The sequence below is a fragment of the Vicia villosa genome, unplaced genomic scaffold, assembly GCF_029867415.1.
Source record: "Vicia villosa cultivar HV-30 ecotype Madison, WI unplaced genomic scaffold, Vvil1.0 ctg.001177F_1_1, whole genome shotgun sequence".
Classification (NCBI taxonomy): domain Eukaryota; kingdom Viridiplantae; phylum Streptophyta; class Magnoliopsida; order Fabales; family Fabaceae; genus Vicia; species Vicia villosa.
This window is the reverse complement of record NW_026705518.1, coordinates 148879-220967: the sequence shown is the minus strand read 5'-3', so window position 1 is coordinate 220967 and position 72089 is coordinate 148879. Positions and strand designations below refer to the sequence as shown.

Below are 72089 nucleotides of genomic sequence, written 5' to 3'. Positions count from 1 at the left end.
TACATTTTTAAAATAATCATATATTATTAAAAATATTATTATAAGCGTATATTAATCCAAAAGATATTAATATAATGATCTATTAATTATAAGTGTTAATACGAGTGTATTTGATTATTTAATAAAAAATAAATCTGTAAAATGCTTTTCATCAGCAATCATTATTTATTTTCAAAAAATTGTTAATAGAACTAAATATTAACAATTAAGAATAATATATAATTATACGAATTGTTTTTTCGATGCAAAAGCTAATTTTAGAGATGAAACTTTTTATTTAATATTTTTAAATGTCTTAGTTAATAACTATTATATAAATATGAATTATCATTGTAGATGGTACTTTTTATTTAATAGTTTTTTAAATTATTTATAATTTAATCCCAATTAGTATATAAATATGAATTACCATGGTGTCTAAATAAATATATAATAATCAATAATATAGTTATATTTTAATGTAAAAATTATATACTGCAATTATATATAAATAAAACAGTACATGTTTATTTTTTCCTATAAAGGAGAATTCATATAATTAAATATTAATTATAAAAGTTAATATTTAATTATATTAATAATTTTATTTTAAAAATAATGATAACTGAAAAAAAGTGTTTTTTAAATATAATTTTTATGTAATAACTAAAATATACTTATGATTGATATAAAATTTTGATAAAATTATAAGAGATAAAATTATAAGAGATAAAATATGATTATAATTATATATTTAAAATAAAAAATATATATTTATAATAATATTAGTGATAAATATTTTTAATTTTTGGCTAGTGCAATAATACATATTTATATATTAATTATTAAATAAAAAATAACATCTACCAAATTAATTTTGATTGATTATCATCATTTAAAAAAAATATAAAATCAAATATTTTTTTCTTAAAATATAAATGAGTTAAATTTGATGAAGATTCTATATATTACGAATAAAGAGGATCATAGAAAGAGAAACAAATCTAATCCATTAATATTGAGGCATTGAAATTTAAGGGTTACGATGAATTGTTCTCATTTCTCATTATAACCAAGTGTTCTCACTTGAGTCGGCCCCATATATATATATATATATATATATATGTATATATATATATATGTATATATATATATATGTATATATATATATATATATATATATATATATATATATGTATATATATGAATAAATATTATTGTGGATGTCCATATATATTCTTATCTTTCATCTTCATATTCCCTATTAAGTGGTATAGTAAGGTTATGATTTTTCACCTTTCTAATATCCTATAAATAGATACCACTTTGCAATGTAAAGCAATCAACTTGAAAGAAGATGATAATACAATATTACTTTTTCTCTTATTCACCTCTCCTTCATCTCTATATTGTTTTGGTTAATTTTATAACACGTTATTAGCACGAAACTCTACCGTGTGAGCGATTTTATGATCAATTTGCATAATCACATTTCTTCTCTTTCGAGTAAGTTTTTAAGATTTTTCTTCATCTTATAGATTAAATTTTAGCATGCTATTCTATTATTTTTTTTGTATAAGATTTCATTGGAAATTTTGTTTAATTAACACAATTATATATTTTAAAGTTGTCTATCATCGATAAGTTCTTGAAGCATCCCTGAAGGATTGCTTAAAGAATGATTGTTCAATTTTTATGAAAACAACAATTGTAATTTTCATGCATTCTTGAAGAATTGCATGAATTGCGTGCATCCCAGAAGGATTATAAATATTATTATTTTTATTAGTAAACGATTTGTGATTGAGTTCCTGAAGAACTACAAAATGTGATTGAGTTCCTGGAGAACTATAAAAAATTGTGATTGTGATTGAGTTCCTGAAGAACTACACAAAAAAAAAACCTCTCTTAAACTAATGTTAAGATATCTCAAGAGGATTACTTAAAGAATTATTTTTCTTAATCGATGTGAATGTTTGTGACATGACTTTGAAGGAATTTTTTTTGAGCTTCCTAGAAGGATTATACAAGTAATTGTTTCTTTTTATCACTACGAGAATCATTTGTGATATATAATTTCCGAAGAGTTAAAGTTTTAAAATAAGGATTTCTCACACCTTAAAATATTGTATCTATAATATTAGAAGAATTTCATCATGATATTAAATGAATCCCAAAAGGATTGCATCTATACTAATAACATATCCCTGCAAGATTGCACAAAGAATAATTTTTCTTGATCGTTGTTTATGGAAATAGTTAGTGATGTGATATTTGTAGAACTAAAGATTAATATTAAACTATCTCCAAATTATTGTTCAAAGATTAAGTTTAATCGATTATTGTGTTTATAATAATTGATGAATTCCAGAAGAATTCAACGTTCAATCACCTTTAAAAGGCAGCATCTATAATATTATTGAATCCTAGAAGGATTGTATCAATTATGTTAAAAATTAACAAAATGATTGCTTCAATAATATTATCGAATTCTAAAATGATTGAATCAATAATATTGAAGTATCCCAGAAGGATGATTTTGAGGTATGATTTTGAGGATGATCTTCATGCATCCCAAAAATATTCCAAGAGTAATATTAAAATATCCCTGAAGGATTTCATAAATTTTTGTTGTTTTATCGATCTAAAAATTTGTAATTTGTAATATGCTCATAAAAAGATTGTCATTCCAGAAGAATAACACAAATTATTTTAACGCATCCCGGCGGGATGGTTATATGTTTTCGATCATTATTTATAACAAATTATTTATATAGTTACTGAAGATCTTATCAAACATCCCTGAAGGATAGTAAAACAATATAATTATATGATGATATAATTTTGATGATATGATTTTGTATAATTTTGATAATTATATGATAATATGTTCATATGCGTGTGTATGATTAAAATTATTAATCATGGGATACTATCATATTGGTTTTGAATATATTGCCAATCATTACACAAATTAGATTTAGTTCTTGATGCTCCAAAATTAGGACGATCGGTGTTTAAACTTATGTACTCAATTGTAATACCTCATATCAAACAAAGTCTTGCTGATACAATTTCTTTATTCATATTATTTCTAAATATTGATATTTTAACGAGAGAATTAAAACATTGCAATCTATTAAAGAATATATCAATAGTCTAGGTGCTACATATTTTAAAGTTGTTATAATAGTGATTAAATTTCTCATATAAATCTTAATTATACTATTCTTTTCTTTTTACAAGTATAGTGTATGAATGACATTTGTTAGTCCATCTTAAAGGCACACGAAAGTAATCTCATATTTTGATAGAGTCGAGATTCGAATGAACTTTAATCCTTTATATTTTCTTTTTGTGTGTTCTCTTTATGTCTTGCCAAATATTTTCGTCATAGCTAATTCACATGAATTATATTGAAGGTATTAAATATCTTTGTATTACCCAAATGAATTTGAACATAAAATGTATAATAGAAAAGCTATCGGCTTTTCCCTCAGGCTTGTACTACACTTATATTGGTACAATTTAAGCATATGTCATTGTAAACCAGTAGTTTATAAATTACACTTAAATGTGTCGTTGGTAAAACCGGTTGGGTCATCTCGGATTTAATATGAGGCGAATAATTTATATTGAAGAACCAGAAGTTTCTTCAATCCAGTCAATTTTTGTGTGTTTCTAAAGGAAAAAAAAATTGAGAAATTGTGTTTTTATGACATTAATTGTTGCATCGACTAAAATATCATGCATATGTCTCTACTCACAACCAGAAGTTTGTGAAATTATTTTCTCAACTAATTAGACTAAGATCTTGTTTTCTGGATTTTTTATAGAAATTCCTGTATAAGTATCACATATATTATTAAAATTGATATTGAATATCATGTAATATATGTTCATAAAAAGAAAATGGACCCGAAGATCCATTCTTTAGACGTCTAAAGTTAATTATATGGTTGATACTTACGAGATCATCAATTCTAAATTATATATTTGAAACACCCAAAGTATGACATTAAAATATTTATTCGCATTAAGCCAACAAGATACTATATCTTAGTCCTCCCTAATTTATTCTAATACTTCTCATATTTGTGAACATTTGGATGTGTTGTGTATATTGCAATTGCTCCAATATAATATATTAAGATGAGTCGTGAAAGAATATTGGAAAAATATAATGACTCTCAATTTTGAGGATATAATGTGAGAAAATAATCAAATACTTGATTGCAGCCCAGTAGGCTGATTATCACTTGATAAATTAATTTTCCCAATATTAAGGGGAGGGAAATGAACAGCTGAAATCATGAACAAGAAGTTCAAATGAACAAGTTAAAATAAATTGTTATCTTGATCCTCGTACAAATTAATATGAACCAAAAGTTCAAAATATTATTCATTTGCAAAGTTTATGAAATAAATTATCAGCTGGTAATACTCCACTCGAAGTGAATTCTCCTATTGGATAATATAATATTGCAAATGAGTTGTAGTTGCGCCTGAAGCATGGTATGAAAGTCGGTTCCAATGTTAAAAGTCCTCTACTAAGAAAAGAAACTAAAGATGACCTAAGTGAGGATATGAAAATGCTAAGAGCACTTTGATCTAATTTAATTTTCAGTTCCAGAAGAACGAATCAAGTACTTGAAATATGAAATAAAGAGATCTCGATAAATTATGTCATGGATGAAATGGAATGGAATCGAAATTGAGATAACCAAATAAAGGCAATATTGACAATGTCTTTGTATACAATATAGCGCTAAAAGTGATCAATGATAACGAGGATCATGAGTAAAAGTCTATTATAGATTAGAGACTAAGTGAGAATTGGCCAAAATAAATATATTCAATTGAATAAGAATTAAACTCACTTTACAAGTGACTCACTTTTGGACCTGTAGTCCGAACACCTCATGGTGTGAAACTAATTGGATATAAATGTGTTTTTGTGAAAAAGAAAAATAAGAATGATATAAAGTTTGATTTATTGCTCAATGATTTTCACAAAGACCTAAGATTGATAAAACATATTAACTTGTAGTGGATTCAATTGATTTTTGATAATTAATTAGCCTTGTAACACATGAAGGGCTTAATTTGAACATGATGTATGTAATGACATCTTATTTACATGGTTCACTTACTAGTGACATTTACATGAAACTCCCTGAAGGGTTCAATATATCAGAGGCACGTAATTTTGGATCTCGAGAAAACTACTCCATCAAATTGATCAAGTTTCTCTATGGGTTGAAACAATCTGGATGCATGTGGTATAATCACCACAGTGAATATTTACTAAAGGATGGATATACAAATAACTCAAATTGTCCTTGTATTTTCATAAAATGATATGGAAAAGTATTTGCAATAATAGTTGTCTATGTGGATGACATAAGTATTATTGGAACTCCTGAAGAGCTTCCAAAAGCTATAAATTGCTTAAATAAAGAGTTTGAGATGAAGGACTTAGAAAAGATAAAATATGTCTAGGTTTTCAAATTGAGCATGTGGACAAAAGAATATTTGTACATCAAGAAGGCTATATAGAAAAGTGTTGAAATGATTCTATATGGACAAAGATCTTTAGATGAAAATGTTAGATCATTAGATGTGGAAAAATATCTTTTTAGGCCTCGAGAAAATGATGAAAATTGTTTGGTCCTGAAGTACCATATCTCAGTGCAATTGGATTACTAATGCACCTTGCTAATTATACACATCATGATATATCATTTGTCGTCAATCTATAAGTAAGATAGAATTATTCACCTACACGAAGAAATTGGAAAGCGGTCAAACATATACTTCGTTATCTTAAAGATGCTGGTTACTTGTCAGATTCTCACAATGGTAGATCAGAAAGAGGTTATTTGTTTACATGTGATGGTACAACCATTTCATGGAGATCTATGAAACAAATCATGACAACAACTTCATAAAGTCTTGCATAACTATTAGCACTACATGAAGTCACTTCGAAGAAGACATTTTAAGTAACTACTACAAAGAATATCGTCTCACATATAAATGTATATATGAGGGGGAGAAATAAATATTTTCTGCACTCTTTTTCCCTTCACCATGGTTTTGTCCCACTGGGTTTTTCTGGTAAGGTTTTTAACGAGGCAGTTCACAATCAAAGGATATTGTACTCTTTTTCCTTCACTAGATTTTTTCCCACTGGGTTTTTTCTAGTAAGGTTTTAACGAGGCATATTCTCAATGGACATCCAAGGGGGAGTGTTATGAATAAATATTATTGTGGATGTCCATATATATTCTTATCTTTCATCTTCATATTCCCTATTAAGTGGTATAGTAAGGTTATGATTTTTCACCTTTCTAATATCCTATAAATAGATACCACTTTGCAATGTAAAGCAATCAACTTGAAAGAAGATGATAATACAATATTACTTTTTCTCTCATTCACCTCTCCTTCATCTCTATATTGTTTTGGTTAATTTCATAACATATATATATATATATATATATATATATATATATATATATATATATATATATATATATATATAGTGGCGGAGCCAGAAAAATTATGAAGTCTGGGCAAAAATTTAAAGACTACAAATTCTCATGGTATATAATATATAAATAGTTATCAATCAAAATTTAAACACCGCAAATTCACATTCTATATAGTATATAATATATAACTATCAGCTCATATGTGTTTTCTTTGGTAGTATATTTTTGTGTGAACCCAACAGTCTCCTCTTACAGGTTTATAATCCAAACCACATGCAAATGCAAGAAAGAGGAAACTAAATACATTTGTCTCATGAATGTAATTAATACATTTATCAGCATTGAAAGGGGTTAAACAAACCTGAGGCTATTTTCTCCTTCTTTCCATTCACAGTAATGACCAAATCATATAATTCAGCCAATAATTATTTATGACCAACAGAATTGCTCTGATCATCACCCTATATTTGTCAGCTAATAAATCAGACAACACATATGTCAATTTTCTATCAAATTCTTTAAAACCCAGTATAACCATGAGGACTATATTAGTCATAGATACAAATTGGACCCTACCTGCTAGAAGAATCCCATTGACCAAAATTCATCATAAATTGAGAAGACTATAAGATGCACTTCAGATCTGGAACATAAATATAAACGCTGCACAAGCCACATCAGAGGCACATCACATTCATCATTTGGTAGACAACATATAACAATGAAGACCTGCATAATCAAGGTATACATTTTAGATATTTTTTATTATTGATCTAAACATTCAAAAACAATTTTGGGCAGAAAACACTAGGATAAAAATCAAGAGTATATAAGTAAGAAAATTTAAATGCTTTGGAGTGGAAAAATGATTCACACACACCCTGATCAATCATAGAAATACATCATGTCCTATTTCAAAGATATTTCCAGCACAACTAACAATTGCTCACCTAATAAACTGATACAATATTCTGTCTGAACTTTAGCTACACTAGAAGAAAATTAAGCACTTTATCAAGTCCCTAACTATCACTGATAAATGTTACCTGTTTCTAGTTGGTGTGAGCTGAAACCCAAATAAATACAACCTTGTAAGTTGTAACTCACTTTGTTTTTTAAAAGAGCTTGCTTCAAAATCTCAACATTATCACATGGCGGATATGACTCTAGAATAAGAAAGCTTGTTTCAATACTTCTTTCTTTCCTTCACAAGTTCAGCGAGTGAAATAATCAATAACAACAATTCAACCTTATAATTCGTAAGAAACAGAAGCGAAAAAGGAAAAGAAACTTGGTTGAGGCAATTTACCGAACACTTGGTGTGCAAGTTGCAAAACGGTGGTAACGATAACAATTTGATACCGATGCCATGACCAATGTATCAACAAAAATAACCAATTACAAACATAATATAATCAAGCAATTCATCAAACACTTGGGGAGATGAATACAATCAACAGAAATAAGAAATAAGCAATATGCAATGCTTACTGTGGGTATAACTTTTGAAGAAGAAGATATGACGCTAATTATAGAGAAATAGTGTTTATGATAAAATAAAATCTATCAGATAAGAATGAAACAAACTCCTTCGAACTCAATGGATCCAGTGAAGAATGAAAAGAGTTGTTGTTGTTCATTGTGTTAAGGGAGTTTCATGGAAGTGATTCGAGGCAGTCGAGCCCGGGCGGCTGCCCTACCTAGACGGGCGGTGGCTCCGCCATTATATATATATATATATATATATATATATATATATATATATATATATATATGTGTGTGTGTGTGTGTGTTTTTTTTCTTAATCTATCATATAAGAAAAGTCTCCCTTTTCTTGATCAATGAGACTGTCCACATCAGCTGCTGTCTCCATAATATTCCACATCAGCAACCTCAACCTTCTATTCTTCAATCCATAACTTCCAACTCTTTTGCCTTCCAAACCTTTCCCATTAATTTCATTCAATATGTACGTACAATATGCAGTTACCATTGACCAATGATTGTTCCCATAAATCTTTGTATTCCATATTTTGCAACGGATACACGCTTCATTATCCCTCTACTTAAATTTACGAAAGTCAGACCATTTTACAACGATGGGCGGTTTGAAAGTGATAGATTTGTGATCGAAGAAGAACATGAAATCAAAAATGGGAATATGATACGTGCCAACAATATTTCATTGGTAAGTTGTTTGTTTAATTATTGATCAAAAATTTTACTTTTGTTAAGAACTGATTCATACTAACTTTCCCTAATGTTTAATAGATTGGCCAGAGGATTATAATTTTCGGTTCTTCGATGGGCCGTTTGAAGGTGGTAGATATGTGGTAGATATGTGATCGAAGAATAACATGAAATCAAAAAGGGGAATAAGGCTACGGTTTTTATTGGTAAATTATTTGTTTAATTATTGATCAAATTTTACTTTGTTAAGAACTGATTCATACTGACTTTCCGATTGGCCAGAGAATCACAATTTTCAATTTTCATTTCTTCAAATTGTAAACTGAGAAAATATTATTTATTGATTGGTTTAGTGGTCCAAAACATATTACTGTGTAATGGTATTTACATCCTAAAATGTAAGTGGCAATGATATGATATTAAAATTAATCAAATTTTATTGATTTACTTATTTTTGGTTTTCATTTTTTTCTCACTACTGTCTATAGGAACAATCATACATTCTAAGGTCTATAGGAACAATCATGCATTCTAAGGTGGATAACAAAAAGAAATGAAAGGTTGGAATGAAGATATTCTGATATGATGCATCTACTCATATGGAGAGAAATTTTTAGATTTAGATGGTTGAATAAGTGTCTTCATATGTCTCTATATCTTTGGTGTGTTAGCGTATGATATGTGATAGCATGATTTAGTTTCTAAAAACTATTTTTTTAATTTTTAAAAATTACAAGACCAAAATGCATATTTTAGTGGGTTGTTTTATTCATCATATATTATAGCAACGGTTAGATTTATGTATTTTTAAATTATTAGATTTGAGAAAATTATCTAATTTTGTAAGATATAAAAGCCTTTTTAACGACCCATACGTTAAAATTATTACGTTGGGAATAATTTAATTGATATAGAATCAATACATTAAAATCATATCAATTACTTACCGATATCTTAATTGGTATAAAATAAATACGTTACAAATATATTTAGTACTCCAATTATATTGATGTTGTATCACCAAAAATTGAGTGAATCGAATTATCATTAAAAATTAATAAAAATAATTTATCTCAATTGATTTCCTTCAAAATTATTTAATAGAAACTTTCCAAAATAATGAATTTATCAACATAATTTTGAAACCAAATTTCATATGGTTAGAAGATTTCTAACCTCTCATTTAACAAATTGATAAATATTATTATATGCTTTTATATATTGTATGGATTTTTTTGATAAAAAATGCATAATTATTATTATAAAAATAAAGTGTTTTAGGCATGAAAAGGGCATAAAATTGGTTCCCACACATGGCGCCGTCCGTCAATGTGCTGGATGCTGAATGGCAAGGCACAAATGTCGTCCGTCTGTCCTCTCTCGCCGCCGTCGCGACGCACATCTCATTATTTCTTTCGTTTACACTATTTCCAGTATGCACAGAATTGTATCAATATTCTAAATTCAATTCCAATGAACATCAACTTTACGAAAATCCATTGCAATTTCACAAGTAACAGAACACAAAATTAACACCACACAATGACAATCTATACCCTAACTCACATATAATCCATCTTATTCCCATTTAGGTAGAAAGAATCCCCCTTACCTTGGATTGAGTGCAGCTCTAAGGACTTTCAACGGAGATTTTAGAAAAAATGACACTTGAGAGCAACACTTTGGGTCTCCTTCTTCTCCTCGTCATAAACCCTAGCTCCTCTTCCTTTTCCTCTTTCCTCGGTTACTCCAATGTCTCTATTTTACCTAAATTACAATGATACTACCTCTTAGTCACCACCACATAATAATGGGCCTAATAAAGATACACCCATAATACATAGTAACACCACTATTTAAGCTCAATATCATTTTTACACTTAATGTAAAAATAATACTTCCACTTAAACTCCATTAAAATAAAATCCGATTATTTTAATATACCGATTTATTACTCAATGTCTCATATTTCCGGTTTAATCTTAATTACTCGGAAAATTCCCTAAACGCTAAATATTAGCTCATTAATATTTCTAATACTAAAAATATTAAAATCTCTGATTAAATATCGATCCGCTATCCCGAACTAATAACGACTAAATCGTCTCAAAACGCGAAAATTTCAATAAACATCTCAATAAATAAATAATATTATTCTTAATATTATTCTTCCGACTATCCGACTAAAATCCGACTTTAACTTAATAAATCCAAATACGCCTCTTAAAATAATACCGACCATCCAAATTCGACTAAATCCAATATTTAAATCCTTTAATAATTTAATTAACCAATTAATTAAATTCGGGACGTTAACTTAGAATATTTTCGTCCTTGAAAATTCGCCCAACACAACCATCCCTAACATCGCGTCCTCATCTGACTTTCTTATTCTCAAGTTGCGCTTGACAATACTCCGACTATTACTATTCCGATATATCTGTATCTCAACACGACTTGAATCCAAAACTTATACATCAACCTCACAATTATCCTTGCAACATAATCGTTTCTAACTTGCTAACCATTTCAGCAATATTTGGAAAAATATCTTACGACATAGCAACAACTTTCACTCGCTTATACTTCACGATACAAAATTGCTTCATCATCGCAACAACATACTTAACACCGATACACATATACAATTCTTATTTCCATACTCAGGTGTCATCCACTAACAAAGTACCATCAACAACATTATTGTAACAGCGACAAAAGTATCATAATACCAACCTGATAACATAACTCGACTAATAACCACACAACTCATCATTAACCAACAACTTACAAGAACATTCTATTACAATCATCACTATTCACAAGAAAACTCAACACTCTGGCACATCATGTTTTAACTGCGCAACTCTGATCATCCCTCTTAGTTCACCGTCCTTTATTAGAGTTTCCGTCGACTTATACGATTCACAAGCTTCAACTATGTTTCGGAATTTCCTCAACATCCACCACTTATGCACCATCGAGATAGTAAGATAAGTCTATAACACCCAATACAATTCCGTCTACTATCCACAAGAGATTAAGGGTGATAAAGTCCTCAATTTGTCAATAGACAACCGACAATCATAATGGAATATAACCATCATTACCAAACTATAATAGCGTTCCTTTAGAAATTGTACTTACGTCACCAAAAGTACCATACTTCAACAACTCGCAAAACCATCTGAACCTGCTAGCACCGATGTCTTGCAGCTACCTACTAAAACACCTCTGACGATACATTAGAACAAAATTTCTTTACACCATCACCAACACTTATTATCATTGAAATAATAATCATCTTTTTGCATTTCCAACTCTTACTCGTGATCCCTAATGTTTCGACAACTTTAACATCTTCTACTACAGTTTCAATCACTTATCAATAATCCTACAGCGAGGTCTACAACAATTCTTCACTTAATCACTGATCAAACATCTTACACAAGACTACTTAAATGACAACTTCATAGTCCATCAACAATGCTAAACATAACAACTTTCTCAATTCCATCTTCCAGAATTTATTCTTGGTACTTAACGGTTACCTCCCAAAACATCATGAGTTTGCACCACACTTGCAGATCAACAACTACTACACTGCTCCTCATCCTTCAAAGAGTAAACATCAACAGTTCCTAATCGTTCTCCTTCTACAGACGCACCAAGCTTGTTAAACAACCAAAACCTTGAATCCATGTAAATAAGCTCCAACAATACTTGCACTGTCTCCTTAAGCATCATGTTGCACCAACAACTTTCAACCGAAACATATCTGAGAAGCGCAACTTCTCCCCCACTTTGCTCAAACTAAACCCTGCAGCAAAACAAACAAGTACCAACAGTGTTTCACATACATGTCGTGTACTAAGGAACAAAACACTGACAGCACTCAACTGTCACGCAACTCCACTAACTCGACGACTTGGCAGGACGGATCGACCTGCTCTGATACCACTAATGTAACACCCCAAATTCTACCCGAAATTATAATGCGGAAAATATCAGAGTATTTAAAATTTCAAACAACAGATTGGAGTATCACATATCAACTTAAAACTTTAACTTGTATGTCATTTAACAATGATACATAGCATTCGAATAATAGTCAACTATCAGCTTTATTCAACTCAAACAACTTGGAAGTATAACAAGTACTTCATATTATTCAACTTGGATCAACAGTTATAATAACAACAACTAAAAACATCGACAACATAGAAATAACGATATAAATGACCCCCCGAGTGCTACGTATCAGAGCGACACACCAACAGGACTCGATGAAGCAACACACTTCCACAGCTATACCTGCCCATTTCCCATGGTAGGGGAAACATCAGCAACAAGGGTGAGATATCAAACTATATAAATAGGATCGTGATAAATTATATATCAGATAAAGAATATAAATGAATCACCGCCTCATACAACATCAACATAAACAGCACAAAGAACATCATCAATGAATAGTCATGATATCAACATATAAACATATTCAACATATCAGCATCACAAGGCATAAACGACAACTTTAACCAACAACTGACAACGATAAAAATGCGACTCCACTGTGTATATGCATGTGGTACCAATCGGAGCTTCAGCCCCCGTCACCAATTGCCCAATTCAGAGGCACAAGGCATAAGCCTTCGTCACTAATTTGTCAATCCAAGCCGTCACAATCTATATGCAAATGCATGTGATTCGATGAACCGAACATCACACAACATCATTATCATCATTTACTTCACAAATTATTCGTCACAAGGCACACGCCCATATCACAATTATCACCGATCAAAAAAGGTAATAACACTTCACACATAATACAACAACTTCATATAACAACGGAACAATTCCGACAATTCACCTAATCAACGGTCGATGCCATTAGCAAAATAATCACAAAGATATTCACAACAAATCACAATTTCAGTCAAATTCTCAAAATAATCTCAGTATGTCAATTTATCAAGTAAACTGAATCAACCTCCAATTAACATTTAACTAAATTAGATATCATGTTAATTATCAAAATGATATCATTGGCATATTAATATATTATTCTCAACGTAAATAGTCAACCAAAAACACAATTACGGTCAAATTCTCAAGATATTGTTATTTACCGATAAACCGAATAATTTATCCAAGTCTAAGTATTTTCCAATTAAATAGACTTAGTGAAATTTATTCAACTATTAATTTAATCAACCAATTCATATCACACTATATTAATTTAATTCAATATTCTATTTTCAATTTATTTTCCAATTTACTATTTCACTTTCTATTCAAAAACCAACATTTAATATAAAGGATACTCAAATCCACACAATTTCGGTCGGATCGTAAAATAGCACAATGTCAACAAAATATCACTACCACATTAACCTACTAATTAAACTTAGCTACCACGTAAATTTTCACCAAATTCCGGACAACTAATTATACTGCTTAATTCGGCTATTTCGGTCAAATGGGACTATTTTGCATTTCATTCTGTTATATTATAATTGGTTTCATTTCTGTTATATTATTCAATATATATATATATATATATATATATATATATATATATATATATATATATATATATATATATATATATCATATGAGAATGCCATATTTATAAGAGAATGTGAGAATGAATCTGAACCATTGGATTTTAAAATAAATGGTGGAGATTATGAATGAATCTGAACCATTGGATTTAATATAAATGGTGGAGATATATGGGAGCGTATCCGGTGAGAACTGATATCTTTTAAGAGAAATGAGAACTATTGATATCACCCGTTAGATTTAATTAACGTTTAAAATTTATTGATTCCATATTAAGAACACCTTACTGAATTTTTATCAATTATGATCGATATTTAAAAATTCCATAAATAAAATACCTTTTTAAAAAAATAATTTTATTTGTTTAATTATTAAAATATTATCAAAATAAGAGAATTTTTTTTAGAATTATTATTATTATTTGTGTGGAATTAATAAATCTTATGAGTGATAAATAAGATTAAAATTTATGTGATTTTTTGATCAAATAAGATTAAAATATTGGTGATAAATATATTTTAATCTTATGAATGAATAAACAATATTTTAATCATATTTATCACTCATAATATTTATTAGTTCCATACAAATAGTATACTATTGTCTTTTTATCTATTATGCTCAGAATTTAAATTTTTCATAAAAAGATATTATTTCTGGAATTTTTTTCTTGCTTTAATTATTAAAATTTTAACACTATAGTATACTTTATTTTAAATATTGATGATCGTTAATAATTCAAAAAAAAAATTACCGAGCTTGCATATTAATAATTCAACCAAATCTATATATATCTAATAATTTTAGATTCTTAGTACTTTTAATCAAATTAAAATATATTTGATAAATCAATAATGTGTTTTAATTTAAAATAATTGCAATAATAAATTGCAAAAACAAAATATTCCGAACTTTCAAATAAAAAATCAACCAAATTAAAATATAAGTAATAATTTTGTTTTCTTCAATATTTTTTATTAAATACAAATATTAAAAATAACTTTAAAATATAAGTAATAAATTTCATTTTCTTCCGTATAGAATTAAAAAAAAAATTAAATCATCCGAATCAAAATATAAGTAGTAAATTTACATTCTTAAATTTTTTTAATTAAAGGAAATATAAGTGTGAAATTAATAATAAGTTATATTTATAATTATGTGAAGAATAAAATTATATGAATTCTAAAGTATTAATTAAATTTTATATTTATAGTATTATTCAAAATGAAATAGTTAACAAATCAATGAAGAATAAGTTTTTCTAATTATAAATAAAATAATTTATTTCATTCAAAATAAATAATACATCAAATTAAAATGGAGTTAGAATAATAGTGAAAATAAAAAATTATTGTGATAACATTTGAATAGTAAGCATAATAATTCTTAAAATGATTATCTCATTTTGAGAATATTATAATAATTAGAGAAATAAATTTTTTTTTAAAAGATACTTTATTTATGGAATTTTTAAATATTAATCATAATGGATAAAAATTCAATAAGGTGTTCTTAATATGGAATCAACAAATCTTAAACGTTAATTAAATCTAACGGTTAATATTAATAGTTCTCATTTCTCATAATAGTATCAGTTCTCACTAGATACGCTCCCTATATATATATATATATATATATATATATATATATATATATATATATATATATATATATATATATATATATATATATATATATATATTTCTTAATTATTAATATGAACAAGGAACAGAAACAGTGCAAACAGGAATAAACCAAATAACTGAACATTGTCTCGATTTTCTTTTTAGTGTTCATGAATGTAAAAGCCTCCTTTTGTGCACCTATAACTAATATAGCTTACCACTTGTTTCTAAATTATCATTAATTGAATACAGAGCATACCATTTTATATATAATTCATGTGATACCATAATATAATATCTTAAATATTAGTATGAGAACATGGAAAAATAGAACATGGCACATGTATGAACGACAAGTATGAATAGCAAGGCAACAAAATAAAAGAAGCAGTACACCATGAAAAGGGCATAAAATTGGTTCCCACACATGGCGCCGCCTGTCAATGGGCTGGATGCCGAACGGCAAGGCACAAATGTCGTTCGTCAGTCCTCTCTCGTCGTCGTCGCGACGCACATCTCATTATTTCTTTCGTTTACACTATTTCCAGTACGTACAGAATTGTATCAATATTTTTAAATTCAATTCCAATGAACATCATCTTTACGAAAATCAATTGCAATTTCACAAGTAACAGAACACAAAATTAACACCACACAATGACAATTTATACCCTAACCCACATACAATCCATCATATTCCCATTTAGGTAGAAAGAATTCCCCTTAATTTGGATTGAGTGCAGCTCTAAGGAATTTCAACGGAGATTTTTGAAAAAAAAATGACACTTGAGAGCAACACTTTGGGTCTCCTTCTTCTCCTCTTCATAAACCCTAGCTCCTCTTCCTTTTCCTCTTTCCTCGGTTACTCCAATGTCTCTATTTTACCAAAATTACAATGATACTACCTCTTAGTCACCACCACATAATAATGGGCCTAATAAAAATACATCCATAATACATAGTAACACCACTATTTAAGCCAATATCATTTTTACACTTAATGTAAAAATAATACTTCCACTTAAACTCCATTAAAATAAAATCCGATTATTTTAATATAGCGATCTATTACTCAATGTCTCATATTTCCTGTTTAATCTTAATTACTTGGAAAATTCCCAAAGCGCTAAATATTAACTTATTAATATTTCAAATACTAAAAATATTAAAATCTCCGACTAAAAAATTTAAATCTTTTAATAATTTAATTAACCAATTAATTAAATTTGGGGCGTTACATTTCTGAAGGTGGTGAGTATGGTAGACAGCTTCCAAATGATGTTTAGAAGCTACCTCAAAGGTTGTTTGACACCAAGAATGCTTAGAACTTAAAATGGCTAGGTTTATGCAAATGACCAATTTTTGAAGTTTCAAATGAGGGGGAGAATTGGAGAATTCTGGTGTGTTCGGTTTCAGAAGCTTTAGCCTCTATTTATAGGCAAGAAATATGGTTTGTGGTTGAAGGAATCAGATCAATAGGAGATCACATGCTCAAGTTAGGTCATTTTGCATCTTGGTGAAGAAATGAGAAAATTGTGATTTCAATGGTACTTGCAAACTTTAATCAAGACATTAGGGAGGCTCCTCCGCATAATAAGAGGTTTCTTGTTGGTTTTGATTCCCTTTTGGTGCAGAACAAACAATGTAGTGGCTCAAGGAATGGACTTTATGCATAAAGCTTACTTTTCAAGAATGGAAGTGTAATCTTTTGCCTTAAAATGGAATGATCACTTGGACAAAGCTTAGAACACTTGGATTATAGCTCAAAAGCAAGTGTAATCCTCTGATTATGGGGTGTTAAACAAGTTATAGGACCTATCTTTGCAGATTTTGGTGAGTTTGAATTGGTTTTGCAACTTGGTTCCTTCTTGTTCATGGCTTGAAATTCAAGTGTTATGGTTCCTTATTCACAAATTCATATCTCTTAGCTCAAGCATTGAAATCTTGTGCTAATGGTCTCTTTGGAAATCCCTTGCAACACTCTTCAATTTTGGTCTTTGGTTCCTTTTCAGATTCATCTTGGATCTTGGTGAAAAATGTCCATGAAGTTAAAGAAAAATTAGGTTAAAACACTTAGAATTTTTCTAAGTCTTTTGTTAGAAACTTCATGATCCCATAACTCTCAAATGATTCATTTTTTGGGAAAAAGTTATATGTGACAAAGTTGTTCATTAGATCAAGATCTACAACTTTAATGTTGGAAGATTTTTCAGTTGCATACTTCAAATTTGAAGTTACTTGCACATGAAGTTATAACCTAAATACTTGAAAAACACTTAAAATTTCTAAGTGTTTCAACTTTGACTTTTGTTGATTTTTTATTCTTGATTTTTCTTGATCAAATGAATTCAATAATCATATGTTGGTTGTAACACCCTTCTAAACCCCCACGGAAATTAATAATTAAATCAGAGTAACATGCACAAGGGCGTCACAATTCATAAATAAAATAAACGACATCGGTCATATGTCATGCATTCACTAAGAGACATTTCATTATAACTCATAATTCATAATATATCATGTTGACACAGCGGAATGACATCATCAAATTACATCACATAATCGATTTATTAATCCTCAAATAAATTAAACAAAAATGAGTTATTATCATAAACTCAAAAACAACGTTTCCCCCAGTGTTACACCTATCAGAGCATGACCCGACGCTAAACAACATATTGACTCATGAGCTAATCCTCACCGAGTCGGAGCCGCTATCCTCAATCTGAAAAATATAGTGTAAGGGTGAGTCTCATTCGCAATTAACAAATATTATTGCATTATAAATAACAACACATCAATAGTTATATTATTCACCCAATCCATCTATATTCAGATAATCCATCATCACACAAAACACACAATACCAATCATAACAATGAAATACATTCAGCCACGTTATCAAATCCATGCATATGAATGCAACTGACACTATGCATGTGGTACCAAACATCACCAGTGGAATCATCCACCGACCGATCTATCATCAATTCAGAAACGGTCCTGCCAGCACCAATTCCACACAATGGGAATTCTGCCCCTCGATGAATCCTCTCATCATATAGGATTCAACTCATGTTTATGAATGCATGCAACATATATATAACATACTTTCATCGTTACCAATCTATGAGTAGCATCAACTATACTCATTTCATCATCATCATCATCAATAACAAGCATGTTCATATATACATCACATCATTCATCACAAATCAATCATCATTGTACGATTCTCAACAATCATCACATAATCATGTTTACAAACACGTCTTATATTGTCACATTTCATCACACATGTCAACAATATATCATCCATCAAACAAACAAAGTATTCACATCATACTCATATTATCACATGAAATATCTCATGAATTCCATTACACAATCAAACAAGATCATCATACGAATCATGTTTTAAAACATAGCATGTATTGTCATATCTCACCATATATATGTACAACACATCATTCATCAGACAATAAATTCATAATTCAAAATTAATTGAAAGCTACACCTCATTTCATCATTTAAACTCATAGGTTATCTCATAAGGTTCATCATGCTCGAAACGGCACTAAAAACGGAGTTACGGATCAAAAGTTACGCATCATTGAACTTTCGAAGAAAATCACAAAACAGAATTTTACACACAGAACCCATACGAGTATGGCACCTCCCATACGCTCCCATACGCGTATGGCCCAAACCCATACGCGTATCAGCCATCCCATACGCGAATCAACAGAACTAATTTTACACTGAGAATTTCCATACGAGTATGAACACATCCATACGCGTATGGCCCATCCCATACGCTCCCATACGCGTATCACCAGATCTCATACGCATTTCACCAGTTTTCTCCAAAAATATGCAATTTCGCACCAGTACGTTTTCCACTCGTTTTCACTCATAACAGGCTACGATTTTAAGTCTAAAACACCATCTTTTTACACATTAACATATGGTATTCATCCAATTTCGTCAATCTATTATCCTATGTCAGTTTTACACATTAAGACCTAACTTTCTATCCAATTATTGGAAACCCATAACTCAGATTCAGTGTTTCATGGAAGAACACAGCAACACAACAACTGATACAATACCCACAACACAAACATCAATTAACATACAATTCTATATAGAATTCACAGAGGTATTCATCAATTATTCACTTCTATTAAAATTATCCCAAAACCTAACTCTGACATATGATCAAATTGACTCAACAACACAACCAAACATGCACTATCATCCATAATTACAATAAGAGATGGTAATCGGAAGAGTCCCCCCTTACCTTAGCCAAAGATTCTTGATTGGTCTTCTTCCCCTTTGGTTCCTCTTTACGTTCCTCATCTCTTCTCTTCCACTTCTCATTTTTCACGTTCTGACTCTATTTCCTTATTTTCTTTATTTTATGAAAACATAAAATATTTAGTAATGGGCTTACTCACTTAGCACCCCCATACTACTAATCTCACCATCCGGCCCAATGGCCCTTAATCCATAATTCTCCAATAATTCAACAAAATACTAAATAATTCTAAATAATAATTTAATTTCCGATTAAATTAAAATTAGAAAATATGGGGTGTTACAACTCTCCCCCACTAAAAGAGTTTTCGTCCTCGAAAACATATCCCAAGTAACCAGCTCGTATAAGAGTCCTCCACCTGACTCTCCAGCTCCCAATTAACATTACCATCATTCAATCCAAAAAAATCCATCTGACATAACCAACAGGAAACATGTTCCATAAATTCAAATCCCAGTCCTTTCGTCGCATTTGACCATCCAAAAGTATACCACTCGTTATATCTCCAAAAGGTTAACAACAACAGAACATTGAGGTACAACCAATACAATACGCTCAACAACCGAGTAATACAATCACACAATCTATAGTATGATCACACTGATCAACACTGCAGTAATGCATACCATCTACCAAACATACCAACCTTAGACATACTCTTCCATCTGAGCGATAAAATAATACTTACACTTTTCACCAACTGCTTCCTTCAAGAACTCAATACTCATATCCCTATACCATTGAATTCCAATTATCTGACTCCTCTTAAGTCAAGCCATCGATTATCCAACACTTTACATTCCGCTTTTTCCGCACTACTCTGACTACTCATCACAATCATCTATACCAAATAGATTTCTGAGTTTTACCCGATTCCGACTCTCTTTACTCATTCGTTTCAAGAGTCATTCTTCATCATTCATGGTACTAATCTACCATTTAGAAATCCTTACTTGTATCCAACAAAAACCAATTCCTGATTTACTTCCTCTATTTAAACATCCTAACCATCCGAACCAGTGCACACTCATCAGCCTCAATATACCATCGCTTACAAAATAGCTCAACTAAGTCACGCTCTCTACTAAGAATGAAATCAACTTCGTCCTTCATAGAGTGTAATTCCTCATTATATATGTAATTTACAATATCGCCTCAATAACAGCACAAAATTATTACAACATCATATAACATCAACTCTTCGTTTCAATTTCGCCGAATACATACTCATTAACTACGTACAATCACAATAACATGCTCATCATCTTGGCATTTATTCAAAAGAGTCCCAATCCTCCGGCACGACATCCTTACATCCACTAGATTCTAAATCCAACATATAGATCAATACATATTCTCTATGTAGGCGTCCGACATATTAATTCCTTACTTCCCGCGAGTAGTATTCATAACACTACTCCACACCACACTTTCGCTGCGCGACTCTGATTACCCGTCTTAAATCATCATCCAATATATTGCACTCTTTCGTATTCACTTCTTCATAAGTCCACACAGCATGGTGAGTGATTATTCTCACAGTTTAATATTCATCACATCTTAAACCATTAAGGTAACAAAACAAGCTTATTTCTTCTATATGATTCCCTCTACTACCAACAAGAGATTTAGGGTGATCAAGTCCTAAATTTGTCAATATTAGTTGAAAATCATATTTAAGCATAAACCGTCGTTACTACATAATAGTGTCCTTTCTGAGTTTGCACTCAAACTCATTAACATTATCATAGTCCAATAATTGACTACGGTGTCCTCCTAGAATATCCTTCTGAAGCTCAAAACATCAGTTACACAAATCCAATCACTCAACCTCATTACATCGTTTTCGTCGATTCTGAATTCACCGCCTTTACTTTGGTAATTCAAAGTCAACCTATCGATCAACTCAACATCATCTTTTTTACCTTCTCTAATCTCGTCAAGAATACCACTAGTCATCTTATAGCATACTCAATCTAACACTATTAGGAGTGCCTTCACATACTAACTCAAGTCTCTAAATTGTCCAATTAAATTCAACTCATTCATCATCAGCACCGACATTTTAAAGACTTCTTACGCAACACAATAGCACAACATTCATAACTCATGGTTTTAATCCAAATTCTATTACATCCTTCACGTCCAAATATTATCCCACTCGAAATCTCAACAAAGTTTTCCTCACTTCAACAATGTTAGAAATTCCCTACAATTCTTCTTTTATACTTATCGTTACTTTGCCATCACAAATACGATTCCAAGGGTTCTAAAGTTTATTCCATCTTTACTACTAATCCTCTTCTCACTAAAATCCATCAGCACTGAAATAATTTTCATTACCAAACATCTCATCGACTTATTCATCAACAACATGTCATACTCAACTTCGTTTCAAATAATCGGTAGTAGGCATCCTATTCAACAAATTTCACGCTTCCTTAACTGAATTCATAACCTCTCCTCATAGGGTCACTCTACTGTATTTATAACTCTTCCATAAATTAGAACACAATCCCTCCTCCTCGTAGGTTCAAACGGCACATTAATCCGACACTCGGAACTCAAGATATGAATTTTCCAATCATTGCTCGAAAAATGCAACACTGACATCATGCAGCGACACTCTATACGATATATCCAAAACTCCTCAATTGGTAAATTCAATTCTTAAAATTACTCCTCAACAAACCTTTTAATTATTCCTTCGATCCATTCAACACTGACACTGACATCCTGTGCAGTACCAATAAGTCTAGTTCTAAGAACAAGAGTAACCGTAACTTCACCTCTTTCCAACGTCATCCTGTCACAATTAAATATGTTACAGCTGCTGCAACCATTTTTATAACAAGGTTCATCTCGTTAGCTTTCCGACGCTTCAAACGGAACTCGAATCGGATGTCCAGAACTCCAGTTATGAATTTTCGAAGTTCTGCAGCTATTCAGCAATTTTCCTGCGTTTTGCTTACGAAAATCTCTCTCCAAAACTTATTCTCTTCAACTCTATCACATTCCAAACAGCCCCTTATCGTATCTCTTCACTTTCAAACATTCTTATGACTTAAGCAACACATCCTATCGCCGAAGTGCGATTTCTGGAACATTACAACAGCAATCCTCCTTGCAACTTGCAGCTGAACCTCTTCCGAGACGTAAAGCTACTCAACTGACATCTTCGCAGTACACCAGTAGAGCTGACACATCGCAACTTTCCAATTTCCTTCTCTTACAATAACTGTCAATTACCTCTAATCATCTTCCTTCAAGATGTTCCAACTCAATTCCCAGTGAAGTCTTAATTCCAAGTCACCTTCAACTCGGAAAACAACAAACTCCGACAACGCTCACACTGTTGCCAACAACCACCTACCGAATCAATCTTCTTACAACTGAACATAACCGAGAAGCGAAGCTTCTCCCCCACTTGTTTCAATCCAACACTTGCAACAAACAACCAAGTACCGACAGTGATTCACTCACATGTCGCGTACCAAGGGATAGAACACCGACAGTATTCAACTGTCGTGCAACTTAACTGACTCGACAATTGGCCGGACGGACCGACCTGCTCTGATACCACTATTGTAACACCCTTCTAAACCCCCACGGAAATTAATAATTAAATCAGAGTAACATGCACAAGGGCGTCACAATTCATAAATAAAATAAACGACATCGGTCATATGTCATGCATTCACTAAGAGACATTTCATTATAACTCATAATTCATAATATATCATGTTGACACAGCGGAATGACATCATCAAATTACATCACATAATCGATTTATTAATCCTCAAATAAATTAAACAAAAATGAGTTATTATCATAAACTCAAAAACAACGTTTCCCCCAGTGTTACACCTATCAGAGCATGACCCGACGCTAAACAACATATTGACTCATGAGCTAATCCTCACCGAGTCGGAGCCGCTATCCTCAATCTGAAAAATATAGTGTAAGGGTGAGTCTCATTCGCAATTAACAAATATTATTGCATTATAAATAACAACACATCAATAGTTATATTATTCACCCAATCCATCTATATTCAGATAATCCATCATCACACAAAACACACAATACCAATCATAACAATGAAATACATTCAGCCACGTTATCAAATCCATGCATATGAATGCAACTGACACTATGCATGTGGTACCAAACATCACCAGTGGAATCATCCACCGACCGATCTATCATCAATTCAGAAACGGTCCTGCCAGCACCAATTCCACACAATGGGAATTCTGCCCCTCGATGAATCCTCTCATCATATAGGATTCAACTCATGTTTATGAATGCATGCAACATATATATAACATACTTTCATCGTTACCAATCTATGAGTAGCATCAACTATACTCATTTCATCATCATCATCATCAATAACAAGCATGTTCATATATACATCACATCATTCATCACAAATCAATCATCATTGTACGATTCTCAACAATCATCACATAATCATGTTTACAAACACGTCTTATATTGTCACATTTCATCACACATGTCAACAATATATCATCCATCAAACAAACAAAGTATTCACATCATACTCATATTATCACATGAAATATCTCATGAATTCCATTACACAATCAAACAAGATCATCATACGAATCATGTTTTAAAACATAGCATGTATTGTCATATCTCACCATATATATGTACAACACATCATTCATCAGACAATAAATTCATAATTCAAAATTAATTGAAAGCTACACCTCATTTCATCATTTAAACTCATAGGTTATCTCATAAGGTTCATCATGCTCGAAACGGCACTAAAAACGGAGTTACGGATCAAAAGTTACGCATCATTGAACTTTCGAAGAAAATCACAAAACAGAATTTTACACACAGAACCCATACGAGTATGGCACCTCCCATACGCTCCCATACGCGTATGGCCCAAACCCATACGCGTATCAGCCATCCCATACGCGAATCAACAGAACTAATTTTACACTGAGAATTTCCATACGAGTATGAACACATCCATACGCGTATGGCCCATCCCATACGCTCCCATACGCGTATCACCAGATCTCATACGCATTTCACCAGTTTTCTCCAAAAATATGCAATTTCGCACCAGTACGTTTTCCACTCGTTTTCACTCATAACAGGCTACGATTTTAAGTCTAAAACACCATCTTTTTACACATTAACATATGGTATTCATCCAATTTCGTCAATCTATTATCCTATGTCAGTTTTACACATTAAGACCTAACTTTCTATCCAATTATTGGAAACCCATAACTCAGATTCAGTGTTTCATGGAAGAACACAGCAACACAACAACTGATACAATACCCACAACACAAACATCAATTAACATACAATTCTATATAGAATTCACAGAGGTATTCATCAATTATTCACTTCTATTAAAATTATCCCAAAACCTAACTCTGACATATGATCAAATTGACTCAACAACACAACCAAACATGCACTATCATCCATAATTACAATAAGAGATGGTAATCGGAAGAGTCCCCCCTTACCTTAGCCAAAGATTCTTGATTGGTCTTCTTCCCCTTTGGTTCCTCTTTACGTTCCTCATCTCTTCTCTTCCACTTCTCATTTTTCACGTTCTGACTCTATTTCCTTATTTTCTTTATTTTATGAAAACATAAAATATTTAGTAATGGGCTTACTCACTTAGCACCCCCATACTACTAATCTCACCATCCGGCCCAATGGCCCTTAATCCATAATTCTCCAATAATTCAACAAAATACTAAATAATTCTAAATAATAATTTAATTTCCGATTAAATTAAAATTAGAAAATATGGGGTGTTACATTGGTGATTCTGATCTTCAAAAGTCCATGGTTGACCAAATTTCTTAAAAGTCAAAGACAGTCTTGAATAGTTGACTTTTTCCAAATGAATTGTACTCTTGTGAATTTCGATTGAATCAAGCTCTCCTATTCAAATGAATGACATGAGTGGAATATAATGTTTTATTGGAGATCCTTGAATCATGGTTTGAGCTGTGGATCCATGCCCTAATTAAAAGTCAACTCTCCATATGAATTATGTCAAAACCCTAATTTGTGTGCCAGATGAAATTGGAAGTGGTTGATCTTGAATTGAGCCACACTTGGGCTTGAATATTGATGAGTATAACCATTTGAGCATATTAGAATGCTTGATCTCCTTTGTGGGCCTCAAAACCCTAATTTGCTTGAGCCTCCTTGCTCATTCATCTACCTTGGGAAACAAGCAAAACACAATCTTTTTTTGTATATTTTTTTGTTATTAAATGAAATATGAACAACGATGATGATGATGATGATGATCACAATATGCACAAAATGATGTGGGATCTCAGGGTAAAAAATTAGGGAACAACAGTGAGGATTATGGAGATAAGGTTGGATAGGGTAGGGAGGTTGATGAGAGGAAAAGAGGTTATTGCATATGAAATCATCAAATTGTTTATGCATTTGGATAACTCTGCTAGAAATTTTGGAAACAAGAAGTGGTGGATTACTGTTGGAGGGAATATCTTCAAGTGTGGGTTGGGATGGTGAAAGTAAAGGTGAAGGTGGTGAAGGTTGTAAAGGACTGGTGACAGAAGGAGTTTGAGTAGCAGGTGTTGTAATTTAAAGTCAAGTTCAATAATGAAAATTATTTCACATTCCAAAAATTGTATTATGGTATTAGGAGAAAGAATAACTTGAAGATCTTATTTTTTATCCTTCTTCCTTCTTACTGTTTTCACAACCCACAATTGTTATCCTTTTCTTCTTCCATTATTGATCTTCACCCACATTCCTTCAATGGAAGATCCTCTTCAAAACAAAAACAATAATAACAACTCCAAAAACAACAACAATCACATAATCCACAAAAGTTTTTAGTTGTTGTTAGCAGATAATTGAGATGCAGAAATAAGATTGCAATTGAAATTAGGAACATAAAGAAAATGGTATAAGGTGTGACCAAAAGTTAATCTAATGGTGCCAGAAATGTTAGATTAGATGTGTGATCCATTTGGTAATTTGATGGTGATTGGACTAATAGAATTATAGGAATAAAAGAGTTTAAGAGATGAAAAAATATGATTTGTAACACCTGTGTCAAAAATACAGTTAGTAGTGGAAGAAGTGACATTGTCATATGTAACACCCGAGGCTGAAGAAGGCGAGGGGTGTTTGCACTGCATGTAATAATCGAGACCAAATGTGGCAAGGAGTGGTCGCCACATCAGAATGAGAGGGATCCTGAGGTTGTGCAGGTATATGACTACATGGTTGAAGGAATGCTTATAAGGATTGATGGGTACTGCCTATACCAACAAGATGCATCTTCTTTTCGGTAGCCCGTTCCATAAGAACTTCACAATTAAGCGTACTTGACTTGGAGCCATTCTGGGATGGATGACCTTCTAGGAAGTTTCTTGGAAAGCGTGTGAGTGAGGACAAATCATGCTGAAAAGACCCGTGTTGGTTTGTGTGGTCAGTCGATCATCCCAAAAGCAGTCTAGGGTGTTACAAATGGTATCAGAGCCAGACCTCTCCCAGTACGATGTGGTTCGAGGACGAACCATGCGGAAGCTGGTGGGCATGTAACACCCGAGGCCAAAGAAGGCGAGGGATGGTTGCACCACATGTAACACTCGAGGCCGAATATGGAAAGGAGTTTTCGCCACATCGGAATGATAGGGATCTCGAGGCTGTGCAGGTATGGGACTGCATGATTGAAGGAATGCTTATAAGGATTGATGGATACTACCTATACTAACAAGATGCATCTTCTTTTCGTTAGCCCGTTCCATAAGAACTTCACAGTTAAGCGTGCTTGACTTGGATCAATTCTGGGATGGGTGACCTTCTGGGAAGTTTCCCGGAAAGCATGTGAGTGGGGATAAATCATGCTGAAAAGACCCGTGTTAGTTTGTGGGGCCATTCGATCATGCCGAAAGCAGTCTGGGGTGTTACATCATGTACATAAGCATAAAGAAAATCTGATGATAAGGTATGAATTAGATGAGGATCATAGGAGTTGGATTCCTCAGCCTTACTCAACAAAGCTATTAGCTTGTTGTACATGGCAGGGTTGATTTCCACCTTGCTTTCTGTTGCATCAGCAAAAGGAAATAATGAGGATGGATCTTCATCTGTGGCTTTAACATTGTTGGAGAAACCTACCTTATCTTTAAATCTAAAACCCAGGGGAAAACCATGTTTGAAATAGCAAGTGTCAATGGTATGTCAATTTTTGCCACAAAAGGAACAAACTTTGGAGTTGCTAGAAAGTTTGCCTTGAATGTACGGTTTTCCATGACCTTTGCTTTTTTTGGATTGTAATTTAGCATGTGGTGAAGAATTGTTAGCCTAATCCATAAGAATATTGGAATGATCAAAGAGAGAAGCTAATTTCTTTTCTTGTTATAAGATGGCTGAAAAACTTTGGTAACATCAGTTAGTGGTTCCATCATAAGGATTTGAGACTTGACATGGTTGAAATTATAACTCAACCCTTTGATAAATCAGATAACATATTCTGAGCACCGCAGGTACGAAGGGTTCTGAGAGCCTTAAGATCTTCCCATAAATTATTTAGCTCATTAAAGTAAGATGTAACTAATTCTTCAGCTTATTTCATTGAATGAATTTGTTGAAGAAGATCGAATAAACGAAAGAGGTCACCTTTGGAATACCGGTTGTGGAGATTAGTCCATAATTGTGCAGCATTTTCAACATAAATTGCACTCTGAGCTATGTTTTGAGATAAAGAAGCAGATGTCCAAGCAAGCACTATGTTGTTGCATCAATCCCAAGCATTAAACAGAGCGCCATCTTCAATTGGTTGAGTGGGTTTTCCATTGATGAATCAGACTTTGTTCTTGCTTAGGAGTGCCTACTTCATTAATCTACTCCAAGATTCATAATTGTTACTACTACAAAAAGTACCTTTCGTAACGCCACCAAATGTTATTTCACCACAACAAAAGGAACCACCATGGTAGAATCTACTAAATTAGGTTTTTTTTCTTTTATTTTCATTTTTAAGCCTATTTTTCACCACGGTTGGAACTTCCAACTGTGGTAAAAAATGGTGTCTGGTCATGAGTTCGAATTTTGATGTTGTTATTGTTCTACTACTGCATTTTTTATATTGTATCAAAAGACATACAACAATGGTTGTTTAATACAACAGTTGTCTAATACAATTGTTGTTGTATGTAGCGTATTATCTGAAGGTTGAGAAAACACTTAGAAGGGGGGTTGAATAAGTGGGTTTTAACACTTTACGACAGAAAGACAGATAATTAGAACATGATTATTTTTATCCTAGTTCACCTTCTCAATAAGGCTACCTGCAGTCCACCCTTAACAAGGTGATTTTCCTCTCTCAATAGATGTCTTAATCCACTATAATCAGCACCTGATTACACTTGCACGACCAACTGCTGACTCACAATACAATGCACGAGCCAATCTGTTGGTGACTAACAATCCTGCACAAGCCAACTACTTATGACTCACAATTCCTCTAAGACTCAACTAGTGCTAGACTTCTTGAGACTTCTGACTTAACTCGTCTCTCAAGGACTTAGTTACCACGTAACTTCTGTTAATAGTGTATAGATTTGCTTCTAGAAAGTTGTACTCACCACAGTGATATTTTACTAAGTTTAAGTACAGAATAATAAACTCAGAATATGAATAAGAGAGTTTGGTTTCCGAGAGTTTTTCTTCACACTTGATGTTTTATCAGAGTTGCAACGTTCTTGTGTGTTCTTTCTTGTTTCTTGGTGTTTTTGCTCAAGGTGTGTTGTCTCTTGTCTAAACGATCATGACTATATATAGCTTTCAGAATTTTTGATTGTTACCTCCAAAGCTTTGTTGAGTTCATTCAGCATTAAATGGTTTGCATGTTGTCTTTGCTTTGGCTTTCTCCAAGAAATTGCATGTGGATAGCTTCTTCAATCAACCTTGGAAATTACGCTTTTAGAGTGTTGCAGCCGTTTTGCTAATGATTATGTCTTCAACGGTTTAATATGAATCAATCAACATAAACTTCTGTTCAATCTTGTTCTTCAACTTCTGTTGTGAATATATCTTCAGCGTGCGGTATCAGAAGTTGCTTTTCAGCGGTGTTAACTTCAACCATTCCTTTATAATCTTTTGTTTAGCTTTGTTCTTCAACTTCTGTTGTAGATATGCTTGCATCGTGCAGTATCAGAAGTTTCTCTAGCCTTAAGTTTTGATTCTTCAAGTTTTGATTGCTGGTACTGGTACATCTTCTGAAATTAGAAACATATGATTAGAGTACCATGTTTGCTTTATACAAAATTTTTTTGCTTGTTATCATCAAAACACTAAAATATAATTAGAACCAAACTATGTTCTAACAATCTCCCCCTTTTGATGATGATAAAACATTTACGTTCTAAAGCAGAATTTTGTATAAGAAAATTTTATCTCCCCCTGAGATATATCATCTCCCCCTGAAATAAATATTTAAATAGAAATGTGATGGATAACTTCCCTGAATAATTTTCTTCTTGACTTGATCTTTCAGAAGATTGATGAATGTGGTTGAGCATACGCGCATCTTCTCAGAAGTTCTAAAAATATTCATGCATTCCTTTTAACAGAAACTTCTTGGAGCAAAAGTTAAACAGATTTTGTCTTTTATTTGTAGACCTTAACTTGTTCTGTTACTTTAAAACATTTGGAGATGTTTATAATTTTCTTTTTACACATATGATTCTCCCCCTTTTTGTCATAATCAAAAAGAAAAGATGCTTAATAAAAATGTATGAGTTTATTCAGGTAGAACCATTATAGGCATTAGATTTTCATGTTATCCCAAACAATAAGCAAATGACAAAGAGAAAATATTCATTGATTAGAAGAACATGACAAAATACAGACTCGAGACACATAGACTCCTAGAAGATGTTCATAATATCCTCCATGAAAGAAGAAACGGTCACAGCACTCAGTGCTTCCCTTTTGTTCGGAAGTTCTGACGTACGGTGAGTGTTCACGATTCCTGCAGATTCAAAATATACTGACAGAACTCGTCTATAGGGAATGAAGAATTCTTGTCCACATTTGAAGGCTATTAGAGACTCTTTAATGTGTCCAAAGATAATCGCAGCAATATTTATCGGTTTACCCGATTCCAGACGATTGATCAGGAACTTGTCTCTGGCACACAGGAGTTATGAAATTTTCCTCTAGGGATGAGATTTGAAAGAATCATCCTGAACCAGACTTGTTTGGATGATGAGAGATAGTAGGGATTATTTTTTATACGACGAGCGAGTCTGCTCAAATCGTTTGGAATGACAAATGCATTGGTATAGTCGAAGACTGAGAGACATGCAGCATCATGCCTTACTGGATAACCAATGACTTCAGCAATGGATGCTTCAGAAATAGTGAAGAGAGTTCCATAAATGGAGGAGGTGATACTGAGGTTATCTTCACTAACAGACGCATTGACCCAGAAGTTTTTGACAAGGTTTGGAAGGACAGAACCGTTTAGGATAGAAATGTAGGATTCCCATCCTTGCTTATGGCAGAGGTTTATATAGTAGTTATCTCTTCTAGCTAGCCATAGATTTTGTTCTTTGATGACAGTGAGGGATGTTTGGGACAACATGCTGGAAGAAAGTATTGATGAGAGAACAGAAAACTGATACTAATTGAATGAATGGATGTTAGAAAAGGAAGGCTTTTTATAGAGGTTGATGAGAAGAGAAAACATTTGGACTAGGTAATCAATGTATGATCTCGCATGCATTATGGAATGAAGAGAAGGAGAGAAATATTGCAATGACCAATGAAATATTAGCGTTATGATTGAAAACATGTTAGGGATAATATAGAGAATTAATGCAAGAGTTACCAAGACTTATTACTCATTTTGCTTTACACGCGCGCCCTTTCAGATTTTGAACATGTGCTCAATAATCTCAGGTTTACATGAATTTGCAGTTTTATATACTGAACTTCTGATTCATCTTAAAAAACAAACTTCTGATCCAGGGGGTCAGATATTTCTAGATGACAACTTTGTAGATAGTTCAACTTGCACTTCAGAATTTAACCATTATTTCATTCAGGACACAAATCCATACTAATTTTCTTTAGAATGAACTTGAATCTATCTTCAGAAAGGGGTTTTGTGAAAATATCATCCCATTGATGGTCTGTATCAGTAAAGTTTAAGCTTAATATCCCTTTCTGAATATAGTCTCTGATGAAATGATGCTTAATTTCTATGTGTTTAGCTTTTGAGTGAAGAATAGGATTTTTGGAAAGGCATATTGTAGAAGTGTTATCACATAAAATAGGGATCTTACGCTCATAGATGTGATAATCTTCTAACTGACTCTTCATCCAAAGCATTTGAGTGCTACATCCTACAGCAGTAACATATTCTACTTCTGTAGTTGATAGTGCAATGGTGGCTTGATTTTTGCTATACCAGGAGATCAAATTATTTCCTAGAAACTGACAGCTTCCAGATGTACGTTGACGTTCAACTCTATCTCCAGCAAAATCAGAATCACAATAACCTACTAAGTTGAACTCTTTGGATTTTATGTAACATAATCCAACATTAGTGGTACCTTTCATATACCTTATAATTCTCTTGATAGCAGTCAAGTGTGATTCTCTAGGATCTGATTAGAACCTTGCACATAAACACACACTAAACAGAATATCAGGTCTAGATGCAGTTAGGTAGAGTAATGATCCAATCATACCTCTGTAGAGCTTCTGATCTACCTTCTTACTTACCTCATCTTTGCCTAAAATACAAGTAGGATGCATTGGGGTTTTTGCTTCTTTACTTTCTGATAATTTGAATTTCTTCATAAGTTCTTTGACATATTTTGCTTAATGAATGTAAGTGCCTTCAGAAGTTTGGTTTATTTGAATTCCCAGAAAGAATTTTATTTCACCCATCATGCTCATTTCAAATTCTTCCTGCATAGACCTAGCAAATTCTTTTCCAAGAGAGGTATTAGAAGTTCCAAAGATAATATCATCCACATATATTTGACAGATTAAGATATCATTTTTGAATGATTTTCGAAAGAGTTTTGTACCAACTTTCCCTCTTGTGAAACCTTTTTCTAGAAGAAATGAACTAAGTCGTTCATACCAAACTCTGGGATCTTGTTTTAAACCATATAAATATTTCTTTAATTTGAAAACATGTTCAGGATAAATAGAATCTTAAAAACCAGGGGGTTGATGAACATACACTTCTTCTTCAATGTAACCATTTAAAAATGCACTTTTAACATCCATTTGATATAGAGTTATGTTAAATGGAGCAGCATAAGAAATTAATAATCTAATTGACTCTAACCTGGCGACTGGAGCAAAGGTTTCATTATAGTCAGTGCCTTCTTGCTGACTATACCCTTGAGCAACCAGTCGTGCCTTGTTTCTGATGACTTCTCCTTGCGCATTCATTTTATTTCTGAACACTCACTTTGTTCCGATGATGTTGAATCCTTCAGGTCTTGGAACTAGATCCCATACATCATTCGTGGTGAATTGATTTAGCTCTTCTTGCATTGCAATGATCCAATCTGTGTCTTGTTGTGCTTCATCTACCGTAGTTGGCTATATCATTGATACTAATCCAAATAATGAATTTTCATTATTTCTTAAGTATGCTCTAGTTATGATAGGATCATCTTTCTTTCCCAGGATAACATCTTCTGAATGATGTGTAGTTAGTCTTGGAAATCTTTTCTGTGAGTTTTATTCAGAAGTTCTCATGTTCTCCATGGTTGATGTGGTTTATGATGTTTCTTTGTCTTCTGAGTCATCAAGAATCAAAGGTTGTTCTTCTGTATCTGCAAGATTTTCAGTCTGCTTTTGTTTTTAAAGGCCAAGCTTATCATCAAATCTGATATTGATTGATACTTCAACTATTAATGTCTCTGTGTTATATACTCTATAGCCTTTTGAGCGTTCAGAATATCCAATCAGAAAACATTTTTGAGCCTTAGAATCAAACTTGTTCAGATGTTCTTTAGTGTTAAGAATAAAACAAGTACAACCAAATGGGTGAAAATATGAGATATTAGGTTTCCTATTCTTCCATAGTTCATAAGGGGTCGTATCAAGAATAGGTCTTATGGACACTCTATTTTGAATATAGCATGCAGTGTTTACTACTTATGCCCAGAAGTGTTTAGCCATATTGGCTTCATTGATCATTGTCCTAGCCATTTCTTGTAATGTTCTATTTTTACGTTCGACAACCCCATTCTGCTGAGGTGTTCTAGGACAAGAGAAGTTGTGAGAGATTCCATTTTCTTTGAAGAACTTATCAAAGAGATTATTCTCAAATTCTCCTCCATGATCACTTCTGACCTTAATGATTTTAGATTCTTTTTCATTTTGTATTTGTTTACAAAAATAAAAAAAATACAGTATGTGTTTCATCTTTATGTTTTAAGAATTTTACCCATGTCCATCTGTTGTAGTCATCTACAATGACTAAACCATATTTCTTACCTCTTATGGATGTTGTTTTCACTGGACCAAATAAATCAATATGTAGAAGTTCTAAAGGTCTTGAAGAAGAAATAACATTTTTATATTTGAAAGAGGATTTTGAGAACTTTCCCTTCTGACATGCTTCACAAAGAGCATCTGAGTTGAACTTTAAATTGGGCAGTCCTCTTACTAAGTTAAGTTTGTTAAGCTGAGATAATCTCCTCAAGCTAACGTGTCCCAATCTTTTGTGCCAAACCCATTTCTCATCATTTACAGACAGAAAACAAGTCACTTTCTGAGATTTAAGATCAGAAAGATCAATCTTATAAATGTTACTCCTTCTTTTACCAGTAAAAATAATTGATCCGTCTTTCTAACTTACAGCCTTGCATGATTTTTTATTAAAGACTATATCATAACCATTATCACTTAGTTGACTGATGGACAACAGATTATGAGCTAATCCTTCAACAAGTAATACATTAGTTATAGATGGAGAGTTACCATTACCAATAGTTCCTGATCCAATGATCTTTCTGTCATACCCCAAAATTTGCCCACACTTTTCAAAAATTCGAAGCTATTTCAAAAATTTGGTTTTATAAAAAATTAGGGTTCATTTACATTGATATCCTATTTTTATAAATATTTGATTTAAAATATAATAGTTTATACTTAAATTGTTATATTTTAATAAATAGAAAAATGTTTGCCTAGGCTTCATACACTTTCAATTGAATTTTTTTCAAATAAATAACATAGCCCAATTGGTAAGAAGGAAAGGCTTGCAAACAAAAGGTCACGGGTTCAATTCCTGCATTTCCATGTTTTTTTAACTGTTTTTTTATCTTTTTTGCACCTGGACGTATCTGTTAGAACAAGATTTGTTCTGATCAATTATCTTAGTTTTGATGATAACAATAATATGAATTTTGCTTAAGATAATATGGTACTCTAATCCAATGCAATTTCCCTTTCAGGAAATATATAAAGAGTACGCATAATTCAGCGCTCAGAAGCTTTGTCTCAAGGGTTCAGCATGCAACATCAGAACATGGTCTGGCAAGACATCAGAAGATGGTCGAAGCAGAATCAGAACATGGGTCTATGGAAGCATCAGAAGAACATGAGTTCAGAAGCACTGAAGTTCAGAAGATGGTATCACGCTCAGAAGCACTTCAAGGTCAGAAGATCAGAAGATGCTATGCACCAAGCTGTTTGACTCTGATGATATTCAAACGTTGTATTCACAAACATCAGATCAGAAGAAAGTACAAGTGGCAAGCTACGCTGACTGACAAAAGGAACGTTAAAAGCTACTAAAGGCTACGTCAGTAGACACAGCGTGAACAAGGCTCGAGGTAGTTGACAAAAGCGTATAACATTAAATGCAATGCTGTACGGAACACGCAAAGCATTAAATGCATTCAACGGTCATCTTCTCCAACGCCTATAAATATGAAGTTCTGATGAGAAGCAAGGTTAACAATTCTGAACAAAAACAACGCTTATCAAACTTGCTGAAACGCTGTTCAAATCAAAACTCAGAATCTTCATCTTCATCAAAGCTCACTACATTGCTTTTGTAATATATTAGTGAGATTAAGCTTAAACGATTAAGAGAAATATCACAGTTGTGATTATCGCTTTTAAGAAGCATTTGTAATACTCTTAGAATTGATTACATTAAGTTGTAAGGAACTAGAGTGATCGTGTGGATCAGAATACTCTAGGAAGTCTTAGGAGTGAACTAAGCAGATTGTAACTAGAGTGATCGTGTTGATCAGTAGACTCTAGAAAAGTCTTAGAGGGTATCTAAGCAGTTGTTCCTGGAGTGATCAGTGTGTGATCAGAAGACTCTGGAAGACTTAGTTGCTGACTAAGTGGAAAACCATTGTAATCCGTGCGATTAGTGGATTAAATCCTCAGTTGAGGTAAATCATCTCTGCGGGGGTGGACTGGAGTAGTTTAGTTAACAACGAACCAGGATAAAAATAACTGTGCAATTTATTTTTATCTGTCAAGTTTTTAAAGCTACACTTATTCAAACCCCCCCTTTCTAAGTGTTTTTCTATCCTTCAATTGGCATCAGAGCGCCGGTTCTAAGGTGCAAGCACTTAACCGTGTTTAGAAAAGATTCAGGAAGAGAAAAACGCTTCAGTAAAAGATGGTTGATGAAAGTGAAAAGTCTACACCTACACCTGCATCTACATCTGGCTCTGCTGAGCAATACAACGGTAACAATGGTTATACTAGACCGCCGGTATTTGATGGTGAAAACTTTGAATACTGGAAAGATAAACTGGAAAGTTACTTTCTGGGTCTAGATGGTGATCTATGGGATCTTCTGATGGATGGTTACAAACATCCTGTAAATGCCAGAGGCGTAAAGCTGACAAGGCAAGAAATGGATGATGATCAGAAAAAGCTTTTCAGGAATCATCATAAATGCAGAACTGTTTTGCTGAATGCTATCTCTCATGCTGAGTATGAGAAGATATCTAACAGGGAAACGGCCTATGACATATATGAGTCCTTGAAAATGACTCATGAAGGAAATGCTCAAGTCAAGGAGACTAAAGCTCTAGCTTTAATCCAGAAGTATGAAGCCTTCAAGATGGAGGATGATGAAGACATTGAAAAGATGTTTTCAAGATTTCAAACTCTTACTGCTGGATTGAGAGTTCTTGACAAGGGATACACCAAGGCTGATCATGTAAAGAAGATCATCAGAAGCTTACCCAGAAGATGGGGTCCTATGGTGACTGCATTCAAGATTGCAAAGAATCTGAATGAAGTTTCTCTGGAAGAGCTTATCAGTGCCTTGAGAAGTCATGAAATAGAGCTGGACGCAAATGAGCCTCAAAAGAAAGGTAAGTCTATTGCATTAAAATCTAATATCAAGAAATGCACTAACGCTTTTCAGGCTAGAGAAGAAGATCCTGAAGAATCAGAATCTGAAGAAGAAGATGAACTGTCCTTAATCTCCAAAAGGCTAAATCAACTCTGGAAGACCAAGCAGAGGAAGTTCAGAGGCTTCAGAAGTTCAAAGAAATTTGAACGTGGAGAATCTTCTGATGACAGAAGATTTGACAAGAAGAAAGTCATGTGCTATGAATGCAATGAGCCTGGACACTACAAGAACGAATGTCCAAATCTTCAGAAGGAAAGTCCCAAGAAAAAGTTTCATAAGAAGAAAGGTCTTATGGCAACCTGGGATGAGTCAGAAGATGACTCAGAAGATGAGCAGGCTAACTGTGCGCTGATGGCGACAGAAGATGACGGATCAGAATCTACATCAGAATCAGATTCTGAAGAGGTATTTTCTGAACTTACTAGAGATGAGTTAGTTTCCGGTCTAACTGAACTACTGGAACTCAAGTCTCAGATTAGTCTCAAATACAAAAAGCTGAAAAAGCAATTTGAATTTGAAACAAAGAAGCTTGAGTTGGAAAATTCTGAAATAAAAGAAAAACTTTTAAAATTATCCAATAATGTTGGATCTCCTTCTGATTCAGAAAAATCCACTCCTAGTCTAAACCATATTCTGAAAGAATATGATTTAAGTTTCAGGAAGTTCTTATCTAGAAGTATTGGCAGAAGTCAGCTAGCTTCTATGATATATGCTGTGTCTGGAAACAAAAGAGTAGGCATTGGTTTTGAGGGTGAAACCCCATACAAACTTGAACCTGTTGATGAAATGAAAATCACATACAAGCCATTGTATGATCAGTTCAAGTATGGCCACTCCCATGATATTAGGCACACTTCACATGCTCAAAGCTTTCACATAACACACACCAAAAAGCATGTGACACAACCTAGGAAATATCATGAAACTCACATTAAAAATTATCATGCTGTTCCTCCTATTGCTTACAATGTTAAACCCAAGTTCAATCAGAACTTGAGAAAATCTAACAAGAAAGGACCCAAGAAAATGTGGGTACCTAAGGATAAGATTATTCCTATTGCAGATATCCTTGACTGCAAAAAGGACAAAGCACAACATGTCATGGTACCTGGACTCTGGATGCTCGCGACACATGACAGGAAGAAGGTCTATGTTCCAAGACCTGGTGCTTAAGTCTGGAGGAGAAGTCAAGTTTGGAGGAGATCAGAAGGGCAAGATAATTGGCTCTGGAACTATAAAGTCTGGTAACTCTCCTTCCATTTCTAATGTACTTCTTGTAGAAGGATTAACACATAACCTCTTATCTATCAGTCAATTAAGTGACAATGGTTATGATATAATCTTTAATCAAGAGTCTTGCAAGGCTGTAAATCAGAAGGATGGCTCAATCCTATTTACAGGCAAGAGGAAGAACAACATTTATAAGACAGATCTGCAAGATCTTATGAGTCAGAAGGTGACTTGTCTTATGTCTGTTTATGAAGAGCAGTGGGTCTGGCACAGAAGATTAGGTCATGCTAGTTTGAGAAAGATTTCTCAGATTAACAAACTGAATCTGGTCAGAGGACTCCCTAATCTGAAATTCAAATCAGACGCTCTTTGTGAAGCATGTCAGAAGGGCGAGTTCTCCAAACCTGCATTCAAGTCCAAGAATGTTGTTTCTACCTCAAGGCCATTAGAACTCTTGCACATTGATCTGTTTGGCCCAGTCAAAACAGCATCTGTCAGAGGGAAGAAATATGGATTAGTCATCGTAGATGATTATAGCCGCTGGACATGGGTAAAATTCTTGAAACACAAGGATGAGACTCATTCAGTGTTCTTTGATTTCTGCATTCAGATTCAATCTGAAAAAGAGTGTAAAATCATAAAGGTCAGAAGTGATCATGGTGGTGAATTTGAGAACAGATCCTTTGAAGAGTTCTTCAAAGAAAATGGTATTGCCCATGATTTCTCTTGTCCTAGAACTCCACAGCAAAATGGGGTTGTAGAACGAAAGAATAGGACTCTGCAAGAAATGGCCAGAACCATGATCAATGAAACCAATATGGCTAAGCATTTCTGGGCAGAAGCAATAAACACTGCATGCTATATTCAGAATAGAATCTCTATCAGACCTATTCTAAATAAGACTCCCTATGAATTGTGGAAGAATAGAAAGCCCAACATTTCATATTTCCATCCTTTTGGATGTGTATGCTTTATTCTGAACACTAAAGATCATCTTGGTAAGTTTGATTCCAAAGCACAAAAATGTTTCCTTCTTGGATATTCTGAACGCTCAAAAGGCTACAGAGTATACAATACTGAAACATTGATTGTAGAAGAATCAATCAATATCAGGTTTGATGATAAGCTTGGTTCTGAAAAACCAAAGCAGTTTGATAATTTTGCAGATTGTGATATTGATATATCAGAAGTTGTTGAGCCAAGAAGCAACGCATCAGAAGCAGAGCTTCTCAGAAGCAAAGAATCTGAAGATCAAGTATCAGCTTCTCTGGAGGATCTAAGTATTTCTGAAGAACCATCTGTCAGAAGATCATCCAGACTCATCTCTGGTCATTCAGAAGATGTCATTCTTGGAAAGAAGGATGATCCAATCAGAACAAGAGCATTCCTTAAGAACAATGCAGACTGTCAATTAGGTCTTGTATCTTTGATCGAGCCAACTTCTGTTGATCATGCTCTAGAAGATCCAGACTGGATAATTGCTATGCAAGAAGAACTGAATCAGTTTACAAGGAATGATGTTTGGGATCTTGTTCCTAGACCAGATGGATTCAATATAATTGGTACAAAATGGGTCTTCAGAAACAAGCTCAGTGAGAAAGGTGAAGTGGTAAGGAACAAAGCCAGACTGGTGGCTCAGGGTTATAGTCAGCAAGAAGGGATTGATTATACAGAAACCTTTGCACCAGTGGCCAGGTTAGAATCTATTCGTCTATTAATTTCATTTGCCACTCAACATAACATCACTCTTTATCAGATGGACGTCAAGAGTGCCTTCTTAAATGGTTATATAGATGAAGAAGTTTATGTCCATCAACCTCCTGGTTTTGAAGACTCTATGTCTCCTAATCATGTTTTTAAACTTAAGAAATCATTGTATGGATTGAAACAGGCTCCCAGAGCTTGGTATGAACGCTTAAGTTCTTTCCTTCTGGATAATGGTTTCACTAGAGGAAAAGTGGACACTACTCTCTTTTGTAAAACCTTTAAAAGGGATATTTTAATTTGTCAAATATATGTAGATGATATTATTTTTGGAACATCTAATGCTACACTTGGAAAGGAGTTTGCTAAGTCTATGCAGGCTGAGTTTGAAATGAGCATGATGGGAGAACTCAAGTATTTCCTTGGAATACAAATAAATCAAACATCAGAAGGAACGTATCTTCATCAAACCAAGTATGTGAAGGAACTTCTGAAGAAGTTTAATCTTCTAGACTGCAAAGAAGCCAAAACTCCTATGCATCCAACATGCATCCTAGGTAAGGATGAGGTAAGTAAGAAGGTAGATCAGAAGTTATACAGAGGTATGATTGGATCTCTTCTATATCTGACTGCTTCTAGACCTGACATTCTGTTCAGTGTTTGTTTGTGTGCTAGATTCCAATCAGATCCTAGAGAATCTCATTTAACTGTTGTTAAGAGAATTCTAAGGTATCTGAAAGGTACTACTAATGTTGGCTTAGTTTACAGAAAATCTAAAGAATACAACTTAGTAGGATTCTGCGATGCTGATTATGCTGGAGACAGAATTGAAAGAAAAAGTACTTCAGGAAGTTGCCAGTTTCTTGGAAGTCATTTGATCTCTTGGTATAGCAAGAAGCAAGCAACTATTGCTCTATCAACAACAGAAGCAGAATATGTCGCTGCTGCTGGTTGTAGTACACAGATGCTCTGGATGAAGAGTCAGTTAGAAGATTATCAGATATTTGAGAGTAACATTCCTATATTCTGTGATAATACTTCTGCTATATGTTTATCTAAGAATCCTATTCTTCATTCAAAAGCTAAACATATTGAGATTAAACATCATTTCATAAGGGACTATGTTCAGAAGGGTGTTATATCTTTAAACTTTGTTGATACAGACCATCAATGGGCTGATATCTTTACAAAACCCCTGGCTGAAGATAGGTTTAAGTTCATTCTGAAGAACATCAGTATGGATTTATGCCCAGAATGAGAAGATGAGAAGTTCTCATGTATGAGTATCTTCTGAAATGAAAATGGATTATTTTTTATATCAGAAGTTCTGATTGAAATCTCTTAGAAATTATGATTCGGTTATTACTAACGTTTCATTGTCTAAGTTGATTCAGAACCTCTTTTAAAGCAAAACAGCTGTTACGTTTTATCTCGGGATGGTAAACCTGTCGTTACTATTCATGGATAAACGTGCGTGCAGTTGAAGGGACACCGACCATAGGTAACTGTGCTAGTCACCTCATTTGTCTTTATTATCTCTCCTCACGTCACGTAACATTAAATGCTATTCATCATTCGTTTCATTTTATTTTCTTTTAAATACTCTTCAAACTCTTCTCTTTCCCTCTCATCTTTCTCTATCTCCTTGCATTCCTCATCAAGTTTTTCTCTCTCTCTCTTCCATATCAAACCCTACCTGTTCATTTTCTGCAAACCCATCATGAACTCTTCATCAAGCCCAGGAAATAATGAAAATGATCAAAACAACAAAAGAAAAGTTGTTGAAACATCACCTTCCAAACCCAAAAAGATCAAAATCACCTATGATCCTCTCAAGGTGAATCCATTCGAAGCAATGTTGTCTGGAAATTATTCTAGACGAGTGTTTCATCCTCCTGGTGAAAGCCCTCCATCATCTCCATCTTCTTCCTCATCTTTCGACCTTCAAGACTCAGCTTCCTCTTCATCTAACCCTTCCTCTCCCTTAATCGATTCCGAAGAAATCTCTTCATCTTCACCTGCTGGGAATGCTGTCTCTGGTAAAGATGGTGGAAGATCTGCATCAGAACCAAGTCTCCCTGACTCCTCGCCTGAAAGCCCGAGAAGCAGTCAATGAAGCGTTTCACTCCTTCATGGCATGCTGGCACAGACTTTGTCTTAGCTAGGGTCTTAGGATTTGGTCTTTGTAGTTTTCTTTTCCTTGTTGCATCTGCTTGTTAAACATAGGAACTTCTTGTAATATCTTTTGATTATCAATGAAAAGTTTCTTTTACATTCCAGTGATTTTATTTGTCGTTTTATGCATCTAAATCTTTTGAAATATTCTTTTTGATGTTATGACAAAAAGGGGGAGAAGATAAATGATAAATGATTTGATTAATCTATCAGTTGCTGGGTAAAGCTCCCACACATTCACTAACAAGAACTGCAAGTTCTACATGGTTTAAGTGTTTTGCAGGTATAAAGAAGTGAAGAGAATCTTCAAAGCAAAAAGCAAACACAGAAGCAAAACCATGGAAACTGAAGCAAGCCGAGTGCTGTCAAGCTTCAGAGATCAGAAGCAAGAAAGAAGAATGAATCAGAAGCACTGATAATAGAATTTGATCCATATTTGTCTATTTGATTTGACAAAATTCTATTTGCTCTGATATATTGTTTGCTCTGATACATATAATGTTATGGATCTGATACATATAATGTGCTCAAACATATATTTTATGTTCTAACTCGTTCATGCTGACTTTTGTCGTTTAGTTTTTGTTCTGTAACATTTCAGGATGTAGAGATGCTCAGATGATGCTCTGGTACATTCAACAATGTTCTGATACAAATCTAGCATGAAGTGATGTTGGTAGAAATTCAAAGCTCTGAAGCTATCCGAGGGAAGCAGAAATCAGAAGCTGCGAATGTTCTAAAGATCCAGAAAACTCAAGTTCTGAAGCTGTCCTAAATGGAAGCAGAAATCAGAAGCTGTGAATGTTCTGAAGATCAAAGAAATTCAAGTTCTGAAGCTGTCCTGAATGGAAGCAGAAATCAGAAGCTGTGAGTGTTCTAGGGATCTAAAGAAATTCTAGTTCTGAAGCTGTCCTATGGAAGCAGAAGTCAGAAGCTATGAATTCTCTAAAGACAGAAGCTTATATGATCGTCTCTACCGAAATAATCAGGGAAGTCTTTTATTAAAGTTCTTCGAGTATTTATTTCAGGGGGAGATTATTTATCTCAGGGGGAGATTGTTAATCTCAGGGGGAGACATATTCATATGCTTATGCTATAGCTGTGTAATTTGTCTTTTGCCGTCTATTCTTTCTGATCGCAAATTCATATCATTTATTTATGTTTTTGTCATCATCAAAAAGGGGGAGATTGTTAGAACAAGATTTGTTCTGATCAATTATCTTAGTTTTGATGATAACAATAATATGAATTTTGCTTAAGATAATATGGTACTCTAATCCAATGCAATTTCCCTTTCAGGAAATATATAAAGAGTACGCATAATTCAGCGCTCAGAAGCTTTGTCTCAAGGGTTCAGCATGCAACATCAGAACATGGTCTGGCAAGACATCAGAAGATGGTCGAAGCAGAATCAGAACATGGGTCTATGGAAGCATCAGAAGAACATGAGTTCAGAAGCACTGAAGTTCAGAAGATGGTATCACGCTCAGAAGCACTTCAAGGTCAGAAGATCAGAAGATGCTATGCACCAAGCTGTTTGACTCTGATGATATTCAAACGTTGTATTCACAAACATCAGATCAGAAGAAAGTACAAGTGGCAAGCTACGCTGACTGACAAAAGGAACGTTAAAAGCTACTAAAGGCTACGTCATTAGACATAGCGTGAACAAGGCTCGAGGTAGTTGACAAAAGCGTATAACATTAAATGCAATGCTGTACGGAACACGCAAAGCATTAAATGCATTCAACGGTCATCTTCTCCAACGCCTATAAATATGAAGTTCTGATGAGAAGCAAGGTTAACAATTCTGAACAAAAACAACGCTTATCAAACTTGCTGAAACGCTGTTCAAATCAAAACTCAGAATCTTCATCTTCATCAAAGCTCACTACATTGCTTTTGTAATATATTAGTGAGATTAAGCTTAAACGATTAAGAGAAATATCACAGTTGTGATTATCGCTTTTAAGAAGCATTTGTAATACTCTTAGAATTGATTACATTAAGTTGTAAGGAACTAGAGTGATCGTGTGGATCAGAATACTCTAGGAAGTCTTAGGAGTGAACTAAGCAGATTGTAACTAGAGTGATCGTGTTGATCAGTAGACTCTAGAAAAGTCTTAGAGGGTATCTAAGCAGTTGTTCCTGGAGTGATCAGTGTGTGATCAGAAGACTCTGGAAGACTTAGTTGCTGACTAAGTGGAAAACTATTGTAATCCGTGCGATTAGTGGATTAAATCCTCAGTTGAGGTAAATCATCTCTGCGGGGGTGGACTGGAGTAGTTTAGTTAACAACGAACCAGGATAAAAATAACTGTGCAATTTATTTTTATCTGTCAAGTTTTTAAAGCTACACTTATTCAAACCCCCCCTTTCTAAGTGTTTTTCTATCCTTCAGTATCTGGACACAAGTACGTCCAAATTCTTAATCTTGGAGACCAAGAAGGTCCATGGGCCTTTGGGTTGTATCTTTTCCTTTTTAGGATTGTTTTGACCTAATTTCCAGTCTATAAAAGGACATCTCTACACTCTCTTAATGAACCAACAATTTTCTAATCAACAGTCAACCACATTTTTGCAGTCTCTCACACAATTTCATTCATTCACTTTTTTAAGCTTTTTCTTTTTACATTTTTTAAACTTAGTTTTGACCAAATGATGATCCTCTGATGGCCCCTTTTTCTAAAAATTACACTTTTGAATTAATATAACAATATCAACAATCTTTGGTTCTTCCACTAATACTTTATCTCATATATCTTGTATTTTAATTTACCTTGTTATTTCTAATTGGATGATGATGATTCTAATTGTTTTATTCACAAACCAACCATTCACGTCTACCAAATTCTCCATTCTCATACGCTAACAATCAACAACTCTCATAATTTTACACTCATCCACAAAAAAACCTTTACCATCGTTTCTAACCGTTACGAATAATCTTTTGTCACTCTAATTCCGGTTGCAGCAGAGTGATAAATTTTCCAGATGATAGTCCATTATGTATATCCACAACATTTGCACAAGAAGAGGTGTAAGAACAAGCATACACTCACAAATGAGTTTTTGATTCATGGCAAACATCACAAGCAACCAAATACAAAAGCATAAATGAATGACTCAAGACAATGGAAGATTATGAAGCTCAAATCACTCTAAAAATGGTATTGCATCTGTTAGGTCGACCAAGCAAAGCCCTAGGTCGACTCAAAACCAGAGCAAACTCATCAAAACTGACAAGGTCACTGTTAGGTCGACCTACCCACACTCCCAGGTCGACCAAAACTGAAGGGATTTACACATGTCACTGTTAGGTCGACCTACCCACACTCCTAGGTCGACCTAAACTGAAGAAAAGTCACAAAAATGCATTTCAACTGACTTTAGGTCGACATAAACCTTCAAATGGTCGACCTAACTGGAAACAACTGACTTTAGGTCGACCTAAACCTTCAACAGGTCAACCTAACTGACTTTAGGTCGACCTAAACCTTCAGTAGGTCAACCTAACAGATTTTAGGCCAACCTAACATGTCAACCTAACTGGGACAATTTCAACTCTGCTTCTGTTAGGTCGACCTAAGCACTAAAGTAGGTCAACCTATTTGCTGAAAACTTCCCAAATTATGTGTTTTCTCTGCTCCAACATACCAGCAACTATATATATATCATTCCATGTTAATTATTCATCAACACCAACAACTGAAAGATACACAAAGGCTTCTCATCTTCGTTCTTCATCATCTCCAACATAATTACACATAATCATTCTTGTGTTGAGGGTTAGTGATCGAGTTCGATAACATCCATGGAACGGAATTGAAGATTCCTAGTGGGTGAAGATTTGTGGGGTTTTGGTGAATAAAATCTGAGGGTTTTGTCCTCCAAGATAGGTGAATTTTGGGGGGTTTTATCAAGAAGCTTCATCAAGGATCCAGCTGAGTGTGAAGATTGAAGAACAAGGGTTCGAGCAATTCAAGACACTGCAGAAAGGGATCAAAGTGAAGCTCTTGGAAGACCTTAATCTGACTCAAGATTAAGGGGGAAGAAGATTCAAAGGATCGACAAATTTGGTTTATTGTTTATCGCTTTGTTATCTTCTTTGTATAAACTGCTTTCAACATTAATGGAAGATTTCCCAATTTCAATTTAGAATTGGGGGCAAACGTAGTCGTAGCGAGGACGATCGACGAACTGCCTGAACAAATATCGTGTTCTTGTCGCTTTTATCTTTTCATTTAAGTTCTGTTCATATTTGGTTATAATTGCAAATTGATCAACGATTCGAGTGTTAAAATTGTGAATTAAGAACTTGTATAAACATCACAATTCATCACACATTGAATTACTATCAATTTGATCATTATCACCAAGTGTTTGTGTTTTTGCTTCTTTCACTATTACTGCATTGCAAACATCGTTCATCATTAAGAAGTTAATCGATTTTCATTAGAGCGACATATTGATTCTATAGGGTATTCTCTTATCGTTTATCTCAAGCTGTTTAGTGGTTTTAACACATATACAATCGTTTCAATAGTGGTCCGGAATAGACGTGAGTCGATTCAGAACCGCTTTCGCTTAAAGTTCAATTAACTCCGAAAAACTCTGAGAGATCTATTCACCCCCCCCCCCCTCTAGATCCTTAGGCCAGCGTCTAACAAGTGGCATCAAGAGCTCTGGTTTATTCCGTGCTACGTGAAACACTTATTGGAAAGATGGCTTCCGGACCTAAAGGGGCTCACAATAGAGCTCTAGTTTTCAACGGTGAAAACTATGGCTATTGGAAGGATTGTATGTGTGTCCACATCAATGCAATTGATAGGAACATCTGGACAGCTATTGTCAATGGTCCCTTTCAGATCACCATGACAAATGCAGCTGGTGCAGTTGTTCCAAAACCAGAAAATACTTGGGATGCTGAAGATGAAAAGAGATATGGATACGATTGGAAAGCGAGAAACATTCTAATCTCAGCTCTAGGAGTTGATGAATACTATCGCGTTTCCCATTGTAGATCCGCTAAAGCTATGTGGGACACATTTCAAGTTGCCCACGAGGGAACGGATGATGTCAAACTAGCTAGAATCAATACGTTAACTCAAGAATTCGAACTCTTCCACATGGAATATGGTGAATCCATCGAAAACATGCAGAAGAGATTCGTTCACTTGAAAAATCGTTTAAATTCTCTTGATAGACCTGTTTCCAATGCAGTTGCTACTAACAAAATCTTAATATGTTTGAACAGGGAATGGCAACCCAAGGTTACAGCAATAAAGGAAGCAAATGATCTAAACACCTTAGACATTACCACTCTCTTTGGTAAACTAGAGGAACATGAACAACACCTTAAATGCCTTGACATGCATGAGAAAAGGGCAAAGAAAGAGAAGAACATGGAGAAAGAGGTAGAGAAGAAGTCAATAGCTCTAAAGGCTTCAAGTTCCAAGACCTCAAGACAAGAGCTAGAGGATAGTGATACAAGTGATGACGAAGAATCCGATGATGAGGAAATGAGACTGTTCGTGCGAAGATACAACAAGTACATAAAGAAAAATGGAGCAAAACACTCCGGTAAAAACTTGATTAATCATAGAAAGCAATTCGACAAGTCCAAACAAGACGATGAAGAAGAATCAGCAAACTTATGTCTTACGGCTCATCAACACAAGAAAAAGAAACGTGTAAGTCATCTTAAACCTGAACTTGTAGATAAGGTATCTCATGCTCAATTAAAATTAGCTTTTGAAGAACTACATAGAGATGCAATTGAAGCTTTCAAACTTTTGGCCTTAAATAAAAAAAAAATTTCATATCTTGAATCAAAAGTTGAGAAGACCGAAAAGGACATGGAAGCTTTAAAACAATCTATGCTAGATATTCAAAAGGACAAAGTTGAGATAGATCCTACATCATGGTTTGATTGTGAGACATGTCATATTTGGCAAAAAGAAGTAAGAGATCTAAAGGCCAAGTTAGATAAGGCTCTACAACCAAAAATGACTTTTGCGGTTGATCCAAATAAGTTCAAAAGATCGTATACTCCTTTATATAGTAAATACACTTTTGTACCAAAAGTATCAACTAGCAAAACAACATACTCTCATCATATTACTTGTCACTATTGTTGCAAAGAGGGACATACCATTGAAAAATGCAAATTTAGGAGGATTTTAGTTCCTAAAGGAGTATTTCAATGGTTGCCTAAGTGCAACAATTTATGTACTCACCACCTAGGACCCAATGAAGATTGGGGACCTTCCACTCTAAATTAATTTTGCAGGAAAAGTGTCTTGACATTGCCGAAAGGTTGTGGTTCCTTGATAGCGGATGTTCAAGACACATGACGGGAGACATATCACTCTTTGTTGAGTTCCACGCAAAGAAAAAGGGGTATGTCACCTATGGAGACAACAATCGGGGAGCTATACTTGGTAAAGGAAGTGTAGGTAACCCATCTACCACAACAATAACTGATGTGTTACTAGTAGAAGGTCTTAAACATAATCTCCTAAATATTAGTCAATTGTGCGACAAAGACTTCAAAGTAACTTTTACAAATTCTGGCTGCACAATAGAACATATTAAGAAAAGAGAGATCATGTTTAATGGCACATGAGTAAACCACATTTATATGCTAAAACTTGGACGAAGGCATTTTTTTGTTGGTTACTCTCAATCTAGTAAGGCATATAGGCATATAGGTTCTCTCAATTCGATTACTACTTATTGTTGAAGAGTCAGTTCATGTGTCCTTTTGATGAATCTTATGCAAAATGTGTCGAGAAAGGTATATCTTTTAATAGTGCAGGCCCATCTACTGAAGACATTTGTCAAAGATAAGGAAGACGAAAGTGAAAGTGTTGCAAAGGAAGATGCTAAGAAAGAGAAAGATGAGTCTCATGATAGTGTTGAAAAAGAAAGCATCTCAAACAATGAAGAACTTCCTAAGGCCTGGACAAATGTAAAAGATCATCCAATCGACAACATAATAGGGGACATCTCAAAGGGCGTGACAACACGCTCCAAGATAAGTAACTTTTGTCATCATTTTGCTTTTGTTTCACAAGTTGAACCGAAAAACGTGAAGGACGCATTACTTGATGAGCATTGGCTAATGGCCATGCAAGAAGAATTAAACTAATTTAAACGGAATGATGTTTGGGACAATTTCAACTCTGCTTCTGTTAGGTCGACCTAAGCACTAAAGTAGGTCAACCTATTTGCTGAAAACTTCCCAAATTATGTGTTTTCTCTGCTCCAACATACCAGCAACTATATATATATATATATATATATATATCATTCCATGTTAATTATTCATCATCACCAACAACTGAAAGATACACAAAGGCTTCTCATCTTCGTTCTTCATCATCTCCAACACAATTACACATAATCATTCTTGTGTTGAGGGTTAGTGATCGAGTTCGATAACGTCCATGGAACGGAATTGAAGATTCCTAGTGGGTGAAGATTTGTGGGGTTTTGGTGAATAAAATCTGAGGGTTTTGTCCTCCAAGATAGGTGAATTTTGGGGGTTTTTATCAAGAAGCTTCATCAAGGATCCAGCTGAGTGTGAAGATTGAAGAACAAGGGTTCGAGCAATTCAAGACACTGCAGAAAGGGATCAAAGTGAAGCTCTTGGAAGACCTTAATCTGACTCAAGATTAAGGGGGAAGAAGATTCAAAGGATCGACAAATTTGGTTTATTGTTTATCGCTTTGTTATCTTCTTTGTATAAACTGCTTTCAACATTAATGGAAGATTTCCCAATTTCAATTTGGAATTGGGGGCAGACGTAGTCGTAGCGAGGACGATCGACGAACTGCCTGAACAAATATCGTGTTCTTGTCGCTTTTATCTTTTCATTTAAGTTCTGTTCATATTTGGTTATAATTGCAAATTGATCAACGATTCGAGTGTTAAAATTGTGAATTAAGAACTTGTATAAACATCACAATTCATCACACATTGAATTACTATCAATTTGATCATTACCACCAAGTGTTTGTGTTTTTGCTTCTTTCACTATTACTGCATTGCAAACATCGTTCATCATATAAGAAGTTAATCGATTTTCATTAGAGCGACATATTGATTCTATAGGGTATTCTCTTATCGTTTATCTCAAGCTGTTTAGTGGTTTTAACACATATACAATCGTTTCAATAGTGGTCCGGAATAGACGCGAGTCGATTCAGAACCGCTTTCGCTTAAAGTTCAATTAACTCCGAAAAACTCTGAGAGATCTATTCACCCCCCTCTAGATCCTTAGGCCAGCGTCTAACAAGAGGAACCAACTTCATTTGTCATATTTTTCTCAGTCTCGAAAATTCTATAAATATCCATATTGATATTAATTCCCTTGTTTGAGGAATGCATCTAAGGATTCTCATAGTTTTTACTCATATTGAAAAAATTAAGCACTTGAGGGATAAGGGAAAGAATGGTTTTGTGAGAGCAAGACAAACATAAGTGAAGGTTGTTATTGCTTGTAATGAAGGTCCAAATAAAGAGATGTTTTGAAACAAGTAAAATAAGCTTTGTTTCATGTGCGGCATAGACCAAAAGAGAGAGAAACTCACATGCACGCCTCTCTAGCTTTGACTAATATAGACCCTCACATATGCAAACACCAAGGGAATCCCTTAACTTTTCAAACTGAATTGTGTCTAAAGCCTTAGTAAATATGCCATCCAACTATTTTTCAGTTGCCACATGCTCAAGGTTGACAATTTTATCTTCCATAAGTTCCCTGATGAAATGATTCCTTATCTCAATATGTTGGTTCTACAGTGTTGAACAAGATTTTTTGAAATATTAATAGCACTTAAGTTGTCACATAATAATGACATCTTGTCCCACATTATACTCCTACAGCATTTGTTTCATCCAGAGCAATTGTGTGCAACTGCTCCTTGCAGCAATATATTCAGCTTCAGTTGTAGACAATAAGACACAATTTTGATTCTTGTTGATCGAAGATATTAAGTTGTTGCTAAGGAAGAAACATCTACCAGATGTGCTCTTTCTATCATGTGCACTTTCAGCCCAATCAACATCATAATGCCCTACTAGTATTTAGTTAGTGTCATGTGAGTATAGTATAACATAGACACGTTTCCCATTGACATACCTCAAGATTCTCTTTACTTGAGTAAGATGACTAATATTGAATTTACCTTGATATCTAGCACAAACCCCTACAAAAAATGTGATGTCAGGTCTACTTGTTGTAAGATAGAGTAAACTCTCAATCATGCTTTTGTATAAATTTGATATACATCAACTCCATTCTCATCTTTGGTCACTTTCACATGGGTAACAGCTAGGGGTGTCAAAACGGGTCGCCCGCCCCGCCCGCCGCCCACCCCGCCTTAAGCCCGCCAAAAAACGAGCGGGGCGGGCATGCCCGCCAAGTGAAATGGGCATAAAAATCATGTCCGCCCCGCCAACATGGCGGTTTGGCGGGCGGCGGGCTTGCCCGCCTATTTTTATTTATATATTTTTTTCATTTTTTTAATAGATTAATAATTTTTTTTACCTTATAATTAAACTTTTCCCTTATTTTTAAAACAATTGTTTATAAAAGCAACTTTTTAACAATTTTTACTTTAAAAAATATTACATATATTTACAAATAAATATATAAAATAAACCATCAAGAATTGTAATTACTAGAATTAACTAAAAAAATGGAATTTTGGAGAATTGGCGGGCGGCAGACATTAGCGGGGCGGGCTATGGCAGGCGGCGGATTTTGGCGGGACGGTTTTTGGCGAGCAGCGGGCCTAAAATTCCAACCCAACCCACCATTTTTTGGCGGGTGGCGGGCCGGCCCGGCGGGCCCAGCCCGTTTTGCCACCCATAGTAACAGCAGAAGTTCTTTTGTGGCTTGCATTGTCATATCCAAACTTTTCACTATACTCTTAGCATACTTGCTTTGAGATACAAAAATATTGTCTTCCATCTGCTTAACTTGAAGACTAAGAAAATATGTGAGTTCCCCTACAAGACTCGTCTCAAATTCAGACTTCATTTATTGGACAAAATGTTCCACCATCTGGTCTGACATTCCACCAAATTCAATATCATAAACATATATTTGTGCTATCATGAGCTTTTCTCTATCTTCTTCACAAATAGAGTTTTATCTATTCAACATCTTTTGTTTCCATTGTTGACCAGTAACTCACTTAAACGTTCATACCAAATTCTTGGAGCTTACTTTAAGCCATAGACTATAAAAAACTTACAATTGTCATATTTTTATTGAAAAATAATAAAAATGACACCTAAAAAATTGTATCTAAAATTTCTCCTAAAATAATACCTACACGTTGTCGTCTTAATATATGACATGGAACTCTGTAATTAAAGTCCTTGTTTGAATTTGTACCCGAATAAAAGAAGTCCTGGGTTGAATTGTGAAATTAATCTCAAACCAATCCATGAATCATCTCTTACAATAAACTTATGCGTGAGGGCTTTAATTTGACTTTTATGTTTACCATATACAAATACTATTATTGTTCATTGACTAAAAAAATAAACAAAATACTCCCATTTGAAAGCATATGTTTTAATTTGACTTTTGAAATAGTGTTAATGATAAGGGTGAACGATTGGATAAGGAACTCTTTAATTATGACGTTGGTATATCCGCTGGATTAATTTTAGTTTAGACTTTAGAGTTTCTCTTTGCCAATACTCTACTGCCTCTAATTACTATAATAGTTTTATGGGTTAATGATCTTTTTCGTCCCTTTAAATATTTTAAATTTTCTTTTTAGTCTTTTCAAAATTTTCGTTTAAGAAATTGTCCCTTCAAAATTTTTCTTTCGAACTATTGATCCCTAACGTCAAATTTCGTAGCTAATCAGTGGCTAAAGTCGTAGCTAATCTCTAGCAAATTTGACGTTAGGGACCAATAATTTAGACGAAAATTTTTGAAAGGACGATTTCTTAAAGGAAAATTTTGGAGGGACTAAAAACGAAATCTGCAATATTTAGAGGGACCAAAAAGTTCATTAACCCTAGTTTTATTATTGCCTCTAAAGTTCACCAATTTATATGCATTCAAAAAATGTATACATATAAGAAATATAAATTTTTTTATTGAAGTACTTTTATTATTTTTCTATTTCTTTCTACATGTCTCAGTTGCATAAATTTTTTATTCTTAATTATTTGTTGTTTTTAATACTCAATACATATTTAAAAAATAGGTTGTTTTTACTCGATTTGAATTATTTATCATAAGAATATGAAATAATAAAATAAAAAATATATTTAAAGTATTATAAAAAATAATAATATTAAAAATAATAAATTTATTAATTCTTACATATAAATTAAAATATAACATGTAAAAATAAAAAGAAGATTATCCAATCTAATTTATAAGAGTTAGATAAATTGGATAATCAATGTATCTAATCTAATAATAGTTAGATAAATTTATTGTTGAATTAAAAAATGAATTATCTCTTTTTAAATTTTCTAATTAATATTAATTATATCACTTTCGATTAAATATTTTTCACTTTTTCTCATGATAAAGATAAATGTATTGATATATATAAAAATATTTTGATAAAAATTGTTTTCTTTTTTATTTATATTTTTTTTCAAATCTGTGTATATTTATCAATTAATTCAGTTATTTTGAGACAGAGGGATTTTATATGTGTAGTATACTGTTATTGATTGAACTTTTAATTATCCATAAAAAAATTATATTATTATAGTAGTATTATTCTTTTCAAAATATATTATTTGTTTATGCTATAGATATGAGACTTTTTTTTGCTTTTTGCACTATAAATATGAGACATGAGTTTCACCAATTTTGCAAAGAAACATGGCTTTAAAGATTAGCACTATCCTTCTACTTTTCGTCTGTGGTAAATTTTGAACCCACAAACTCTCTTTCTTTTAACATAAAATTTCTGTTTCTTTTTTTTTTTTTTGCTTTCATCTTTTAAGTTATTTTAGTAAATTATTGTATCTTTATATAACTAACTTTTGTGTTTGTGATTCAGGTGCAATTCTTTTGGGAGACAATCTGAAAACTGTTGATGCTAAAATATGCCCCCAATTTTGCTATGATGATCGTTCAGACATGACTTGCCCTTCTTCAGGAAATCAACACCTCAGCCCAGTATGCAACTGTTGTCTTGCATCAACTGGTTGTACAATTTACAAATATGATGGAACTCCTATTTGTACTGCTACTTGAAACATGTATCGGATGTGAATGACTATTCACATACAGAATCACTCTTTTAAATTTCAATAAGTATGTTGTAGTATATGTATTGAATATAAATGTCATAAATATAGTTATTACAAATGTTTCTCTAACTTGAAATCTAACTATGGAAACTACTTCATCTTCTGTTTATAACTTCATGGTTGAATCTTTTCATATTAGAGCTCTTCGGTTCGTTCAAGTTAATTGGCACTCTCCCATTTATTTTAAGATTAAAAATGTTCTGGACTGGGCCGAGCAGGCCCAGCTCTTCCCACCAGCCGAGCAGGCCCAAAGCATTTGGCCCCATTTACTTGGTAGCCGTTACGGATTGACCAGACGCGAAGACCACGCGTCACGCTTCAGCGAAGGATTCGGTCAACCTCCTCCGGATCCTACGCCACGCTCATCCAGAACGTGGGTCACCTGCTGACTCAGCCCTAGCACAAGGACGTTCTGGCAGTTTTCTAGCACGTGGGCCTCCAATTGGATTTGCCCCAATTAGGAAACCTTGGCCCAGCACTGAGGGCTATAAATACCCTCTTTCACTAGAGGGTCAGGTATCATATTCTTCACTTTCTAAACCTTCATTCTCTGATAGCTACTGACTTTAGCATCGGAGGACCTTGCAGGTACCCCCCATCTTGCTCTTCAAGCCAGATTCTGCCGCCTTGACGATTCTTCTGATCAGGTACGATCAAAAAGCAATATTTGGATTTGGTGGCATTATAAGAGGGACCCTTAAGACATGCGGTAAACGAACATGTCCGTTGTATTTAGGTCGGCTATGCAAAAGACCGCAAGAAAACGGGACGAGGCAGGACGGACATAGTTGAGGGTGCGGACTTAAAACTTTGGTCCGTCCTGCAAAAAAAATGAGGGCGTAGGCGGGCTAAATCCGTGGGCACTGTATTTTTTAAGCCTAAAATATAAAAATTTATGTTAATGTTCATACCCGTCAAAGTCCGCATAAAAAACGGGACAAGACGCAGGGGTCACATTAAAGGGTGAGAGTCTAAAATCTTGGTTCGTCCCGCACTAAAGTGCAGGCAAAACAGGCATGTGCAACGAATCAGACATGCTTTGTCACCTTAATATTGATAGTTGAGATGACACAAATTTAATTTAATATCATATAATAAAAAAATAAATATCACAAATACGGTACTTATACCCGATACTGATGGTATCCAATACCGAAACTTTATCATTTTAGAAGTTCGCATGCTTCCATATTAGAATATGATTCTCAACTTGTAAACTTGGCAATTATTCCATCGATCTCATTACTAGATGGCTTAATTGGTTAGAGATTCTCAAACTTATTTGTTTTGTGGTTTCTCATCTTATTTATACGGAAGGAAACCAATATGCTTACAAGATTACATCACTTGATAAGAATGATTTTAGTTTCACTTGGTTGGAGCATGTCTGTAGTGTTGTTTTTGAAATGTTAAATCGTAATAGAATTGGTCGTCCTAAATTTAGATTTAAGTAATGATTGTATTCAAATTGCATTTTTATTTTTTTTTACCAAGGTTTTTTAACCACGGAGTTTTCCTAGTCCCCAAATTATTATATTTTTTAGTTTTGTTTTAATAATATTTTGTTAATGTTGAGCAGTTTGAGTGTAAGGTGTAAGTACAGTAATGTCTATCTAATTGAGATGTTGGTATTTCGTGTTTTATTTTACTTGAATTTTTAGCTAAAAAAAATACGTTAATATTTTACATTATTTCCAATTTATTTATTGGTCAAAAGGAGTGAACTCATACAAATGTATACGCCATATTATATCTTAAAAAACTAATTCACCTACTGGTAAAAAAAGAAAAATGAAGGGGCGACAGAACGAATCCAAGCAAATGTAAATGTAGAGCCTATTTTAGAGGGGTGACACAGACCGTACTATAGGAGAAATCAAGGAGTTTATATCTTTTAAAAAAGGTTTTCTCCCTTTCAAGTATCTTGGTGTGTCTGACTAACAGAAAACTATCTATTCACTATCATTTGAGCTTGATTGACAAAATTGTAGTAAGAATAAAACACGGGAGTGTTAAACTACTTAGCTATGCGGGAAGAATCCAACTCATCAAAAGTGTAACTTTTGCTATCACAAATTATTAGATACAATGCTTCCCTATTCTAAAGAAGGTACTCCGTAAAATTGATGTTGTTTGGAGATCTTTCTTGTGGACTGGTGGAAATGAAATAAGTAAGAAATCCCTAATTTCCTGAAAACAAATTTGTGCCCCAAAATCTCAGGGAAGAACGAACATTATATTGGTTGAAATGGAGTAAAGCAAACATGATGAAATTGTTGTGGAACTTAAGCAGTAAGGTTGATAGCCTATGGATAAAATGGACTCATAGCTATTACATCAAGGGTAGGCAATTGATGTCAGTGCAGATTTAAAAACAACTACTCATGGATCCTTAAGGCAATTCTCAATCAGAGAGATAAGGTCCAAATAATTCAAAATTGGAGCAGTATGCAGCCTAAAGGAAAATTTGACACAAAGAAAATGTACATGACACTGAAGAAGAGTACCAGACTATGAATTGGAGGAAGATCTCCAATAGTAATCTGGCACGTAGGAGAACTTTGTTTGTGTTGTGGTTAGCTTGTCATGATAGGCTAGCTACTAAAGAAAGGATCCACAAATTCGGTATGATTGATAATGATAAGTGTTGTTTATGTCCGAAGGTTGAATAAGATGAATGGAATGAAGAATTGAAGTGGATTACAACTAAATAACAAAGGCAAAGGTTGAAAAATCCAATTAATCAAATCTGCTGCAGCAGAAATAGTATACAGGACGTGGAAATATAGAAATAATATAGAAATGACAAAAATTATGGGAACAATGCACTTTTTTTTTTTATTAGGGAACAATGTACTTTGTACTTTAGTGTATAGGGGTGGAACAATCCTAAGATAAGAGAATATATTGCTAGATTGATGATGACATAATATAGAATTCTCCCTTGATCTATAGTTTATTTGTCAGTTTGTTTGTTGTGGCTGCATCCTTAGTAATTGTCTTGTATTTTAGATTAATCAAAGTATTATATTGATTAAAAAAATGGTTCCATTTATGCAAACTCATTTACTCTAATTTAATCGCATATGTTTTTGCAAATTTAATTTATCTATTCTTGGGTGAGCCATGGGAACTCAATTCACCATAATTTGTTTATAATAAAAAAAATTGTCCACCTATTGCCTTTAAAATTTATAATCTATCGCTATTATTTAAGAAAATTTCTTTATCAACTCCCATGTCTTCTTGGTCACCTCTGGTGAAAAATCCAAACTACCCCTAATTTCGGAAATGCATTTCCGAAATGCAAGAAAAAGGTGTTTTCGGAGATGCATCTCCGAAAGTGCCTTTTTTTTTGAAAAAATTGTCTTATTTCGGAAGTTCATTTCCGAAAACACCATTTCGGAAGTTCATTTCCGAAATATTGCGCGTTTTGCAGATTAAGCAAAACAGCCCCCCTCCCCCCAAATCATTTACCCTAAACCAATATCAAACTCAACTCCTCTGAAATTTTCTGCTAACACACTTCCAAGGCAGCATCAAAGCTCCAATCACATTGCAATACTACATTCAAAAGCCCTCAAATCACTCAATTTGTAAGTTTTATATTTGTTAGATCCATATTTCAAATGCATGTTAGGGTTGTTTTCAATTGCATAAATGATATAGGGGTAGGTTGTTAGTAGTATTTAGGTTGTTTAGAAGCATTATGGGCTGTTTTGAAGTTTGGTTTTGGGGTCTGCCATTGTAGGTTGCAGAGAAGTTCTGCGCATGGGTGTTTCGGAAGTTCATTTCCGAAAACACCTCCATCCCAGTTTTCGGAAATGAACTTCTGAACTGTATCAGAAGTGCATTTTTTTTTGTTTTTTCATTTGTCCCGCATATTAATCGATTTCAATTGTTTACAGGATCATGTCAGGCAACCAACCAGCACGTATCAGACAGGGTAGAGAGACCCAGACTGCGTCGGCTAGACGCGAGCGGGCGGCGGCGCAGCTGGCGTCGACCCAGGGACGGGGGCAGGGCCGGGGACGCCGTGTGCGAGTTCCCGTGGACGTTGGAGAGGGTACCTCTTCATATGGATCTAGGAGTCGGCTGGCTCGGGTATCTTCTTCCCGCCAGCGAGAGGAGGAGGAGGATGAGGAGGAGGTGGCGGCAGTGCCCTACCACGAGCCGGAGGGGGTATTGGATGTTGACCCTCCAGCCGGGGAGGAGGATGAGCAGGAGGACAGCTATCCGGGAGGGCCCTTTGACACTTCCGTGCTGATTCACTACCACGATCACGTCGCTCGGGTATCTGGGAGGGAGAGGTATTTTTTATAAATTAACCGTTTATTTGTCACCATTTTTTATAATTTAACCGTTTATTTGTCGCTTATTTAATATATGTCGCTTATTTGTTTTTTTTGTAACAGGAGAGAGAGCCGTTGAAAATGGTGAACCACGCCCGGAAGATTTTCAGTCTGTTTAAACCAGCAGCTGAGTGGTTTAACGACCATGTGCGAGGTTCAGGGCTTAGCGGGCTCTGCATGACGGGGTACACCACCATCAGCACCGGCATGCAGGGGGCATTTGTGGAGCGCTGGCACAAGGAGACGTCCTCTTTCCACTTGCCGGTTGGGGAGATGACGATCACCTTGCATGACGTGCAGTGTCTTCTCCACCTGCCGATTAGGGGGCCGCTGTTGCACCACTCCCGGATCCAGAGGGTCGAGGCCATTGAGTGGATGACGCTCTATTTGGGCATGGAGCACGAGGTTGCTCACTTTGAGTGCGTCACGACATCTGGACCTCATATCCGGTTCACCACACTGAGCGCTTATTTTGAGCACCACCTGGACGCGGCGGCCGATGCCGAGCAGGAGGGTGACGAGCTATTCACACAGTATCACCGCGGCTGCGCTCTCCGGTGCTGGTACATGCATGTGGTAGGCGCTGCATGCTTTGTGGACAAGAGTGCAAGGTACGTCGACGTGACCTACCTCCACTACTTCATGGACCTGGATACCGTTCACCAGTGGAACTGGGGGACAGCTACTCTGGCATACCTCTACCAGAAGCTGAATGAGGCCTCCAACTGGAGGACGAGGCAGTTGGTCGGATCCTGCACACTACTTACGGTACGTTTTATTTTAATACATTATCGTATTTATTTATTTATTTATGTTTCGTATTTATTTTTAATACATTATCGTGTTTCTGTTTCAGAGCTGGATCATCTCCTACTTCTCCCGCATCCACGGCTTTCACATCGATCCTGCGTACGTGGACGCCATGCCCAGGGCCGCCAGATACGTTCTCCAGAGGGGGAACGATGCGATGGGACCATACCGTGGATACCTGGACCGCACGATGCACGACGACGTCACCTGGAGGTCGTTCAGCGACTACGCTCAGATTGTCCCCTTTGACGGCATTGCTCTATATTCAGGCTGGCTGGCATGCGGGACTACCATCATGGTCCGATATCTCCCTGAGCGGTGCATGCGTCAGTTCGGATTCGTGCAGCGGATACCCAGGTCACCCTTTGAGGCTGATCCCGACACAGTGACCCGAGTGCAGCTCACTGCCATATGGGAGGACTGGCAGCATCATGTGGTACCGCAGGAGTACCGTCTCACTCGGGTCACACAGGACTGGCACAGTGAGGAGGGATACGTCACATGGTTCTATCGGGTGTCACATCCTCTGCTGAGACCCGACGTTCCCGGCGCTCCTAGGCCAGCACACGAGGAGATCCTGGAGAACCAGCAGGCCGAGGATGACCACGCCATTGATCTCATGCCGATTTGCCAGCGGATAGAGATGCTTGGGCGGGACGCGTTGGATCGAGGTGTCGTTCAGCAGGGCGGTCCAGAGGCTGTGGCCGTGATGGAGATGATCGTCACTGATGCGGGTCGTGCGGCGGCATACAGGCGGCAGAGGAGGTCCCAGGGAGAGAGGGTTAGGCACACCCAGTAGTGGTCGGGTTTATTTATTTTTTGTTTTCGGATTGTATCTTTAGCACATTATTATTATTATTTGGATTCAGATCGGTTGTATATATTACTTTTTTTATCATATTAGTATTTTTCACCTTTATATGTCGTTTATTTTATTTCCCGGTTTCTTTTAATTAAAAATACGAAACTGTTAAGAAAAACATAAAAAAAAATCTCTGTTTCTGCATAATTCGGAAGTGCATTTCCGAAACCCCTCAAAATCTTAACAAAGGTGTTTTCGGAAGTTCATCTCCGAACACACCCCCCATGAGGTGTTTTCGGAAGTTCATCTCCGAACACACCCCCCATGAGGTGTTTTCGGAGATGCACTTCCGAATTGTGGAAATTTTTTTAAAAAAATCAAAACTTCGGAAGTTCATTTCCGAAGCAGGGGTAATTTGGGTTTTTCGCTGGGGGTGACCCCCATAGGGAGATGGCTAAAGAAATTTTCATTATTTAAACAAATTTACATATACAATTCGTGCACAAAAATCTATTTTTTTATAAAAAAAAAAATGGATCAATTTTTATATTTACTCGTATTTAAATTCATATAAATTAGTTGATTATTTAATTAAAAATATAATAAATTATTATTTTAACTTTATTATTTATCAACAAAAATTTATATTATGATGAGTGGGTAGATAGCTAGATTGATATTTATTAATTGAGTTAAATTGGATGTGAATTGTTGCTTATATAACTACATTTTTTGGGTTAGGCTTTTTAATTAAAGCCCATTATTATATTGAAATATAATTAAAATAATATTACAAAGTGGATGTTCCAAATTTAGTGAGAACCACAAAAAAAAAAAAGAGACAAAAACGTGGGGTATGTATTGTATCGTAGCATTTCCAAAATCTAAACATTCTTTTTTGCTCCACTCTCATGGCTTCCCCAGCTACACCTTCTCCACAGATTCTATTATTCAATCCAATCTTTGGAAACACAAAAACAATAAAAGGAGTAAGGTTTTTTAGGACAACGACAACCACAAAATCTTACACAATTTTACAAGTTCATGCTTCTAAGGACGACTCTCAGAGACCCAAAAAAGCACCACCTGGAACTGACACAAGAATCCATTGGGAGAATGAAGATGAAGGTTGGATTGGAGGTAGCACAAAACAGCAACAAACTAATGCAGATGTGAAACCTAAGAAGCTTTTGGGTGAAGACTTTGCTGATTTGCTGAATTTTCAAGGTTCTCATTATGAGTAAGTTTTTTTTTATGTTTTCCTTGTTCCTTTTTAACTGGTTTTTTAGAATGAATTTGTTTCATGAGATAACTATGATGAAAACAAGCAGATTCTTAGGAATATCGCCAGATTCTGATCTAGAAGAAGTCAAAGTAGCTTTCAGGAAACTATCAAAAGAGTATCATCCAGACACAACTTCTCTCCCTCTAAAGACTGCCTCGGAAAAGTTCATGAAACTAAGAGAAGTTTACAATGTTCTCAGCGATGAAGAAAGTAGGAGATTTTATGACTGGACACTGGCTCAAGAGGTAGCAAGTCGCCAAGAAGAGAAGTTGAAAATTAACTTCGAGGATCCTTATGAGGTAGCACTGAGGAATTATAAACCTGTTCCAGACATGGTTGATCGCCTTGGTGGAAAGAATATGAAGCTTAGTGATCAAGCTGTTTCTGCTATCACTATTGATGTTTTTATCATTATTTTCTCAATATGTTGTCTCACTTATGTAGTTTTCTTTAAAGAATATTAATACATTACTGATAATTAGCCAACCAATTAGAATCTGTATCTGTATCTGGAGATTGTATATTTTGTTTTGATCAGCTGGAATATTGTATATATTATGCTATATAATTATATTTAAGAATGGCCCACAGAACAAATCATTTTTACTGCTAATACATGTTTATCTATTTTATACAATAAATTATGCCGAAAGTTGGTTTATGTAACTGACATCACGTCCACACTTAATGGAAGAAGGTTTGGTTGTTGAAAAAATGAAAAGCTTCAATTACTAATTTCCATCGTTTTGATTATGAAAAGGTTACAAGCTTACATGCATATACACAACTCACCCTCTCCCTAAAATGAAAATCAACATGTACATAGATGGAGACAACACATTATACCCTAAAATCAATTTTGATCATTCGACATTGTTATAAAACCAAACAAGGGTTGATATGAACAGCATAGTTGGAAGATCAATAGAAATATAGCACTAGCTTCTTTTACCACTGATAAGAACTCTTTGAAGTTGAAAAGCTTCTCCTTGATTTCCACTTAATGATCGTCTCTCTAAGCAACTTGCAGTGAGCTGCCTAAGTAACCTCTCAAGATGGGAGTGCAAACAATTTTTTGCTTCTTTCAGGTTGGGATTTGTAGACAATATCATTGCATTTACTGTGTCTGCTACGATTTCGCGCTGTGAGTCTTTTAGAAGATAACCAACAGCAGATTCCGATGGCCGTTCGTAGGCCAGCAAAGCAACACATTCCTAATATAGTAAAGAGAAGAATCTTGAGTTAAATTTAAATAGTAATGCCGTGCAATGAATAGACAAACAGGAAACAGACAAGAACTATGATATGATTTCGGGCCAATCTCAACTCATTGTAATGAAGGGAGATGAAATTGCACATGTTTTTCTTGACTTCTCTTGCGAGAAAGCTATTAGAATGACTATTATATGCTTCAAACAGCAGATTAGAACACCTGTTATGAGTTATGGGGCTAGGCCGGGGATATTAGCGGTATCAATAACTGTACCAGTTATCTGTAAGAAAACCCACCTGAACTAAATCCTCAAAGACAGGCGACCCAAAGAAACTTGACAATTCTATTCTTCCATATTTGACAGCCTCCTCCAGTGCTCCAACCTAATATCACATGCAGCAATATGGCTCAAAATTTCTACATAAAAGCTAGACAAACACAAGGTCGCATTTTAAATTTTAAATGAGTAACATCTAACAAAAGAGTTGAAAGTTGCAGATCATATCATAGCACGAGTCAAAAGGTCCGTAATACAAAATGATGGATAAATATAAGGGGTTGTAAAAGATCAAATTCAAGCTGGATGGTTGAAATGGAGGAAGGCTTCCGGGATTTTATGACACAAAAATACCACCCAAGCTAACGGAAAAATTTTATCGGACGGTAAGACCTGCAATGTTGTTCGGGACAGGATGTTGCGCAATTAAGAGTCAACACAAGAATAAAGTAAGTGTAGCAGAAATGAGGATGTTGTGTTGGATGTGTGGTAAGACTAGACAAAATAAGATTAGAAATCACAATACTAGAGAGTTAGGGTAGCATATATAGTGGAAAAAATGGTAGAAAATAAGCTTAGCCGGTTTGGGCATGTAGAGAAAAGACCTGTAGATTTTGTTGTAAGGAGAGTAGATTAGATGGAGAGGAGTCAAACAACTAAAAAAGAGGAAGACCAAGAAAAACTCTATAAAAAGATCTTGAGATTAATGAATTGGATAGAAACATGGTTATGAATAGAACATTATGGTGTAATTTGATTCATTTAGCCGACCCCACTTAGTGGGATAAGGCTTGGTTGTTGTAACAGCTAACAAAAGAAAATATAAATGATGTCAATCAAGCTAACAGACGAAATCCATATTTTACTAATCATTTAATAACAAATGGGAACAAAGAAATATTGAAGATATAAAGGAACATTAATTGCAGGTATACAAATGCTGTACAAGAATAGAAAACATGATTCCAATAATTACAAACTAAAAACTGAAAAGGAATATACCCGAACTAGTTCGATAAATTTTTGGCAATGAAGCAGAAAACACATAGCTGATGTATTGTCCTGCAGTAGACAGAATTGCTAGTTATTACTCATGGGGTAAATATAGAGAGATGAGATTCTTACAGAGGAGAAACATCAAACCATGACAACGTATTTCATACATAATTTGACATATTACATAATTGGAGAATCAAAGTCTTTTAACATGAAGTCTTATTGAACATGGCTGTGTACATTGCCATTATAGACAGATGTGATTATTCCTTAAACTCCATAAAAGAAGGAAGAGTGGCCATCAGAGGATAAAACAGAACATAACAATTAACAACTTTAAGTGCAGCAAAGCATTTCCAGCTACAATCACTACAAAACATTCCTGCTATCAGTGTATCAGGACTTTTCTTAAAGCAATTTCAAAAGTACAAGTTAAAGATCATATTATGCCCCGTGGTGGATTTAGTTGCAATTTTAATCAGTAAAATTTAGAGTTGGATTAGAGCCAGGATACAGACAACTTAGAAGACAACCATTATAATCTAAGAGTACCCACCTCAGCAATCTGGGGATACCATTCACGCAATTTACCAAATGCATCATCAATCTCCCCACCCCTGATTAGCTTCATTGAAAGAAAAGAGATAAACCACATAAGATTGTAAGTCTGTATATCAGCAACTGTATGCAGCAAGCATATCATACTAACAAAAACAAAACAAAGGACAGCTAAAACTAAATGCCTATCAATAACAATATATTGTCACTTGATAGGATATTGACACTAACTCAGTGGTTTTAACTAACCAAGTAATGGCACTTCAAAAAAAATATATTGGTAACCTTGTAAGAGGACTCTTTTGCTTGCATTTTTAACTTTTGAATATAAAAACCATTCAATTCCTTTCTCCCTTATTAATTTATAATGCGACATTCAGAAACTAACCATCACAAAAGCTCATACATTTCCAAATTTAATAGAAGATCCTTAGAGTGGCAATTGTCACCATAAAAGGAGTCATGACAAGCGAAAAACAGTTGTAGGAGCATGCTGATGGATATATTTTAAAGTAAGCAACAAAACTATATGAAAAAGAAATATGAAATATTGATTTTAACTTTTATATTTGGTACTACAGTACTAGAGATTGTTAATCTTAGGGTCTAAGCTAAGAATTGAACACAATAGAATTCTTCATTTTTCCAGCTCCATGTAACTGAACTCAGAAATAGAACATTCCAATTCAACATGTAGACCAGGATAAGGCTCATCTGAGGTCTAATTCCTTACTTCAGTATCCTTGTTTCTATCCTAATTATAGATACCCCAAAAGCTGTGACCAAAACAAGTACCTGCCGAAGAGTCTTTCTGTGATTCAATGCATATGTTGTTTCCTGGTCATCATTACCATTATCCTGCACTATATTTATAGGAGGAACAGTACTCCTACTAGCCAAATCAAATGAATCCAATGTATCTTCATAGCCATAGTGTAGCAGATAGGAACGGACAATTCTGGTGACAAGCAATGATAATTCAGAAATATTAGAACATATTAATTACTTTCATATATTAGTATTAATTCCCACAAAAGTCATACATGCCACACAGCCAAAGTGAAATAGATTAATTTCAACTTTCATAAAGCACAAGAAATGACAGTATGCAACATTCTTTCTTGTGTAACAAAACTAGCAGAAATAAAATGTAACAAAAAATGCAGTTCAATGACAGTTGTTTTGAGTGTAATTTTCTCTCACCCATAACTAGCATTTGGTACCACAGGAATATCTTCTATTTTCACTTGCTGCTTCATTCTTTCTTGTGCTTCAAACTCCTAATCGAACAAGATAAATAATTAAGAGAAACAATGATAAAGACTTGAAGGGAAATATATTGGACAGTCTTTAAAAAATTTGTGAATTGCAAAACAAAAAGGTTTTGTGACATTGATCATAGTGGCTGTCGAAAAGCACATTGAAATAATTGAATCTATAATCCCACCCTAGTACTATCTTAGATTAGATTCATGGGATGGGTGACAAGATTCTCAACATACCATCCTCCCAGGGCCTACCAAGGATAGCCTCTTATGCTACTAGACAACCTCTCATATATACACTTACATGCATTTATTCATTTTAAGGAAATTAAAATTAATAAGAAAAAGACAAATCAAATCATGTAAAATACAGCAGCCCCTAGAAAACTAGCTGAAAAAATAGATTTCTAATCCATCCCAACATGGTTGTCAAATTATGAATAAAAACATGAAGGCCTGTCATTGAATCTTGAACCAAAACTAACCATAAACTATAAGATTATTTCTTTTGGATGAATAAACTATAAGATTCTTGGTCAATTATTAAATGACAAAAATATCATCCTCCACATTAAGAAACATTATAAACATGATATAAATAAAAGTGAATCTAGATTTTGCAATAAAATAAGCTGACAATTGTTAAAACAGCCGAAAATATACTTTACCGTGGTGCTAGAAAAAAGACAATTTTGCAATATTGAATCACAAGGTTGGAAGTAAATTTAAAGGTTTGATCCCTTCAACAAATAAGTTATAATTTTTCCTTGTAATTGCATTGGCTACAGCGCATGATAGGATACACGTACACACACAAGGATAAACAGAATATAGAAAAATATTCATACCTTTAGATCAAAGGTAAATGGTTTCTGACCAAAGTTGACATGTACCCTGTTAGAGGAAAGTGAAACACTCATGAAAGATTAAACACCTAAATCAACCAATGATCATAAGAAGATGCTATTTGAAACAGAAGTGATGTTTAAAAACCCTTTGAAATGGCAGTAAGGGAAAATAATCAAGGACTCAAAAATGTATGCAGATGATTAAGAAAATCCCTGGTCTCAAAATACATAATTAAAAATGCTAAAGATGGGAATCAAATCTAGAAGAATCATACTCAGATAAATTAAGCATTGGAGTAAATTACACTACCCAGTCCCCTCCCTATATTTTTCACTTACTATAAATACCCCGCCCCCATCAATTATGATAATCAAATCCACAAAATTTCCTTGTATTCAAAATTATGCTAGCCTACAGCTAACTCCAAAACATCATCACTAATTAAGCTGTTATGTCATTTATTCTGTGGTCAAATGTTATTCACACACTTGTTCAGCTTTATGAGATGAGAAAAGAGAATGATGATTAAAATTGGTGTGCATATGTTAAACTACAAGCACAGTCTGAGTGTAAAAATTGAATGACAGGGTTCTGATGTAATTTAATTCAATCAGCTACTCTTGCCTTCATACGCATAAACCGAACCTAACTTTATATCAGCAACATAAATAATGAATCAGATAAAGAAGCATGCAGCCACTCTAAACGGCAAGAATAAAAAAGCAGTACAACATACTCTTCATTCTGGCTATGAACAGCAACAGTTGGAAACAGTGGACCCTTCATGTCTTTGTAAACTGTGCCAACAACTCGCCCATTTTTACTGGCATCAAACAAAAGAAGTAAAAAGATCTTGCCATGGAAACAAATGTGAAAAAATGTGTAAACAAGTAAAAAAGAATGATCAATTATCAAGAATAAAGTTGATAGTGCTTTGAAGAAGGCATATTTAATATGCAAATGCTGACTATCCACAATTTTGTATAATCAACCACATGAAAAACTAAAAGCTCATTCACATTTGAGAAAACATTTGCATCTTCATTTCCTGTTTTCCCTTTTAGAAATAAATACAGATGTTAACTTGTTTCATTTTATTTTTTGTTCATGCCTCATTTATATTTCAACTCTGTTCTCAGAATTATGAACAGGAAACAATGAAAACAAACAGGAAAGGAAATGAAAACAATAGGACAGTTTTGCAATTAAAAGTGACAATATCAGAAAATGAAAATAAAAGGGGGAAGAAAAACATTATTCTAAAACTATATCTACAGACTCTAATGGTTCTGAAAAGGAACAAGGCAGAAAGTAAACGAATGAGTATATTACGTGAAAAAAAACTCCTGAGCAGCATAGTTAATTCCAGCACCAACTATATCACCAGTGGTATAGGTTGGACCAAAATTTTCCCCTTTGCCTTGTCCACGATAAAGGAGACCATCATCCCCATGATATCCACAGCTATTAGCCTCCCACCTATCATCCCAACCACAACAACAACAACAACTAAATTTAAAAACATATTCTCATCCAATCAAGTCACGTTAACAATATCACCAAAAACAGTGAGAAAAACAATATCCACACAAACAATGTTCCACAACAACAACAATACTCTAAAAAAAAATCGAGACATCCCAATACAGCGGCGATACGGCGCAATATGCAGGCGACACGCTTCCGATGCGCTGCGGATACGGCTAGTTAATCTCATGACTATTCATATTTCAATAACACGAATCAATCTTCCTCATCCTTAATTCTTCTTTTTTCAACTTTAATTACCTCATCACTTTCATTTTTTCTATTACAAGAATCAAACTTTTCCTTTAATTACTTTTCTCTCAATTTTAATTATCTTTTCTTTTTCTCATAATTCTTTTACCTATTATCATCAAATTTTGCAAACTCAATTACTTTTTGTTAGAGAATCATTTAACCAATGTTTAATTTTAATTTCTTTATATATGTATCTTAAACATATCATATCCTAGATTTTTAATTACTAACATATCTCCGTATCAGATGCATATCGTATTCAATACCAATATCGGTATTGTGTTCGTGCTTCATTGTTGTAAACATAGCGAGAACACATTAAGTACATTGCAAACATATCATCATCCAATTGATCCACACAAACAATCTTATTCTAAACATAGCAAGAACATATTAAGTTCACTGCAAACATATCCTCATCCAATTGATTCACACATACCAGTTCTGCAATTGAAAATGAAAACAAGAAATGAAAATTCCAAAAAGAGAGTTGCTCACCCAGGCTGTCTCCGCATCTTGAAATTCTCCGACGTAAAGCCAATCGAAACCTGACCTTTAACACCAGCATCCTTCACAGTAATCTCAAAATAGTAAACAATCCGCTTCATCGGAGCAACTCTATTAGCTTGAATAACACCAACATCATGACCGTGAAGATTCACATTCACATACTTCACCGAAAGCTTATCCGTCGCCACCACAACAAAACCTCCGGAACTGTTCAAAGTATTGAGCTCAGTCGGAGATTCTTCCTTCTCGTCATCGCCGTCGTAATCTTCCAACTCCTCCTTCACTTTCCGGCGACAGAGCTCCAGGAAATAGAGACCTAGATCTTGTTCTTGATCTGGCTTTTCAACACTGTTGTTTCCGTTGGTTTCTTTCATCACACGAATCGCGAGAAGTTCAAAACCCTAATTTTGTGATCGAGAGAATGGTTAGATTCGGTTGTGGAGATGGAATTTTCCAAATCTAACCCTGCACGCTCTTTCGGTTGGAACGAACGAACTGTGATATTCTTTGAGTTTCGGATGGAAATGGAATTTTTGTTTTTTGATGCAGTTACTGTGTACTTGTAATTTCTTCCATCACGATTCACAACTCCACCGCAGGCGCAGTGAAGTATAGCTTAAACTCATGTCCACGTCAGCTATAATTTAATTATTTATTTACTCTATTCTTTTTTATAAATATATTTAATTAAATTATACTATTAAATATTAAATAATTATATAAATGTTGTGTTATAAGACTAATATTAAAAATGACATTATCAAATCATATGTGTATTTTAAGCTGCAGACATTAAAATATTTATTTTGTGTATATTTTATATCAATTATATGATCTTAGGAGTCAGACGCATTAGACTAATATTTCATAGTTGAACTTTAGGGTATCATATATTCGAAGAGAATCAAGAATCCTCCCAGAATTCTATGATGTATCCAAGAATATTTGGATAATTTTTAGCAATTTCTAAGTTTCTTCTCTTATACCTACAACAAGTGTGACTGTTTTTTAATTAGTCTCATCATTTTAATTTATGGTTTTTTGTTGAGTTGCATTCTTTCTTGGTTTCCTTTTTAGTTTGTGTTTTTTTTTCTTGGGTGAGCTTTTCGTTCTTTCCTAGTTTCTTTTTTGTATGTGTTATGTTTTCTTGTGTGGGGTTTCTGCAACCTAAAATAAATCGAGCAATCCTAGTGTGGTCTTTAATTCCGTTAGCACAAGCAACGGCATGGCAATGAATCAACTTCCTCCAAACATGTTCATTCCCAAAATCATGTTGTTGGTAGATAGTATCAATAATCTAAATAAAAACCTACAAATAGAAATCAAGAACATCAAAACATCATATATCAAGAATGTTGAATCCGAAGTTAAAGAAGAAGAAGAAGAAGATGGGGATTTTATACTTGGAACAAAAGTGAGATTAAGGAAGAATTTAAAGATAATCAACATGCTATAATAGCTAAATTTCTCTCAGAAAAAACTCTCTATCCACAGGCCTGGCCATCATTTGATGTGAATTGAAAGGGATCAAAATTAAGAAGTGGGAATTTGGATTGTGTCACGTTACTATGGACAAACAACAAGATGTTAATGCTTTGTTTGGAAGTTTGGAGGGGAGGGATTTGAAAAAAAATGATTGAGGAAAAAGATTAGAAGAATTTAGGTGGGGGATTTTGGGAGGTTTATTTTTATTCAAAAGCTAAAATCTCCATAATCTGGGGAATTAAAAACTTGTATTCAAATAGGGGATTGGAGGGATTTGAAGAATTATGAAAAATTGTTCAAATATAATTTTTGTTGTAATAGTAATTTAAAAATCAAAAATATGTAAATGACAAGCATTATTTTATCATTTTATACATAATCTTTTTTCAAAAAATGTTAAAAATTTCTCAATATTTATTTTAAAAATTGTTTTTCGAAGCCCTCCCTTTTCATGTCCTCCAAAAAAATAGATTTTACCGGCATTTTCTAAATGTCTGGTACATAATCATGTTTCTCATGCATCTTTACTGGATTTTTTGAAAATTCCTATAAAAATGCATGTGCTTTACCATATATTTTGAAAAATTAGGTAAAATTGCATGCATTTTTTTTGAAATTTTCAAAATATTTAGTAAAAATGCATACAGGCATATCGAACTTTTCGAAAAAAATGGTACAAAAATTTTTGAGATGGTTAACCAGGCATTTCAAAAAATAGAGAAAACCATGTTTGTTAGAACAAGAATTGTTCTGATCAATATTCTTAGTTTTGATGATAACAATGTATATGAATTTTGCTTAAGACAATGTGGTACTCTAATCCTATGCAATTTTCATTTCAGGAAATATATAAAGAGT

The 72089-nt window shown here is 34.2% G+C and overlaps 2 protein-coding genes across 2 annotated transcripts; one reads left to right on the top strand and one right to left on the bottom strand.

Annotated features, from left to right (window-relative positions):
* Window positions 1-61876: 61876 nt before the first annotated feature.
* On the top strand, window positions 61877-62833 carry LOC131633796 (NAD(P)H-quinone oxidoreductase subunit T, chloroplastic-like). The gene is made up of 2 exons (XM_058904482.1): window positions 61877-62251; window positions 62343-62833. Exons 1-2 carry the CDS (start codon window positions 61923-61925, stop codon window positions 62758-62760), a joined length of 747 nt encoding a protein of 248 aa, XP_058760465.1. The 5' UTR covers window positions 61877-61922; the 3' UTR covers window positions 62761-62833.
* Window positions 62834-63024: 191 nt separating this feature from the next.
* Window positions 63025-70340, bottom strand: LOC131633795 (ran-binding protein M homolog). The gene is made up of 10 exons (XM_058904481.1): window positions 69735-70340; window positions 68787-68933; window positions 68191-68277; window positions 67454-67499; window positions 66544-66620; window positions 66136-66298; window positions 65339-65407; window positions 64789-64848; window positions 63806-63892; window positions 63025-63510 (listed from the first exon to the last, which is right to left on the bottom strand). Exons 1-10 carry the CDS (start codon window positions 70118-70120, stop codon window positions 63235-63237), a joined length of 1398 nt encoding a protein of 465 aa, XP_058760464.1. The 5' UTR covers window positions 70121-70340; the 3' UTR covers window positions 63025-63234.
* Window positions 70341-72089: the final 1749 nt, after the last annotated feature.

What these genes read in the sequence shown, in the direction of transcription:
- LOC131633796 (XM_058904482.1), top strand. Translation starts at nt 61,923, where the DNA reads ATGGCTTCCCCAGCTACACCTTCTCCACAGATTCTATTATTCAATCCA. An exon ending in TTTCAAGGTTCTCATTATGA is followed by an intron (nt 62,252 to 62,342) that starts GTAAGTTTTTTT and finishes GAAAACAAGCAG; the next exon opens with ATTCTTAGGAATATCGCCAG.
- LOC131633795 (XM_058904481.1), bottom strand. Translation starts at nt 70,120, where the DNA reads ATGAAAGAAACCAACGGAAACAACAGTGTTGAAAAGCCAGATCAAGAA. An exon ending in AAGATGCGGAGACAGCCTGG is followed by an intron (nt 68,934 to 69,734) that starts GTGAGCAACTCT and finishes TTGGGATGATAG; the next exon opens with GTGGGAGGCTAATAGCTGTG. An exon ending in GTTCATAGCCAGAATGAAGA is followed by an intron (nt 67,500 to 68,190) that starts GTATGTTGTACT and finishes TTCCTCTAACAG; the next exon opens with GGTACATGTCAACTTTGGTC.